Genomic DNA, 65,420 nt, shown 5'->3' on the forward strand with positions numbered 1-65,420 from the left:
ATAGAGGTAAATAGTTACGCTTGGAAGAGTACGCACTTGTATACACCTGCCTTGCCAAGCTAACTTTGATGAGCACTTTGTGGTGGAAAACGAAAGGCACAAGCAAAGAAGAAGATGCACTGAAAAAAAAGTAGGTGTTTTCAAGCTTTCCATTTTTATATTCTTCAATTCGAGTTCCTACTTCTAAGTCTCTCTTCTTCTTTATTTGCGTAGCAGTAGTGCATCGATCAGAAAACCAAGTACGCGCCAGTCTTTGCTTCCAAGTCTCCTTTCTTACCTTGTAGCTGATCGGTACTGTACCTAAAACCATGTATTTTATATTATTAACATTCATTCAAAAGACATTAACTTGACAGCGTAGAGGTATTTGGTATTGATACTCGTATTTCTCGCACTGGCTTTATGATACATAGTGACAATGTGTAAAATAGAAAACAAGCAAAACGTAAATTCGGATGCTCCCAAGCTATAAAACCCTTCACAGGTACATTCAGCAACTTCATATGTATATTCAAATTTGAAAACGTATAATGGGCCGATCTAAACAATTCATTCGGATATATAAGGGTATAACAATAATCTATGACAAATTTCGTGCAGATATCTTATGATTTAAAAAAGTTTTCCATACAAAACCTTTGGTTTGATCGGAAATTTGAGCCGGACGAATATGGCTCACACACATCATCTATATATACACTTCCCTTTTAAATGTCAGGATTTGGCAACCGTAATGTTGCAAACTGGCGACTCACATCTTTATTGTAAAGTTTGACATCTTTGATGTTATACATACTCAGAACGTTTTGACATACGACCGTTATTTGTGTTGACTACAGTAACTAGAAATATTCTCAACCAAAAAATGGAATGAAACCGAGAATATTTTCAAGTGATTATTTTTTACATATTTCGACGTGGATTAACTCAGCAGCAGTGCATCGATGAACTTAAATTAGTCTTTGGTGATGAATATTCATCAAGGGCTAGTGTTTATCGATGGTATGATGAATTAAAACGAGGTCGTAAATCACACAAATAAATGCAAACTCTCACATATGTTTGAGTACTCAAAACAATAATTTGATGAGTCATCCACCGTATAGTCCTGACTTTGTACCGAATTATTTCTTTTATTTCCGTACGTAAAAATATAAACTAATAGATCGACGTTTTTCGACACCTGAAGAGGCGGTTGATGCATTCAGAACGCAAATTTTAGAGATACCTCATTCAGAGTGGTAAAAATGCTTAGAAAAATTGGATATTAATGGAGAATATTTTGATAAGCCGTGAGGCGATTTTCGATGATTAAAATTTGTTTTTTTACTCTAATCCCAAAATGTAAAAGGCAAATTACGTTTGCACAGTGAGCCAAAAAAAAAAATTGTACAAACAGATGGTGTGACCATGAAGTAACGTATCTCCAAAACTATTTAAACTTCCAAGTTGCATCCAAAAGTGAGAAAAAGACCGTTTTATTATTTTCATATTGTAATTGAAATTGATCTCAAAAACACCAGTTTTCTCAAAAAAAAATTTAAAAATTCCATAAAACCCCATGATATAAGTGTACAACTTGCATAAATTGACATTTTAACACTCTTTAAAAAAAATTATACTTTGTATGTACACCTTTGTCTTCTATGGTGGAGCAGCCTTAACCTCATTTTTATACTCTTGCTACAGAGTTTATAGTTTTCTTCACCTAACGGTTGAACGTATCACCTAAAACAAATCGAGATAGATATAGGGTTATACTATATACATATATGTATGTAAATGATCAGAATGACAAGAGAAATTGAAATCAGGTTGACTGTCTGTCTGTCTGTCCGTGCAAGCCGTAACTTGAGTAAAAATTGAGATATCTCGATGAAACTTGCTTGGTATGTGGGTTACTTAGTACAACAAAATTTCGAGTTCGTAGATGGGCGTAATCGGACCACTGCCACGCCCACAAATCGCCATTAACGGAAAGCATATAAAGTGTCATAACTAAGCGCTGAATTAAAATATAAAGCTGTGATTTGGCACAGGGGATCGCAGTAGCCAGGGAAAAAATGTTTGAAAAAGTGGGCGTGGCCCATCCTCTAATAAGTTTAATGTATATATCTCCTAAACCACTAAAGCTAGAACAACCAAATTTGGTCACCGTAAATATTACAAAAAGTCCTAACGATAGTGTAAAATCAATAACGTTAAATCAATAACGAAATGTGCCAGAAACGTAAAAACTTCTCGCCGGGATGATATGATAAGGCTTTATAGGGACCGGTGGGAAAATTGGACGATGGGCGTGGCACCGCCCACTTTTTGGTAAAATCCCATATCTCGGGACCCGACAAACCGATTTCGACAAAGTTTGGTGCGTGACATTATTTTCATATTTCTGTGTCACGTTTTGAAAATGAGCGAAATTGGACAATAACCACGCCTACTTCCTATATAGCACAATTTTAAATTCCACTGGATCCTTTTACTTTCCAATACACAAATCAAGAAGCAATTAATATTACAAAATTAAACTTTGAACGAATAATGCCTTTAGTATTTGCCACCTTATGACCAAAAATTTTTGAATTCCAACAAAAACTGTTCAATCCCCTAGGTACCGAATATTTGAACCCCAGTACGTATAGTTGACTTTTGTTCGAAAATATCTGTCAATGCCTGAGATATATATTTGACATTCAGGGATAATACTTCTATGACAATGGTATAACCGTATGTCAAAAATGGGTTGAATCGGGCCAATCCTTCCCTTAGCCCCCATATACCTAATATAAAATTAATGGAACTTCCTGATAACATTATACGCCATATATCGGCCAATATGTGAGCTATCTCAATGAAAATGAGCTAGCGTATTCTACTCATAACAATTGAGCAGTTCACAACCTGTCGTAAAGCATCGCAAAATCGTAAAATTGTAGAAAAACAAGTGTAAAAATTTATAATTTTACGATTTTACGATGCTTTACGACAGGTTGTGAATTGAACAAATGTGTCTTTGTGCCTAAAATAGTATTTCTCTGGCTTTGATTCTTGTAAGTTGCAAGAGTATAAAATTTTCGGTTGCACCCGGTTGGGTTCGGTTCGGTTCGTTATCCTGAATAAAGCAGTAGCCACCATTTAAACTGATTTTAGCTGTTAGCATAGCCAAATTATTTTTTAATATTGCTTAGTTGTCCATTCTTTAAATAATTTCTTCGATTAAAACAAATTTACCGAACCCTTTCTGACAATGTACTACTTTTGCTTCCCTGGCCCCTTCATGCTGAATCAGAATATTCGTTATCCCGGTGGATATACATACTCTTTGCAATATAGTAAATATTTCACAATTTTTCTCTTCGACAATTATGGCTTGTTTCGTGGTATATACGCTTTAAAATCGGTTAAAAGGAAGAAGTTCTAAACAGTTGCCCTCCCCTCCCAACTCATTGGTATTACTTTTTTTTTAATATTGCCTATTTTCCGAGTACTTTTGTTCTCTTGTCAATATTTGACTACCAGAGCCTGCAAATCTTGAGACGTTTGTTTATTCGCAATTTTTTCTTCCAAAATTACAACCGCCCAAAAGAATTTCGCTTACAAAATAAAACATTTTGACCATAAGCAATTATTACCAGAGAAAAATAACGGTAAATTAACTGTCCAAGTTTTTTTTGCTGCTCAAAAATGCGATATTATATTTTTTTCAATTATTAACATCAAAATTATTGTTACTTTTGGTTGGTTAAATAGTTTAATAGAAAAGTCACTTCATAGTCCTAAAATGTATTTATCTCTCCAAGTTTTTATACCCTGAACAGTATATTTAGTTTGTCACGAAGCTTGTAACACCCAGAAGGAAACGTCGAAGATCCTATAAAGTATATATATATTATAAATGATCAGTATGTTGAGCTGAGTCGATTTAGCCATGTCCGTCTGTCTGTCTGTATATATACGAACTAGTCCTTCAGTTTTTAAGATATCGTTTTAAAATTTTTTAAACGTAATTTTCTCTTCAAGAAGCTGCTCATTTGTCGGAACTGCCGATATCGGACCACTATAATATATAGCTGCCATACAAACTGAACGATCGGAATCAGGTTCTTGTATGGAAAACTTGCACATTTGACAATGTATCTTCACGAAATTTGGTATAGATTATTTTCTAAGGCAACAATGTAATCTCCGAAGAAATTATTCAGATCGGTTAACTATAGCATATAGCTGCCATATAAACTGAATGATCGGAATCAAATGCTTGCATGGGAAACTTCCTCATTTGACGATATATCTTCACGCATTTTGCTATGAGTTATTGTTTATGGAAATAATGTAATATCGATAGAAATTGTTCAGATCGGCTCACTATAGCATATAGCTTCCATACAAACTGGACACATAGTTACTAAAAGAAATGCATCTGTGAAGGGTATATCAGCTTTGGTGCAGCCGAAGTTAACGTTTTTTTCTTGTTTTGATTCACTTTATATACGAGTATACTTTAAAGCGTAAACTTAATAAAACCCTGTTCACGGTATAAATATATTCAAGGTGAGTTTGTTTACAAATTATTTCTGAAATATTGTCAGTGTGTTACAATTTTGTCTTTATCATTTTATCTACACGACAACATACTATTATCGGAGCTACAGGCTTTTTAAGATTCAGGCTGGAACAGTCTAATAGGTGATGTAAGGCACATCCTCCTGTTATTCTTGAATAGACATTTCTTGTTTTACTTTTCAATCTAACATCAATAAGACACTTTTGTGGTATAACTTGCTTGAAATATTCTTCATATACTCCCAACGAAACATACATACATTTATGTATTTTCCTTTTCAATCTGCTTACTATTATGTCTATGACCAAATAACCATAACCACACCAAAAATTTAAAGAAAAATATCAAAGTTTGTTTTTTTACTAAATTTCAGAGATCGTTGGTCTTTTCGTGAAAATGGTGTTTTTGTATAAAAACCCTAGGGCAACGCACATGAAACAAATCATCGATAGAGATGGATGAATAAATCAAAAAAACACCATCTTTCGTATTCTCATACAAAATTTTAACACAAGTAGATGGTCAGAATACATATAGATAAGTGAGAGAGAGATCACTTTCTCCTTATGACAGCAAAGGAAGAGGGAAGGCAATCTTATCTCAACTATTGAATGCCACTGCCTTTACTCCCAAAGGATGGCATTACCAAAAGATTAAACACCACAAAGAACTTTAAGGTAAAGCCGTTTAGAGTAGCCCCTGCTTGATCCTCTAATGAGGAATATCTCTATTAAGTGGTACACTGACGACTCGAAAACGTCGGAAGGCATTAGTGCAGGCAGAACCGCGCAACAAACTTTCCATACCCATGAGATGTTTCAAGACAAGTCCAGTTACTCGTGGCATTTTACACTGGACACTGCAGGCTCAATTTAACGCTGGTACAACCTCTTTTGCGAACTGCCAGTCTTGCGACATTGAGCGAGAAACTACCAAGCACTTCATTCTTGGCTGTACAGCAGTCTGTGCATGCAGGATCAAGACCCTCGGATCGATATACCCAACCAGGGATCACATGGTCTTAATAGCACTGAGCAGAATCCTGGAACTTATCAGATATACCCAACCGGGGACCACATGGTCTCAATAGCACTGAGCAAGATCCTGGAACTTGTCAGAGTGAGTGAAAGTCTATGTGAGTCTGTGTGACAGAGGGGGGAAGACACAATAAAACTTAGATCGCAGTGCAAGCCTCAATTTATTTCTATCTATCTAGATCCAAAAAACGAACTGGACTATAGAGAAAGAGATACAGTCATGGACAAAGAAATAGCACACTTTCAAAATAAGTTATTCAAATAAATTTTCAGTTTTATCAAGTAAGGGAAACTTAACACTTTTCCACGTTAATATATGGCAGGACCTCTACAACTTATAACGGTAAGCGTATGCCGTTAACATGCCAACTTTTTTGTTGTTACTCGTTTTACTCGGAGAGTAACGAAATTTGATTGGACAATGAAATAGCACACTTTTAGTCATTTGTACAAATATTCATTATTAATTAGCAATCGTGCAAAAAATACGCTGTTTTAACTATTATAACTATAAAAAATTAACATATTTTCAAAATGGGCAGAAATATGCATTGTACTCTGGAAAAAAGGATAATAATATTTGGTTGCTACAAAAAGGCAAAATTCCAACTCAGATTGCCGAAATTATGAGTTGTTCGAGGAATATGGTATACAACACCATCACTTTTGTTAAAAGGTATCCAATTTCGCTCAAAAATAAAAAAAATCACAAAGCTTCTGGGCGTAAAACAACGGAACTTGTCGATGCATCCATCATCAGAAAAAGTAAGGGTGATCCTTTTAAATCATACCGAGAGATTATGGTGGAAATAAATAACGAATTTGGGCTTAACGTATCCAGTAGATTTGTGCGAAGACGTCTATATGATGATCTGTTGTTTGAACGAATGAGTCGAAAAAACCCACACCAGGCAGAAAAAAACATAAGAGCACGGCTGGACTTCACTAAAAACATTTAGAAAAGGACGTCAAATTTCGGAAAAAGGTTCTGTGGAGCGATCAAACTAAGGTGAACCGTATCTAATAGTATGGAAAACCATTGTCCCAGGTGTCATGCGTATATCTCCAGATACACTACAAAAAGTGTTAAGCACGGCAGAGGTAGCGTAATGGTCTGGAGAGCGTTTTCCTAGTACGGTGTTGGACCATTGGTAAGGATAGATGGTAGAATGGACTAATTTGCACACCTAAACATTCTCAAAAATATCTTCTTTTTTTAAAGAACTATTGAATAAAATTTTTAAATTTTTTGTAAATAACTCACTTATTTCTCACTTTATGTGATGCTAATGAAAAAATAAAATTTGTTTTCTGTTTATATCGAAAATACATGTATTTTTATTACATTCTCAAGGTGTGCTATTTCTCTGTCCATGACTGTATCAGTTTAAAGACGTTCTTAAATCAAGGGTCTACAGTATTGTTGACTATAATAAAATCCAGTATTACTGAAAACTTTAATATAGTCCACTTATTGAAAAGTTTAGCCCTCATACGAAGATTGTGTCCAGATGGAACGGAACCGAATTTATACCCTGCCAAACTCTTCTAAGTGTTTTTTGTCGCTACAAGAACGACGACATAGATCATCATTCAATAAAGAACTGAAAAAACATAAATTTAATTTTTTTGTTTTTTTTCTTTTTTCAAAGGATTTAAGAAAAAATTTATTTCAAAATAAAACATAATACATGTTTTAGTTCAATGTCCTTTATATTTAATCTTATATATGTACATACATTTTAATAATTAAATTAATTAACCAAGTAATTTATGAATATAAAGTAGACGGCTTAAAATTTCGAAAGTAGGAAATAATATTTTATCAGTTAAAAGAAATAGTCAAGAATATTTAGCTTTGTTCACCTTAACTTTAAGCAGGAGAGCGATTTACATGTACAGGTTAATTGTAATTGTATATGTTGTAGTATATATATATATATTTACTTTCCGACTGCTAAATCTGTGCGAATATGTGTATGAGTATATATATACTTGTAGTATGTTCTTTGCAAATGCCATTGATCAGTAAGTTGCGAGCGTTTGTTCAAAAAATTGGTTTTAACACTACGTACATAAATACAAAGTCCAAATACCAACAATTAGAACAAAATATTATATGCAGATATAACTAGAACTTCATATAATCCTGCTACTTCGAATCGCACATACCCACATACATATGCATTTGAAAATCGTATGTTGGCGTATTTACTCAAATTCATTCGCCATTTTATGATTTTGCCGTTTTATCACTTCACTTTTCTACGTGTTTTCATATATGTATGTATGTATACAGAAACAGGGATATCTCTTGTCGGCGGTTGTTTACATATTTAGAGAATATCTGTAATTAATATGTATTGGATTAATATATACTCATATATGTGTATTTAATATAAATGTTTCTCATTGCTCTCTTCATCTCCAACTACTTTCTTTTTTCATAGGTTACTATTTAACTCTTTCATATCCTTCATTTAACAATAATTATTTTTTACTTAAATATACATTTATATATACTACATAGAAGAATGTGACTACTGTAAAACACAAATTATTAATTCCTAATTTGATTCATCTCCAATTATTTTTTTGTTATCTGATCCGAACGTACGAGTGTTATTACCACTTTTATACAGCGATGAAGTTCTGCATGGCACGGAGTATATATACTTATAGGCGTTTTCACGGATTTTATATATATATACATATATGCACACACATCTTTCACGTACAGTTATAGCAATGCGAACGAAATATTTCAACACAGTCAGTTAACGCACATGCAAAAATGCATACACATACTACAAACTTATAAATCATAAATTATGTACATATATGTAGTTATTAAAAAAGTTTTTAATAAAATTTATTACATGCAGCGCGAATTCTTAATGTACTAAATTATTAGAATATTTTAACGAATTAATTTCGCAAAAAAAAGAAGAATTTTTTTAATTTGTTCTAGAAGTGTTGACTTTCAAAGCCATGCACACATGGCCAACGATTTTAAATGGAAATTTAATTATACTAAATAAATAAATACAGCTGACTTAATTACATTTTTTTTCAATTTGCTTACGAATTTATGTTGAGAAACATTTTAAGAGTATATAATAGTAATTGCTTATAATAAATTGTCATACTACATAATACATACAGTCCGAATTGAGTGTGTAGTAATGTGTTTAGATTTACATGGACGTACAATCGAGTATTTTATTATTATTTGTTCGCATTCCTATATCCGTATAATAAGTTTAGCAAACCCTTTGCATTTGTTATACCTCTATAACTCGATTTCAGATGTTACACGCGCTAATTAATTAATTAAGTCTTATTCAACATTGAAATATGTATATATGTATTAATCATTTGTTATTAAAAAGTTTCACTAATTTTAAATCTTATGCGCTAGGAGAAGCGTGAAATTTGATTTCCGCTAATCATAACTGTATAAATCTCTATACTGCAAGCACAGCAAAGAGCTGGCAAGCCTCAACTATCATTACACTATATTTTCAGTTTGTCTTCCCAACCCGCCATGATTTTTTTATCAACTTTTCGGGAGTGATAATAGTTAAGTTTGAATAACACATACGAGTTATAGACATGCTGATGATGAGTGTATATGTTTTTTTTTCAGTTTTCAAACACCGCACTCAAAAATTTGCCAAACATAACTTCACTTTGTGTTCACTGCACTGGCGACGGGCGTGGACGAATGTAGTGTGGTCGCACTCGACTGTGTACCGACCAATGTTGCACCAGTTACTTCCACTGTGTGTTGTTTTTGATGGTGTTGTTGTTGTTGTTGTTGCGGGTGATGTTGTATTTGCAAAGAGTCTGTTATAGCCACACCACCGCCAGTGCTACCGCCACTACCAGCACCACCTCCACCTCCACCTCCACCAGCAGCAGCACCGCCAATACCGCCAGTGCCCGCACTACCAACGGTCACACTATTCGCACCCGACGACACAGTTGGTGACGCACTCGACGAGCCGGAATAGTCTAATTTATATATAGCGCTGCGGGTAACGTCCTCCATGGACGCTTCTTGACAATCGGGCCCACTATGACTTTGCGAACCACAATTGTAACACGATAAATGTTTATTACTGACAATTTGCGCTGCCTGCGTGCTGTACGGCGTACCACCAGTCAATATCGTTGGACTGGCGACAATAGTTGGATTAGTTTGAAGCGCCTGCGCAGTGGGCTGTTGTTGCTGCACCTGCAGCACACCTGTAACACCCGATGTCACATTCGTATTAGGTGGGGGTGGCAACGCATTAGTCGGACGTAATGCGAGGGGAGGCGCGCCGGGCGGTGCCGCGCCTGGTATTTGATAATATGAATAAATGTGTTCGTTCGGCATAAGTCGTAATTGTGGCGGTGCTGGACCGCCGGTATGACTCATCAAACGCTGATGTTGGGCAGTAGGCGCTGCATGATATGGGTAGGTGGCGTTATATTGCTGTTGATGTGGCGTGGGCAGGATAAGCGGATTCGGTGTCATATTAGTTATAATGCTACCACCACCACCAGCGACACCCGGCGATGGGGAACTCATTAAAACGGGATTAGTGGCTAGATTATTATTACTGGTGCCGATATTTGAAGTCGTATTAACAACTGCAATATTATTGCCAATGCCGCCGCTATTATTGTTATTGGCCAGCGATGTTTGCATCAAACCAATGCCACCAGCATTACCACCGGATGCTAAAATAATTTCAGCACCATACATTGGTTGTGACTGTTGCGTTAGCGCCGGATGTGTATTCATCATTGGTGTTGTATACATACCACTTGCAGCCGTGCTAACGGAATTTACAACAACATTCGCTGAAATCATTTTATCTGAGCGTCCGTTAAGCCTTGTATTCCCCGTCTGTTTATTATAGCCCAACTGTTGATGTTTTTGCAGTTGATTTTCACTACCAAGTCGTAAGCCAGGTACATTTGTAGTACCTGAAAGCGTTGGTGTTTCTGGCGGTGAAGCGTCACCACACGAACCATTGGAACTACCTGTATCACTGCCACCACTTTTATTCGCGTTTAACGATCCCGGTACTAATGTGGTATCTAAACCAGTACCAGCGCCATCAGACATTGACATATTCTGCATTGAATAAGCTAGAGCAGCGAAATTTGTTACTGGTTGGAAGTGTGGATTCACCGCTAATTGTTGTTGCTGCTGATGAATAAGCGGTGTATAATTGCCTGACTTATGCCGGCGTGGATAACCATTGCGAATCAACGCCTGTAGAGGATTACCGGTGCCTTCGTTGCTTGCTACACCCTACAATGAATACAACATATAAATAAATTATTAATAACTAATTATGAAAGTAAAGTACTGTTCATTCAATCAAAAAATATTTCAACTTAATATATGTAAGTATATACAGTCATGGACAGGGAAATAGCACACTTTGAACATTTAATACAAAAGGACGTTTATTATTAAAAAAAAAATTAATATTTTCATTAGCATAGCATTGATTGAAGAAAAAGTTATGTACAATAATTTAAATAAATTTTTTCATTAGTTCTTGAGTTTCCAATTGCTTATTTTCAACTAGACATAAAAATAGTACAGTAGATGCCTTCAGCGGAATTAAATAAATTTTATTAAAAATGTTTTAAGTACTTTGTAAAGTGTTCACAATTATACAAAATTGCTTGATATCGCCTTGGCAAACTCTCCACTAACTTCTGGCACATACTTTGATCGCAGTTCAAAGTTCTTCAGCATTTTTGAATTTTCTCTTAGCAATCTTCATCTTAACTGCGCTTCATACATTTTCAATGGGATATGCTTCAAGAATTTGCGCTGGCCCAGGACATCAATGCTTTCGGCAGTAAACCAATTTTTTTCATATTTTAAATTGCGTTCTTTGGATCATTGTTGTATCATGTTAAGGTATGAAAATTGATGTATTCTACAACCCATCCAACGCGAGCGTCCAACGCTATGGCATACCGTCACTCTACCACCGCCGTGCTTAACAGTTTTTGTGGTATATCTGGAAATATATGTCTGACGCCTGGGGCAATGGCAAATGATTCGCCATCGGATTCAATACTATTCACCTTTGTTTTATCGCTCCAACGTACTCTTTTCCAAAATTTTACGTTTCTTTTCTAAATGTTATTTAGCAAAATTCAGCCGTACTCTTATATTTCTTTTGGACAGCATTGGTTTTTCCGACTCATTCGTTCAAACAACTGAGCATCATTGAGACGCTTTCGTACAAGTCTACTGGATACGCTAAACAAAAATTCCTTATTTATTTCAGCCATAATCTCTTGATAATGTTTAAAATGATCAGCCTTGATTTTTCTAATGATGGCTCTATCAGCTTGTTCCGTTGTTTACGTGCAGGAGCAGATTTTTTTATTTTTCAACAAATTAGGATCACAACAAAAATTAAACATGATAACGGCATTAGCTTACCTTTATAATTTGTGTTAGTCAAGACATACTCCAATATAGGAAATTTGATCAAATAAAAACTGATATGAATAATTTAATTTAACAGGGTGCTATTTTGTCCATGACTGTAAATAGCAGCTAATGGAAAAATAATCAAAGGGATTGTTACAACAGATTGAAATAAAATTTGGAAAGGATATAATGTCTCATAGAGATTAGTGCATGTAGCAGTGTATAGTAATTGATACTTACATCATCTATATTCTTTATGTTGGTTGTCATATTAATGTCGTGTATCAGTTGTTGATGCTGCTGTTGTCCCATTGGTGGTGGTGTAGTTTCAGCTGATGGACGCCTAACATTTTTCAATGAGGCACTCATTCTTTGTGGCATATTTCGTGATTGCAACTGCATACCAGGTAGCATCATATTGCTACTTGCATTCCGATTTGGACTTGTGGTTCGACTACTTGATGGAGACGATTGTTGGCTTAGCATCGGCGATGCCGACTGCGGTGGATGCTAACAAAAAAAAAAAAAAAAAAAAAATCACTAATTAATTTACGTTTCCATAAATCAACACAAAAATGAACAACTAAAAAGTAAATATGTTACCAACAATAAATAATTCAAAATTTACCTCAACCGTTTGGGGATACATCCGTTGCCATGTTGGCTGAAAAATTGGATTCGACTCAGTTGGAATGACATTTAATGGAATCATATGAGGATCAACAGGAACAGGGTGTTGCATTGTTCCATCTGCTTGAATGATCTGAAATATATAGTAAATATTTTTTTTTTTAGTGTGGCTATAATATGTATATTTTATATGTATAATTATGCAAATGTATTTATTGAGATTAAACTGTATAAACTCTAATTTTTTTTATGATCAACTCGACAAATATAAGTGTGTGTATATTCCCCCGATATTCGGCTCTACGTAACCGGAACGGACCTGGATTTTTATCCGGTCAAGGAATGTTAACCCAGCAGCATTACTCTAAATAATTTCAGTAATATTTTCTGCCGGAACAACAGCAACATCAACTGATTAATTTATTAAAGATCATATGAGATGTTAGTGGTGGAAATAAATAATATAGTATGTAAATTATACAAATTAAGTTTAAAAAGGATTATTTGATGAGTGAAAATTGTTTATGTTAAAAAAATGTAATAAATGCCACGACATTTTTTTAGCTACATATTATATATATATTCCATTTAAATGGGTTTAATTTTAATTAGCAATTTCTTTGGATATTGTATTGTTAGCTTGGAAAATAATCCATGCCAAAGTTTGTCAAAATATTTTGCCAAATCCATGCAAGAACCTGATTTTTATCGTTCAGATTGACTTTTCGATCGGCTATTTTGAAAATAAGTAAACGTTAAACATTTATATATTTCATTGGGTATTCAACGTTTACTTCTGGGGGCTACAAACTTCGTGGCAACCTTAATACCCTGCTCAGAGTATAATAAAGTTATGGTATTGTATACATTGTTTAGAGAAATATCTAAATAAATTTTTTTTGAAGAAACTAACCTAACAACATAGGATACATCTCAGAGAGTATATCCACAGCCCCAATTAATATGGTTTGTTTAAAACCAAAAAATTTGGCTACACTTAATAGCAAGTTACCAAATTTGTAATATGTACGTGTATGTTTATAACTAGCATAAAGCTTATATTTGAATGAAGTGTCATGTCAAACGTACGTAATATGCACATGGTAGTCCTAAATATAACGTAAGTACAAAAAGTTAAATATTTAATTAAATATAAATTATAAGCACTGGATAACTAATACTACCTTATGAAGACCTTGTGGAAATGTCATTGGCATGATGTTGACGGGTGTTAATATTTGTGGATGCGGTTGTCCAGGGATATGCATTGCATGAAGTAACTGCTGTGGAATTTCCTGGTGGGACGGAGGCAAATGTTGACGTGGTTCCTGCTGATGTTGAGTATGAACTAGCGTTGGGTCAATACTCGGCTGTTGAGGAAGCGGAGATTGAAAATCCGCCACCAACTTGTTTTCTTTAATTTTCTCAAAAATTTGAGTGCATTTGCATTGCTGATCAAATGAAAACACCGGATGATTTGCTGCCATAGTGTAAACCAATAAAAGTTCCTGTAAAGTATCTGAGTCATTCATATTAAGAAAGTCTCTGTCACCCCAACCATCCAACGTTCGAAATATCTCCGTCACACAGGTACGATTGCAAGCTCGTATTAATGCTAAATAAAGCGCCATTTTTCGCCTTATTTTCTTATCAGTTGGTTCGCCTTTCTGACATGCAACCATATCAGATGCCAAATCTTGCGGATTATTCACTCTTAATTCCATGCCACGCAACTCTTGCGAATCGCGCCGGCCCAACTCTTCTAGGCATGTCCCTAAGAACCGTAACTCAAACGGTAAACACATGTTAAGCAAAGTGCACATCGTGTCGATCCTTTTATAACTCTCGAGTTCTTTAAACCATTGGATAACGTCCTTTTTACAAATCATTTCCGCTGATACATTTACTGTCGCACATCAACCAAGTGAAAATCTGTTACAACGTTCTCTTTTCTCCTTTTTCTTACAAAATTCGTCTTTTTGATATATATTTGTGTAGTTGCAGTACACTGCAATCCTACACTAAATCTAGAGGCGCGTTGTTGCAATGCTGCCTCCGACAGCGTTTAGATCACCCAACTCAACCAAATATTATTTTTGCTATTGTTAATAAACTAGATTTTATACTTTAAGCACAATTTTTTAATTTCAATATTTGGCTTAAGATAGCCCGAGGCCAGAAGGTCGCACCACACATTGGCACTTGATTCTACGGTGGCAACTCGTTACTCGTTGAGTTATACTGGGCCTTGCAGCTCGTTATTTTGCACAATATTCTTTTTGATTTGCTTGTGCTGTTGATAGTCGTCGCTGCCGTCACTTTACTTTATCGTTTATCTTTCTTTTCCTTTAAACTTTTCTTATGTTGTGCAGATTTGTAATATTTTCTCACTACGACAACGAAAAGAAAATTCAACACTTTTGCCAATGCGAAACAGTATGTATAACCATGCTATTAATGCTTTCACTTTTGAAATATTTATAGAAGCGTTTCTTTATATTAAATTACTTTGAAACACAATAACCAAATGTATAGTCAATTTCATTCACGACAAGTAAAAACAGTGTTGCCGTACACCGACAACAAAGTACGCACAATATTGCCAGGACTGTTGAAAAAAGTGTTGTATAAATTAACGTAAGACATTTGATAACTTTTATCTTAAGATTTCTAAATTTAAAATTTTTTTAAATACACGCTCCAAAAAATATTTAATTGTATGCATAGCATAAAGAAAATATCTGGGGTACTAGTAAAATTAAAAACAATTATTTTGCCGAAAAAAACTAATGACAGTTCTATATTTAAAAAATGCGCTATCTGACAGTATTCTTGTTTACTGTCTGCCCTGCCTGACAGTTTTTTGTTTACAAAAAATGGCTGCCCTCAACTTTTTTTCTTTTCAGCTATCTCTCATTCTACCAAGGATATTATAATTCCTGTCTGACGTCACAAATTACACAAATTTATATTTGAATTTTTTTTTGTTTTTTTTTCAAAAACGTTTATGAATCATTCTTTTCAACCTGCATACACACATCCTAAAACTAACGCCATATCTTTTAAATATCTGTAAAATGCTTAGTATTTAGTTAGTAAGCAAAGCAACTAAAAAAATAAACTATTTGAGAAAATTTCCTTATTTATCGAGAAAAGTGTATACAATACATGTGAGTTGAGTACAAGAACGTAATCCCATAATGGTGGGGTCTACGTAATCGGAGCGAACCCGTATTCTGGCAAAGACTGTCAACTTAGTAGCATTTCTCGAAATCATGTGAGGCATATTTTCTAAAGCTACAACTATGTAGTCTATACTGTCCTTTTTCACTTCAAGAAGAGAAACACAATTTTTTATAAGAATTATTTTGGGATTATATTTAAATTGTTGCGCGACAACGCTATCGGTTCATAAACTTTTTAAATCAAACTTCTTAAAAACCATCTTCATCGTCCTCGGCCATTTCTTTAGCTAATTCTAAGTCCTGTTGTTCACGCTCTCGCCGCTCTTCTGCGCTCTCAAGATCTTTACCATATGATTTCGGCGGATAACGCATGGCTTTTACGCTTTGATTATGCAAATCAAGGCAAAATGTAATACGTTCATGGAAAGCAAGCTGCGGTTCGCGTGTACTATATATATCTGTACTTTCCTTGCTTCTCATGTAATTCTGTTCTGGATCTAAAGTTGCTTCTATAACTCCATCACGAATTGCTTTGGACACAATGAATTCAGCATCTTCGGCTGAATCTAGCATTAAACGTTTTGCAATATCGTTTGGTGATATGCGTGAATAAGAGAGTCCAATTGAACGGATTGCAGTTTTTATAACATTGTGTCTAAGACGAATGATCAATGTGTAAGTATGATCTTGTTGAAATTTCGGACCGAAGTTTTCTACCACTTCACCAAATCGCTGAAGATTACCTAAGCGTACAGCTTGTGTAAGCTGAAAATAGGGTGCCAAAGATTTACGTAGTGCGGCTTGTCGGAAAATTTGTCGTTCTGGTATGTTTCCCAATAGCAACTCGACAACTATAATCAACTTTTGCACGGTTTGTCTAAATCCAACGGCCGCGTTTTGAGGAGCTTTCCTCAAAGCTTGTACTAAGTGCTTATGGGCATCACTATATTCAAGCTTTGCTGCCTTTATACGGCCCAAATAATATAAAAATCGTGCCCATTCATTGTTACTAGCTGATACCGGAAATACAGACTTCTTTACTAATTTGTCAGCTTGATCGTAAAGTGAATAATGCAAATAATTCCGTAATAAGCAATTAATTAGTACAGCTTGACCTTCGAAATCATTTCTCAAAGTAGCTGTTCGCAAACGAGCATGAAGAAATCCTCTTATGGTTTCTAAACAGTTGTTAAGCTCAATAACTCGCGAATAGTAAAAATAAGATTTTGCTCCAATCAAATCTAAAGTACGACGATTCTGCCCAGCAATTTTCGACATTAGTGCTTCGGAACACACAACTGCACGTTTTATGTCTCCTTCATCAATTAGCTTAACCAGCAATAGTAAATAAAAGTATGCATCTACTTCAGCAATTGGAGGCTTTGACGCTGAACGACTTCTCGGTATTTCAGTTTCTATGACTCCAGCCGGAGTATTCGGAATCAAACTATTTGCAGTTTCGCGATCAGTTCCGGCTGGATATATTGACTGAGCTATATTTCGGAAAATAGCAGCGCTTAGTTTCCTGCGCGTATTGGGAAGTGAACGCAGCACTCTCAAAATGAATCTACAATGACAACATTTGATTAATCATGTACATATATTAAACAAAAAACCAAGGTAAAAATTGTACCTAGATTCCTTTGAAGCTACGGCCCTCTCAATCTGACGTATTTGCTCTCGAATTTCCAATACTGTTGAGACACCTTGATCTTTTTTCGTGTCTCCTGCATTTTCACTAGATGGATCCACCTCCATTTCAACGTCCTGTCCTGAAGTTTCCACAGTGTTTGTCATTTCTCCGATTTAATAAGAAATCTCACAAATCTAAATTTCACGGTTAACCAAAAATTGTCGAGTAATGCAAAGCAGGGAATATAAATTAAATGTCAAATAAAAAATCGCAGTGTTACCGTACCTTTTAAACTTGCATTCGTACTATTAATAGTGTAGTGAGATAGACTAACCATGGTTACTGCAGTATGTACTACTAATCTTTTTCTTCTTTATTGACATAGATTATAAATATTTGAAATTCTATATGTTTGTTTTAATAAACTTATTTTTCCATAAGAATTGTGATATTTTCTTAGCTGTATCAAATTTTTAAGTAGTTTGTCACAACTCATTATCAATCGCCGTGTCGTATAGGAATTCATTATTAGCAACTATGAATTGATTTACAGCCCTATTCTCATGCCCTCACAAAAGTCACCAACCTCACTTCAGTGATGTTTCTCACTATAGCGAGGGTTACCTTCTTCAAAAGCTCAAATGCTCACTATTATCACAAATATCGGTTACAATATTTGTCTGTATATGTCATTTTGCCTCTGATAAGATTATCGATTGCTATTGGTGTCTTCACAAGACCTCAAAAACGCAGCTTTACAACACCGCAAGGGTATAAAAATCAGCTGATATAAATTTAGGTTAACCTAAATATTTATTACATATTTCCAATTTCCTAATATTAGTTTTATGGCAAATAACTTATATATTTCAAAAAACACATAAATTTTTAAAAACAATGATAAAGAGCATAGCGTTTACAGAGTTATTCAAAATTCATAAGTTTTGCAGACCGGCTTTGATAAGGACTTTTAGTGATAATAATTCTGATCAACCACATCCAATTAAAAGAACTTTTAAACTTTTGGGAAATGATATGAAAAAAGTTAAAAAGTTTTTCACTCCCCTATTTGAGAAAAAACACGAAGATGTGGAAGCAAATGTTGAACCTTCAAACAGAATGGGTGACAATGAGTTTCAGACACATTGTGATATTCTCATAATTGGCGGAGGAGGTGTTGGATCAGCTGCTGCCTATTGGTTGAAGAAAAAAGCTCGTCAAGGTTTAAATGTTGTTGTCATTGAAAAGGATTTTTCGGTAAGAGTATATCTATACCAAAAATGCGTTATAAAATCTATTTTTTTATTTAATTAGTCAATTTGAATGGATTTTGCATTTACTTTAAATAGCATTTTAATACCAGAAATTGTTTAACGTTACCTACGGGATGCTTGCATCAGCAATTTCTTTTACCTGAAAATATCGAAATGTCACTTTACGGAGCAGAGTTTATGAGGAATGCAAAAGAAGAACTTGGTGTTGACGTTAGATTTGACCCTCACGGATACCTCACACTGGCTTCTGCGGAAAATGCGGAAACACTTAAAACGATGTCGAAAATTCAAAATGAATTTGGCGCCCGTACCGAAATACTAACTCCAGATCGTCTAAAAGTAAAATTTCCATGGCTAAACATTGAAGATGTAGCAATTGGTTTGTAAATAAGCTTCTATAAAATAAACCGAATTTTTTTAAATACACTTTTGTTAACAGGTTGCCAAGGTCTCGAAAAACATGGATGGTTTGATTCCGCTAATTTGTTATTAGGACTTAGGAGTAAAGCAATGGAATACGGCGCACATTTCATACAATCTGAATTGATAGACTTTAAGTTTCAAAACCAACCAGATGTTGTCATTGAAGGAGGATCTACAACCAGTACATATAATGCTTTGGAAAAAGCAATAGTCAAAATGCCTAATGGCGAAACACGATCTATAAAATTTTCGATTTGTGTACTTGCGGCCGGTACAAGTTCAGAGAAAATCGCCAAACTAGCGAAAATTGGCACGAGTTCCGGGATTTTAAAAATTCCCCTGCCAATAACCCAGCGAAGTAATTACGCCTACATGTTCAACAGTGATGATATCAATACCTTGGGTATCGGTACACCATGCGTGGTGGATTTGAATGGTGTATACTTTCGAAGAGATGGCCTAACTGGTAACTATATAACAGGTTTCAGTGCGCCCACAAATGCAGAAAACGGGCCAAGCGAAAACAGCTTCGAAACTAATGTTTTGCCTTATTTGATACGTAGGATGAAAATGTCAAAAAAACCAAAAGTTATTGACGCTTGGGAGTATTCTTATGAGTATAATGTCTTTGATGAAAATGGTATTATTGGCCCACATGCCTACTACAATAATCTGTATATTGCAAGTGGATTTTCTGGTTTTGGCTTACAGCAATCGCCAGCTGTGGGTAGAGCAATTTCTGAATTAGTTATCGATGCACAATTTCGGACTATAGACTTATCTAGACTTGGTTTCGATCGGATTATCGTAGATAGGCCAATGTTTGAGCACGCTTTTATATGAAGTACACATATTGTTATTTATAAATAAATAATGTTTATGCAAATAAAGTCAAACCACTTTTTGTGTAATATCGGGTGATTTTTTAAGAGCTTGATAACTTTTAAAAAAAAAAAAACGCATAAAATTTGCAAAATCTCATCGGTTCTTTATTTGAAACGTTAGATTGGTTCATGACATTTACTTTTTGAAGATAATTTCATTTAAATCTTAGGTGGTCCATTCGGAAAGTCCAATTTTGGGCAACTTTTTCGAGCATTTCGGCCGGAATAGCCCGAATTTCTTCGGAAATGTTGTCTTCCAAAGCTGGAATAGTTGCTGGCTTATTTCTGTAGACTTTAGACTTGACGTAGCCCCACAAAAAATAGTCTAAAGGCGTTAAATCGCATGATCTTGGTGGCCAACTTACGGGTCCATTTCTTGAGATGAATTGTTCTCCGAAGTTTTCCCTCAAAATGGCCATAGAATCGCGAGCTGTGTGGCATGTAGCGCCATCTTGTTGAAACCACATGTCAACCAAGTTCAGTTCTTCCATTTTTGGCAACAAAAAGTTTGTTAGCATCGAACGATAGCGATCGCCATTCACCGTAACGTTGCGTCCAACAGCATCTTTGAAAAATACGGTCCAATGATTCCACCAGCGTACAAACCACACCAAACAGTGCATTTTTCGGGATGCATGGGCAGTTCTTGAACGGCTTCTGGTTGCTCTTCACCCCAAATGCGGCAATTTTGCTTATTTACGTAGCCATTCAACCAGAAATGAGCCTCATCGCTGAACAAAATTTGTCGATAAAAAAGCGGATTTTCTAAAGCGCGAAACACATTTCGAACCGAACACTGATTTTGGTAATAAAATTCAATGATTTGCAAGCGTTGCTCGTTAGTAAGTCTATTCATGATGAAATGTCAAAGCATACTGAGCATCTTTCTCTTTGACACCATGTCTGAAATCCCACGTGATCTGTCAAATACTAATGCATGAAAATCCTAACCTCAAAAAAATCACCCGATAATTATAATGAATATATTTTTTATATTAATATACACAATTATTTTCATTTTTTCAACTCCCCGAGTGAGTGATTTATGTCTAGAACACACATGGGTCAGCAGAATGTATGTTTATTTAAATTGTCCCGGTGTGGGTCCAAACAATCCTCCACCCTGTTTGCTAGCTGCTCTTGAAGGCGCAAAACCTAAAAGCTTTTGAATATTCTGTCTAATAGACATTGTGCATAGTATATAAAGGAAGATGAAAGAGCAATCGGTGTAATCATCACCAGACAAATTTCTATGGCTCAAACCCTGAATCCAAGAAATTGGTGTAAAGGGTAGCTGTGCTACGACGCGTCCATCAAAGCTGTTGTGGAATAATTGTAATGGTAAGTTTTCAATAACTCATATATATTTTAATGCTGCAACTTACATGCTGTTGAACATACTGAGAAGCGCTGTAAATGCGAAGCCCGTCGCAAACATAGACTTCATTTTAACCAACGACAGATCTCTATTATTATTTTTCAGTTTCTCTTCATCGCGTTCAATTTTCTTTTTCTGTGACTTATCAAGAGATTCTCCATGGATTTCCTTACGCCTTTCTACTAAAGTTTTAAGAAATTATAAGTGTATATTTATGTGATGTTATACATATGTATAATATTTACAAATGCTTTTAAATTATTAACTATTCATAATATGGAATGGAGGTTTTAACAAGATTAATAATATTGTACCATTTTTAATACCTATATACATGACGAAAACCATACACTGCTTTTGGAAGGCTTGAATCAGTGCTTTGGTAGTGGTTTAACAATGAGGATAATTGTAATGTAAATTTAGAGATAATTTGGCAAACTATTCAAAATATGATGGCTAGCAAAAGACTTTGGTTAGAATTGGTGCTATACTTTCTAAAGCCACACTTTTATATCATTCGAATTTATTAAAAATAATGCATCATATCACTATTCTCTTAATACTTACATTTTTTGCTTTGCTTCTCAACTTCACCTTTCAACTTTTGATATTTTTCAGTCCTATATACCAATACCCAAGTAAGACCTTAAGTCAAAAACGATAATTTTTACTAAATTACAGGAATTATTCAATGAATTTTCAAACCTTCTCCCAAGAGCGCTGTGCAAATAGAAATAAATACTATTAAAATCGTATCACTCCACATAATTACAAGTGTAGTTCAATATATCTGTAGTTTAATAGGTTGGAATTGTTGATAAAAAATTATCACGACAATTAGATATGGAAAACATAAATCGATATTACTTAAACTATTTGAATTTATCGAGTAAGGGTGAGTTCACATAGAACATTGCAAGCACTCAATGTTAACAATATGGTATATCAATACTGTTCAATCGAACTTATCAATGAACATGTTTATCTTTCCACGACCTGCGGGTATACATACGTAATAAGAAATATTTTTTTCGTTTAAGAACTGAAAACTCAACAGGACTTTTTTTTAATATTTATTTGAGGATTATTATTCCCCAATACAACATGACATCGATTGATTTTTCCAAAAGCGAATTTTGAAATATGACATTTGAAAGATATTCTTTATCTGTAAGTTGTTATTTTATTAATCTAATTTATTTTTATTGACTAAAATTTTTGCTTTACTATCTTCATTGATTTCAATCCGGTACTTGGAATAAACAAAATAAAAACGATTTAATTTTTAAATATTCGGGATTACAAAAAAATATTAGTTTGTAATTTTTTTATTTACAATCCATCTCAATACCATTCAGCAATTAAATTATTTTTTATGCACATTTTTCAACCCTGAAAATAATACTCGTAAAATACCTTTTAAATAAAAACAAATATTATTGAGAGAACTTATTGCCTTTTATTTAAATATTATCATTGAATTGTTTGTGTTAAAAATTCGTGGATTAACTCCACTTTACTGTTGAAATAGAGTCCGAGCGCTGAGAACACTTGTTGATTTCAACCGGGTTGCTGTTCCTCTCCGCTTGAAAGAACTTTCCCAGAAAGGTTTATAACGGATATTCAATTGTTTTAATTTTTTTTATCGGATCGTTTCCTAGAGTTTGTTTTGCAGCAATTGAAAAAAATTGAATACCCAATCTAAACTTTTACGGGTATAAGAAATATGAATTTTTCACGACATAATGAAAACAAAATAAATTATAAATAATTTTGTTAAACCGTTTGAATATAACGAAATGCTTCAATAAAATAATTGAAAAAAATTTTAAATGTCACCATTTATATAAAAAAAAAGTTGATGGGCTTTTGAAAATTACTTTGGCGATGATTTTTTTGTGATCGTAAATTCTTCGAATTAATTTTGTATGTGAAATATCATAAATATCTTCGCCAAAGGCTAAGGGCATCCGGAAACGATTTCTATTATTTTTGCTAGAAATACTTGCCATTTTTTAATTTAAGAACGATGCTAAATGAAATTTATTTTCAGTTTTCGTTCACCATGCATTCGGTTTTGCATGTGTTGAAAAGTAATAAATTTCAAATGCAACGACGTCGACGTAATGATAATTTGGTTATACAATACCAATATTTTTTAGTAACGGCGTCGATCGCGACTACGAGAGCGACGATCACTGGATCTATTGCGTCTTTGATCCCTTTCTTTTTCACGATCCCTGCGTTCGTTGATTCGATTCCGTTCTTTCTCTCTTTCCTTTCCCTTTTCCAACTCTCTTTGCTTAATACGCTGCTTATGTTCTTCAAGTCGTTTCTGTCGGAATGCCTCTTTTTCAGCAATCTTAAGAAAAAAAAATTAATATAGATCAAGACTATTATGTTTATAACAAAATTAGTATCCTATATTTACTTGTTCGGGTGTTAAAGGTAGCCAGTAAATACATGGTGTACTTTTAGTTTTGCGAAATAGATCATCTAGAAGTCTTAGAGGTGGATCATTTTCCTTTTTCTTGATTTTTCGTGCTGTGAAAAAATATTTTACGTGAATTGTAGAAATGTTGGAATATATTAAATAATTTAGCTACCCAATTATGCATTTACCTGGTGACCGGCTACTACTTCTTGCCTCAGCTCTTCCTCTCGACCGTGGTCTTCTCTCCTTGCCATTTCGATCGGGTTCCCGATTTCCAAAAGTAATTTCCCTCTCTCTGCTTCGCCGTTTTAGAATTTCCCTGGCCTTATCACGATCTAAACTTTCTTTCTTTCCAACATCCCATTCTCGAACTGGTCTCAATGTCTGAAATATATTACAAGCCGCTAATAACCCGAAATTCTTCTTTGTCTAGCAATGAATTTAAGGTTTTAAAGAAAAAAATTCAATTAAAATGGAGGAAGCGTACGAATATTATATTATTAATAATATCATTTATAAAGTTATATCGTATTATAAAATTTATTTTTAATATATTAATGTCACATTAGAAATGCCAATTTAAATACTGTAACCCAAATATGCTACATAATGGTTTTTGATATTATTTTTTACGAAAATGCAGTTTTGAGAAGTTTCACCATATTTTTTCCGATATTTGTGATAAGAATTTATATTGCAAGGAAATTCTTTATTTTCAGAAGCTTATTATGTTGTTCCTCTCATAGGAGCATAAAATATTAACTAAATTAGGGGTACTGAGAAAGATAGCTAGTCCGGATACAAAATCACTTTAACCCGGCTATTAGAAGTATGTTTTTATAGGAAAATTTGTTTCAAAACTTTCGTACAACTTTAGATTTCATTGCAGAATAAGATTTAACATTTCACGATAAAAAACTCTGTACAAAACTCGGCTTTTTCAAGAGATTGATACCTAAATAAAAAAGTAATTTCTGGATTTTCGAAGTAATACTCAAAAAAAAAAAAATTATTCGATTTTCGATATTGCACATTTGGCCTGACCGAAAATTTTTTTACTTAGGAATGCAATCGATTGCAACGTAATTATTTTTAAGGAAAACTTTGGATTTTTTGAATTTTCGTCAAAAGAAAAAGAAACTTGTTTTCGATTTTAGATCTAAGCGATATTAGACAACATAATACTGTTAGCTCCTCATTTCACTTACCCGTTTCTCATCAACACCATTCCTGTCTCTATTCCAACCCATACCGATGAGCACGTTATCTCTATGATTCTCTTGGCCAAAACTAGTTTGTTCTTCTTTGGTAGATTGGATGGCCCTATCCATATCAGCCCTTTTAGCAAAATCAACTATTAAGCATTTGGGATTTGAAACTGGCCAACGTACTCCATGTAGTGCATGGCGGGTTTCAATAGCTTCACTGCAATAAAAAATAATATATGTTTTAATAATTTAAATAAATAGCTTGATAAAAAAACTTACTCTTCTGTTTCATATTGTACATAGCATTTTGATTTGATACGATCAATCCAAAAGCCATCTTCCACAAGTTTTCCAGTACGAGCTAGCAAACCTTTCAGTTGTAATACCGTGAAAGGTCTCACGAGATTTGTTATGAAAAGTACATTACTCGCTTTTTTATTTCTCGGACTCGGGGAACGATGTTCGACTTTTATATTAACTTTGTTAATAATTCTTGGGGCAGAAGATAATTCTATTTGATTACGTATAGGTTTTTCAGCACTATTAGTACTTGTTCTGTGAACTTCTCTTTCTGGAGACGGTGTCTCTTCGCCTTCTTCGCGTTCCGAGATTATTTCTTGAACTTCTGGTGAAGACCGTATTTTTTGTTTCGGTGCGGAATGCACATCTTCAGGGATCGATGTTTCAGTAGTTATTACCAGCAATGGGCTACGATTTTGAACAGTTCTTTTTGTAATCCACTTACGTTTATTCAAATTTTGATCCGTTTTTTCTTCGGTAACAGTTACTTCGTCTGCAGGCGATGGATCCGCCTTTTCATTTATAGCATTATTAGTAGTGTCTTTCATTTCTTCTTCATCAACTTTATTTTGTTCTTCATTAATGACTTTTTCATCATCTTTTTTCTCTGGCTCTACAACATTTTCTGTTATATTCTCATTTTTACTTAACATTCCTTGGGTTTGTAACTTTTCTTCTTCATTATCCTCTGCTTGTATTTCTAAAACATCCAATGGTTTCATCATATCAACATTCGTTTTTGGGCTTGACGACACTGCTGTCTCTGTTAAATCTTTATCAGGTTTTTGTGCCTCTTCAATATTTTGATTATCTTTATTTCCAGGTTTATTATCATTCGGACAATCTTCTTTTATGGAGATATTTTCTTCAGGTATAACATCAATTTTGGGATCATTGGTAATGTTTTGAGCTTTCCGTTTGGCGGGACTACTTCGATCCTTTACCGGTGTCCGATTACGTGAACGACTCTTAGCAGTTTCTACTACTGGTTCCTCGTTAGTACTCTCTTCCGGGCAATCTGCGTTAGCGATGCACTTCTCTGTAACATCATCCTGGGGAGGCATTTCAGGCTGTGCGCTTTTTTCGCTAGCGGTTTCAGATGTTTGGCGAGACCGTCGACTAGTTCGACGAGACGCCGGAGCTGGCGACGCGACATCAGTCGACTTTTTCCTTTCACTTCGTCGCCGCATTACGAAATTAATGCTTGTAATTTATCAATATATTCACGTTTATTTTGCTTTATGCTTGATACCTATTAATGATAATAAGTTATTTCCATAAAATATCCACGACTTTTGAAAATTCGATACAACAAGCACCACTCTGTAAAGAATGAAAGGGAACCATCTTGTTTTAAGAAGTACGTTCAGTGCATGAAATTCAGATGTTGCCATACTTAAATTATATGATCAATTTTTTAAGCTCCGTTTACACTCATCAATATTAACATATGAAAACATGGACTCTATATAAGCTGTTGGGATCACAGTTACTTGTTTAGAAATAAGTACATTTAAAAATTAAATAGTCAAATAAATCTTGTGTTTATAATGAATTTCAACACAACAGAAAAAATTAAAACGTTTCGGATTTACTAAAATATAAATCTAAAATTGTCAGATTTAGATTTAGTAAATGTTTAATTTCTTCTTCTTTTTTATTGGCGTAGACACCGCTTACGCGATTATAGCCGAGTTAACAACAGCGCGCCAGTCGTTTCTTCTTTTCGCTACGTGGCGCCAATTGGATATTCCAAGCGAAGCCAGGTCCTTCTCCACCTGGTCCTTTCAACGGAGTGAAGGTCTTCCTCTTCCTCTGCTTCCCCCGGCGGGTATTGCGTCGAATACTTTCAGAGATGGAGTGTTTTCGTCCATTCGGGCAACATGACCTAGCCAGCGTAGCCGCTGTTTTTAATTCGCTGAACTATGTCAATGTCGTCGTTTAACTAATTTAGTTTAATTAATTAATTAAGTTACAAATTCAAAACATTTAAATTAATAATTAATGTGTTATTATTATTTTTTTTTTTTTTTGCACAACTTACTAGTATCACCTAAATTAAAGCAACCTCGCACTTAAATTGTAAAATTAGTACACAAAAAATAAAATAGAATGCAAATGATTTTTTTAATAATTTGAACAAGCATTAAAAATCGCGGGTCAAGAAATTTTTAAGAAAAAATATAAACGCACTAATAAAACCGAAAATTTTACCCCTCAGCGCTGTCGTCAATTTTATTTGCTGGCAGACCTAAATAAATTGATTGAGCAACACGTGTTTTACACTTAAATAGTAAAATTAGTACAAATGAAATAAACTGTTTTATTTATTTCCTCGATTTCTGCAACCAACTTTATTTCTTAACGCGCTGTCAAAATCAAATTCTTCAAAGCTTAGCGTTGCCGCCGCCCATATTTAGGTGTGCGCTATACATAATGTATGGGTATAAGGAATTTTTGACAGTGATTTGCAGCTGCAGCTTTTGTTTAGGGACCGCAATTATTTGGTTTGTTTTCGACTATTTTGGATCTTATCGTATTTAATGCCTTATAAAATTGATTACAAAATAAATCGATAAACTATACCGGGCAAAAAAACCTCGAGGCTATGGACATTTTTGTTTAGAAAAACTACAAAGTGCTTTTTTTGTGAAAGGCGATATAAAATGTTAACTTTATTAAATAGAAGACTGGGATTTTGCATAAGATACAACTTAGTTAGGAACTACGTCTTACCGGCGAGTACTGACAATACTGTTGACCCAAAGGTTATGTACGAATTAAAGAAATATTTAAGGAATCAACGGCTGCTTTTTAAAGATGGACCAACATGTCTACTTATGGAATGCCATTTATGTAACAACATATCTGGAAGTGAAGCATTTGTAAATAAACGAACTGGTGCGTAATTAGTTTTGTTGCGAAATAATTTTTTATTTTATTTACCTTTCAAGGTCTCTTCCTGTGTCCAAACTGTGATCTCAAGAAAAATGTGGTAGACATTCTTCATTTATACGAGAAAAATTGCAGAGGTGATGCGAAGTGCAGAGATGTGGAATATAAAAGTAAATTTAGGGACTTACAATCAGTTTCACAAAGTGTTTGTGACAAGCTTGGAATGAGAGGACTGCAGTCTGCAGACTTGGAACACTTGGGAGCACAATATGAACTTAATTCAAATTGTTTACGTTTCCCTTTAAAAAATGTGGCAAATAAAGTAGTTGGTGAAAAAATTCTTCACTTGTCCGATAGGAGAGACGAAACAATAGGAAATTATAACCAATCTGGTTTGCTATTGTCTAATGCTCCACAAAAGTCTTCGCGAGTGGTTTTAGTATCTAATCTTATGGACTTCATCGTTTTATCGATCCAGCGTTTGAGTAACAGTAGGTAAATTTAAATTTAACTTGGTTTCCAAATGTGATATTACTTGAAACATTATGCTCTTTATGTGATTTTTTATTAATTGAATTTCTTTTCCGACATTTAGCATCAATTGCATGTTTGCCCTATGGCCTGAAATCTCTTCCTCAGGAATGCCTTCCATGCTTTGAAAAATTTAAAGAAATAGTTTTTTGGTTTAATTTCGAAACAACGGATTGGGATGCCGCAAAGAATTTTGCTAAGAAACTGGAAGAAAACCGTTGTTTTTTTATTCGACCTACTACCACGGAACCTGCTCCATTTGAAGCTCATAAAAAACGATTTAATTTACAGCATATTCTGAACAAAGCCACACCAATGTGCCACAAATCTATAACTACGTTTAGCGCCCTCAAAAATGATATCCTCAGTGAGCTGCAAAACATAGAAAAAGTCAATGGAGTAAAATGGAAACGATATCCCATATTGAATAAAATTCTTAAAGGACACAGAAAGGGTGAATTAACAATCTTAACAGGGCCTACTGGCAGTGGGAAAACTACCTTTATGAGTGAATACTCGTTGGACTTGGCTTTACAAGGAGTTTCTACTTTATGGGGATCTTTTGAAATTCGCAACTGTCGTCTAGCAGCTACATTACTACGTCAGTATGTTGGTTATTCGCTGGAGGATAAACTTAACGAGTTTGAATATTGGACTAGTGAATTTGAAAGATATCCCTTATATTTTATGACTTTTCATGGACAACAACCGCTTAAACTAGTTATGGAGGCCATCGAACATGCTCAGTATATTCATGACATTAGCCATGTTATTATAGATAATCTGCAATTTATGATGGGCATGTCAATCGCACAGAAAAGTGATAAATTTTGGGAACAAGATTCGATTATATCTGCCTTCCGTTCCTTTGCCACGAAAAATAATGTTCATGTGACATTAGTTATGCATCCGCGTAAGGAACGTGCAGACGAAGACCTTACCACAAGTTCGGTGTTTGGAACAGCTAAAGCTACACAAGAAGCAGACAACGTGCTGATTATCCAAGATAAGCGTCTAACATCTCTTCGAGGGAAAAAATATTTGCAAATTGTAAAAAATCGATATAGTGGGGACTTGGGAATTATGCCTCTGGAATTCGAAAAAGAATCCCTGAGCTATTCTACGTCAAATAAAAAGAAGAAAACAAGTAATTCTTAATTAAGTTTTAGTTACAAAAATTATGTTAAGCACTAAATGTACATATGTATGTTGTAAATATTGAAGTTTGTAATATATAAAGTTGTTCTAAGTGGAACTTTGTTTATAGTTTTTGGTATCGAGCAGCTTTTTTCCGCACATAGCACATATAGCTTTTTTGTAGGCACATGCTTGACAATAATGGGAGCCAATCTGATGTACTTTCTGCCTACATATTCTATGTGAAAAAAAACGTTAATTACATTAGAATCAGGCAACGGTATAACCACAAACTTATACTTACCTACAAGGTGCTAAACTTCTAGAAATGGGATTTTGTCTATCTCTAGCAGTGGACAAAAATTTGTTTTCGTTGATTTTTCTCTTTCCTGTTCCATTTTTCCACGGATCAGGTGTTGCAATTTTGGACAACTTCGCTTCGCAACGATCACAAACCATTCCGCACAAATATTTTTGTTTATTTTGACTAAAATTAGTGATGTGAAATATGATGCCATTTCGATTACACACATGCTACATTGTACTTGATTATAAATTTAATACCTTGCCATATCTAACGCTTACTATATGCATATAACACAGTACAAAAGCTAATCTGGGGGGTGATTCCAAGTCAGGGTGATGGTACTAGGTCAGTATAGTAAAACCCTCAAAGGGTTTGGCGTTCGTATGTGTCAGTTTTTTTTATGACCTCTTAAATTTTTCCTTATCTTGATGTTTTTTCGCTTAGTTGTAACATTTTGGCAAAAACGTAGTTTAACATAAAAAAAAACTACGTTTTTGCCAAAAAAAAAACTAAGCGAAAAAACATCCAAGATAAGGAAAAAACTTAAAAGGTTATAAAAAAAAACTGACACATACGAACGCCAAGCCCTTTGATGGTTTTACTATACTGACCTAGTACCATCACCCTGACTTGGAATTTCTCACCCCCCAGACAATAATCCCAAAAATGTTCCACAATATAATCATATACATAATAGTATTATAATAATTTATAAATTACACCGGAACAACAGAAGTGAATGAAAGAGATAGAAAAATAAATAAAATAAAATATCTTCAATCTATAAATAATATGGGGTAAAAATTTAATTCGTCATGCATTAATTGTAGTATACTTACAATTTGTGTTAAGAAAGTTATGATAATGCAATTATTATAAAGTGCCTGAAATCAATGCTACGCACTGGGTTGATTGGATTGGCTGTTCAGTTGGAACGGTACTATTTAAAAAATATATGAAATAAATCTATTGATTTTTATTAATTTTATTTATAAGCACGACTATTTTAACTATGAATTCTACACGTTGCTACATTGTACTTGACCTTCTTATGCTTTGTATTCATCGCTGAAGTATGTATTATCAATTACGTACTTTTATTTCATAATATTATATCTATTATTATTAATAGCCTTTTATCACACAATTTAAAAAAAATAGTTTTACAAGTTAATTTAATCCGTTTGAAGAGGAACGGATTGTAGGCAAATATTGTGTTACCGTTATACATTAAAAATTACAATATTATTTGTCAATATTTAAAGTTAATATTGTATTTTGCCGATTCTATTAAAGTTTTTCTATACGATCTAATGAAATGTAAAGTACCAAGTTATGTATTTTTTTCATCCAACAATTTGAACTCCGGTATTTGTTCATTTTGTCTCAACCAAAGCGGACTCACTAATATTTGTGATTTTATGAACTCGGACGCTTTGAAACACTGAGAGCTGCAAAACTTTTTACGATCCGTTATATCGTAAACCTTGTTTATAGTCGTCGATATTTGATATTTTTTTGAAGGCACTCTAAATAAAAATAATACTAATTAATGTAAAAATAGTATTAAGCTTAATTAAAACTTACTTTTCCAATAGATTCTCACATAAAGGATACCCACATATTAGAAGAATGTGTCGTTCATCTACGATGTCTTCGTAATGACATTGATTAATATCTTTCAACTTGACAAAAAATACAAGAATTATGATAATTAAATAAAAAACATGTCAAAGTATAAATAAATTGACACTAACAACACACCATTTCGAAAATCTTGAATGTTTACTTATGAGCTTTTATCGGTAAGAAAAATTGTTTTGATATTTTTTGTATACTCACCTGAGCTAGGAAATAATCTCTTGTAATGTTTCTTTCTAACAACGACTCAACTATTTTCTGGGCTGTTGCATTACATTCTTTTTTCTTCTGTATAGCTTTAAGAAGCTGCTCCTCACTATATACAAACGCTTTAGTTATTTAGATATTTAATTGTTATTGAATTTGTTTACCTGAGACGACGATTTGACTTTTGCATGCTACTTATTAGAGATGTAGATGTGGAATACAATTACTAAAAATTTATCGATGTTATAATTGTATCGGTTTATTTAGGGCAGCAAGAACAACACAATCTAACTAGAGAATATTCAAAAACATATGTTTTATGTTCTCTAGTGATCGATTTGAACCTGATAAATTATACCCTTATTATGGTTTTCAATTCCACTGGTTGAATTGAAGCTGAAACAATTCAATTTGATTGGTGTTGACATCCTAAAACAGAAAGGTTTGACAGATTATTGAACAGCTGAAAATTTTTAAATGAAAAATCAAATCAATTTTATTTAATTATTGCTTTCAAAACGATGAATAGTTATTAAAGTGGACATTAGTTGTAACTTATATTACGATGACCAAAATGTTGGGGCTAAAGCTGCCTTCGTGATCACTCAAATCCCTTTGAACTTCCTAATACCAAGTACGGAAAGTTTTATTAATATTTATTTTTTTTAAATAATGTTTATTGCAGATTCGTAAGTTATTTTCGTTGAAATGAGAAATAGTTATTGAAGTTATACTTCTTATATGTACGAGTTCGGAAAAGGTTGCGTGAAATTCATAAATGCGCAACCTCTACCAACAACACAATGTTGCCATGCTTATATGCTATCGTTGTTTTTGTAGAACATTTAAATTTTTGGTTGGTGACATATTCAATTAAAAATAAATTCTGTTGGGATTCGAACCTACGTGCTCGTCGTAACTTTTCAAGCGCTTACCACCAACACCACCATTGACGCTTGTATTGTGTTGTCCTAATTATGGTTTGGTTATGCATGAAAGAAATATACAATGGATTGCCGATTGTTACCTCTTTCCTTGCTGCTGCTGCGCATATGTATGTTTGTATGCTTATGTATTATTGAAGTTATACTTCTTTTTCTTTCGTTTGTCTTTCATGTCTGCGAATGATGCATGTTTCATGAAGATCATCAATTTTCTTTGAAGGAATGAAGTTCATTTGGCACATCTTCACTTTGCAATAGTCGAAATCAATATAATTTATTTGAAATATTAATTTATTTAAAAATTAAAAAAATTAAATTAAAACAATATTTCCTAATATTTCCCGATTTTGTAAAAAAAATTTAAATTTTTATAATTTTTCGGAAAAAATTATTCATTTGATACAAAATAATCACGCATATGTGACAATGGTTCATATAATACAATATATACATATATGTATATATAGTATTATATACAATATAAGCATGCTTATGTGACTCAAAGAATGCTTTATTACATTCTCGTATTTATTTAGTCATTTTACATGTATTTCTGCTAGAGAACGGGCTCAATTCTGCTAAATAGCAGCGAATATCCGCTCTGTTAGCCGCGCAATCGAACCTTCATACAGAATTCAATTAGCACCTTTTCTATACTTTTATGTTCTCTGGTCAGTCTTCATTTACTTTCTTTGCAAATCGACCCGCGATGACGAGGTGACTATTCACATGTGTGCGCATATGTATGTTTGTATGCTTGTGCATTATTGAAGTTATACTTCTTTTTCTTTCGTTTGTCTTTGATTTCTGCGAATTCTCAACTATTTTATGTGACTTTTGGTTGAAATACTCTGCGTTAGTCGTTCAAAGGATCATTTCTGTGGACAGTGCTTATTTATTTATTCGTAATAATTATGTAATATTGACGTGATAATGTATGTAATATTGATATGATAATGTATGTAATATTGACGTGACAGTGATAATTTCTGCGAATTCTCAACTATTTTGTGTGATTTTTGGTTGATTGGCTGCGTTAGCCGTTGAAAAGTTAAGACTTCACAGTGAATAGTGATTCAAATAACCAATAAACAATATAATAAGTGACAGTGATAATTTCTGCGAATTCTAAACTATTTTGTGTGATTTTTGGTTGATTGGCTGCGTTAGCCGTTGAAAAGTTAAGACTTCACAGGATCATTTCTGTAGACAGTGTTTATTTATTAATTCGTGTTCTATATAATATTGACGTTACAGTGATAATTTCTGTGAATTCTCTACTATTTTGTGTGACTTTTGGTTGAAATACTCTGCGTTAGCCGTTGAAAAGTTAAGACTTACAGGATCATTTCTGTAGACAATGTTTATTTACTAATTAATTCGTGTTCTATATAATATTGACGTACTATTTGTAGTATTAGTACACAGTGAATAGTGATTTAAATAAACAATAAAATAAGTGACACGTGATAATACGCGGATTCCAGGTTATGTGAAGGTAAGTTTCTTTTGAATATTTTAATTGTCCGTAATAGATGCACCTTGTGCTCTCGAAACTATTATCAATTGGATTGGCAAAAATTTAATGTTTTGATTTTAAATTGATTTTACCGCGGAAAAAGACAGTGCAGCCCGTGTTTCAAGAGGAGGGAAAACAGCACAATATTATCGTGAATACCGAGCACGAAAGAAAGCAGAGCGGCAAAAGGCGAAATTAGAAATGATAGCTGGCACTCAATCGAGGAAGAGGAAAACAGCTGCGGAATATCAGAGAGCGCGTAAAAAAGATTCAACGTCTGCTGTTCCATCAATCTCTGCGGGGGCATCTATAACTACTGATGAATCAACAATCGTCAATTCACCGATAACTGCTGGGTCTTCAACGCGTGTTGATGGATTAATGACGGCTGGACCTCCGATCAATGTTGATCAAACAATGATTGGTGGACTTTCTACGTGCATTGATCATGTCGCGCATTGGTCATGTCGCGCTTTGCGAGATGAAATGATACAATTACGTCAAAATCCAATTATCACCTTAGAAAAATAATTATTCGAGTTTCTTAGCACAAGAAAATGTTTATCAATAATATCATTCAATTGTCAAAGTCTTCGTGCTCATGTTGATGATTTTTCAGATAGAGTGTTTAAACAGTCAAACATCTTGATGTTATCAGAAGCATTTATGAACGACAACGAGCTTCCTGTATCCGTACCAAATTTTGGTTTCGTTGTAAGATTTCAACGAAATGAAAAAAGAAATTCAGGTGTTACTATTTATCACAATGAGCAAGACAAATGTCATATTCTCACTCCTCATTTAAATATAAAGGCTCCGTACTCGAGTGATGCTGATGTGACGATATCAACATCAACAAGAATTGGCGATTTGTGTGTGGTAGAATGCAAAATGAACCCTAGCGATAATCATAATAGCAAAAAATTGAATTTAATTGCCATTTATGTATATATCACCAAATTCATCGATGAGAGATATAAAATTGTTCATCGGTAAAGCTTTATTACCGTTGTCAACTGCAGGTTCACAAGCTTTTGCAGATATTATCGGAGAACCAGTAGAGTATAGCGAACAACCGGTACTCCTTGCGGGAGATTTCAATGTAAATTTCTCATTGCCAGAAGCTGAAGGAGGTACGACTATTGATGCGGTATTCGCGAGAAATATAGATAAAATAGATGTAAGACATTTCATATCGTATTTCAGTTATCATAATCCAATTGTAAATATTATAGATATCAATCCGTCAGAACCCAGAAATGATAATTGATTTAGACTTTGCTTTATAAAATGTGAATTTAAGTTTTCTAGTTTTCTTTGTACAAAATGATATGCATTTCTTGGAATATCACTAAGAAGTATAAGTTTCAAGAGGAGGGAAAACAGCACAATATTATCGTGAATACCGAGCACGAAAGAAAGCAGAGCGGGAAAAGGCGAAATTGGAAATGATAGCTGGCACTCAATAGAGGAAGAGGAAAACTGCTGCGGAATATCAGAGAGCGCGTAAAAAAGATTCAACGTCTGCTGTTCCATCAATCTCTGCGGGAGCATCTATAACTACTGATGAATCAACGATCGTCAATTCACCGGTAACTGCTGGGCCTTCAACGCGTGTTGATGGATTACAAAATAGAGATGATTACGCTGCATATTCTCTTCCGCAACGAAGAGACAGAACTACTTTCCGAGTCAAAATTTTTTCATTTAGACTTTGCTTTATTCTTCATTTTATGTGCATAATAAATTTATAAAATGTGAATTTAAGTTTTCTAGTTTTCTTTCATACAAAATTATATGCATTTCTTGGAATATCACTAAGAAGCGCGCGTAGGGACTGCACGCACCTTTTTTTTTACTAAATGAGATGAAGGAACGTTATCAAAAATTCTCCATTCTCTTGTTGTCGGTAGTTATCAAGAATGTATTTTAAATGATTTCAACTTTAGTTAAAACAACTTACGATATCTTTGGTTGCTGCAAAAAAAAATTTTTGATACTCCAGTCAACTCCTCTTGTACAGAGTTGAAAACCGTAATACCAAATAAATTGAAGTTTGACAACAACTGAACTTTTTTTTTACCAATATGCTGTTGGGTTTAACACCGTAATAGGGGTCTTAACCTAGACATTTGAAAAATAAACTGCGTTTCCACATTAGTGACATTGTTTGTGCTGCCCAAGTGAAACAACGTGCCATGATTGATTTCGTCCCTTCTTAGACGGAGATTTCGATATTATCGACCGTTCGCGTGATGGAGGGCCAATAACCTTAGAATTCGGTGAATTGGAGACCTTGCTTGATAAGGATTATTGTGAAACGCAAGAAGAACTTCAACATTCACCCGCCAAATCATTTCAAAGTGACTACATAAGTTGGGAATGATTCAGAAACAAGAAACGTGGGTTCCCTAAGACCTTAATACCAGGAGAGGCACGAAAAAGTGATTCTGCTGCATGACAACGCTCTGATCGATTCCCACGACAACCGGTTCTACGTTGCCGGAATTGACCCGGATTTTATCCGGCTAAAAGCTGTTTTTTCGGCGATCTAAGCTTTGTTGTTTCAGTGAGTTTTAGATTATACAACGCTCTGTCTCATGTTTCCAAACACATTAAAACCTACCTGGAAACACTTAAATGGAAAGTCCTACCCACTATATTCCCCAGATATTGCACTGTCCGATTATTATTCATGCCGTTCGATGGCTCAGAAGTAGTTTCAGTCACAAGGCGTCATCGAAAAATTGCTTGATTCTTAGAAAGCATTACAAAATGAATAGTTTTACCGTAATGTTATTCGAGCTTTGCCAGAAAGAAGGGGGAAAAGTTGTACTTCCAATAATTCATTTGTAACCATTTTCTTACAATAAATTGGATTTTCATTAAAAAAAAAACATCGAGAACTAAGGTGCGCATCTAATGTTAGAAAGTTTAAAATATTATTACTTCAACGGAGACTTTATTTTTGTTAGCATATCTAAAATTATTGAAATGTATAAAATACATACATACATATAAGGCGTATAGGTGCTAAGTCACTCTGACAAATGAGATAAGCCTTAAACTATGAAATGGTACAATGGTTTTGGTGAATAATACCATGTAAAATGAAATTAAATATTCTGTTGTATTATTATTATTTATTTAATTTTATTAACTACACCAAATGTTTTAAATTTCAATTTGCAATTAATTTAAATCATAACAATATTATTATCGCGTTCGAAGGCCAAATCGACTTCGCGCTTTGCGTCTTCATCTGTCCATTCACCGCATTTCGTTAAAACATCAGGTTCAGTACTCGGTGTTGGCTATATACATAAATATTTATAATTCAAAAGTTACTTAAAACGAAAAATTGTGGAATTTTGTAAGTATATCTCAATAAAGATTATTTGTTTATAAGTATCTACGTCTTAAACTATATTATTCTTTTTAAATTATATTCTGTTTGTTTTACCTGTTTGTCAGCTGCAGACAATTTTTTGAACATATTTGCATAAATTTTCCTTTCTTTATCGTTAGCCTCCTTGATTCGCTGCTTACAAATTTGAATTTGATTTATGGCAGCTTTGTTTGTAGGCTCCAACTCGATTACCTGCATATAATAATTATAGTAATTTTAATCGGAAATATTTTTTTACAATATACCTTTTCAAAATCTTCAAGAGCCTCCTTAAATTCATTAATAGCTAGATTACATTGTCCCCGACGGTAAAGTGCTTTTATATTTAGGGGATCTAACTTTAGAGCTTCAATACACTAATAAAATATAGATAGACATGTGCACATTATTATTTCCGTAAATTTTAATTATTCCAAAAGTTATACCGCTTGTTTTCCTTCGAAATAATCATTTGTTTTCTGGTAACATAAAGCAATATTGCTGTTTGAGGCTATCTTCAACTTTTTCGATTCATCATTGTCTGCGAATTGATTGAAAATATAAAAGGTTTTAAAAATATTGTTTGCAGTTTTTTTTTTTATATTTTTTCCATATATATCACATATACAGAATTTAAATAGACATATTAATATTAGGTTCTTACCAATTTTTGAAATAATATCTACGCAGCTCTTATACATTTTTATAGCCAACGAAAAGTTTTGTTTAGAGAAATATTTTGTTCCTTTAGATTTATACAATTCAGCCTGTTGCAATCTTTCCTCATCTGACAATTTCCATTCTTCTATTCCCTAAAAGTAAAAAGTAATACCAACAACATATATATGTATATGAATATAAGACATACATACATATAAAAACTTACCTTTTCACAATCAATAAGTTTGACTATATATTCGACAGTAGAGTTTGGTGGAATGTTAAAAACATCATTTCCTTTACTTCCAAAGGCATATTTTGGTTGAATTTTTATTCTATAAAAATATTTATACAGGTCATATTTATGTATTTTTATGAACACAAGTTGTTATGTATGTTAATCACATAAGTATAAATTACGACTTCACAAGACAAAATAAAAAAAGGATAGCACAACGAGAACCTACGAGTTTTTATCACAGTTTACTCTAAACCAACAAGACATACCGAATACTTATTTATCGTACAACATAATTGTTTTGCGCATTGCGGTTTAAAATTTTTTTGTTTTATGTTTAAATACCACAAACTTTACAATACACTTAAAGCGTGTGAATTTTTGAACAAATTAAATGTAATAAAATTTAAATTATGTCTAATAAATATGAGTTACCTTGAAGTTTCGCCAACAGTCATTCTTTCCAGTGCTATCTCAACTCCTTCAATAATTGAGCAATCACAACCTTCACCATAATCAAATTCTACATCACGCTCCTCAAAAGTATTTCCATTATATTTTCCAATCAAATGAACTGTCGAACAGTGAATAAATTATTAAAATTTAAGTCATAACGAAAAAAATTATAACAAAATTGTAAGAAACGCATTAAGGATAGTAGGCAATAATTCATATATTAAAATACAAATACGTTCTCTTTGACAAAATATGTTTTGCTTAGTTATAACTGAATACAAAAATATTGTAATATACATGCTTACATCCATGTACATATATAATTTACTTTACCTTTAACAAGAGAACCTTCGGCCGGGGAACGTTTCTTATCACTGCTCTCCACAATAAACCTCTCTATGCTACCGTCCTTATTTGGGCTAACATCTTCTCCTTTCCAACCAAGCATTTCCAACTAAGTATATAAAAAATCAAGTACGTTGAAAATATTTGTTAAAAAATCTAAAAAAACTAAACTTTACTATATATGCATACCTCGAATATCAATGTTGAGTTCGGAGGAATGCTCGGAGGACTTCCAGCCGCACCATAAGCGTAGTCAGGAGCACATGTTAGTAAACATTTTTCATTCAATTTCATTGTCGCCACACCCATATCAAATGCCTTGATAACATGGCCTAAAGGAAAATTGTTATTACTTTATATTATTTGAAAGAAGCTTCTAGAAGTTTACCTTTTCCCAAATCGAACTCAAAAGGTTCGCGTCCTACACTAGAGTCAAATACAGTTCCCTCGACCAATTTCCCCGTATAGTGCAAAGAAACTTTGCAACCATTTAATGGGTATTCTTCACCATGACCTTCATTTATAATTTCTTTCAATACACCACCGTCTCCAGATAAATCAATTTTCTTATTTCCAGACATTTTAAATTGTTTATTTCAGAATTAGCTTCCCAACGTTAATATCGGCTGAACAAATGTGATTAAGAATTCTTCTTCTTATTTCAATATGGTATTCACAATCCGTGGTGTTGTCTTAACCCTGCAAAGGTGAAATATATAAATGAACATTTTGAAATCTGTGTTATTTGCATAAATTAACTAGAAGCAAGCGAATTATATATTTCCTGCTTCCAAAGACTTTACACTACCTATTATTGTGGTGATATTTTTGATAAATAAACAATTGAAATCACGGTTGTTCAAAATAGATATCAATGGTAGTTAGTTCATTAATGGCCCATTCACATACAACTTTCCTCGCTTTGCTTGACAATTCATACTTCAACACAGTAATAATAATGCCAGAATAAACTCCTTGCTTGTAGTGTTTCTATCTAAATAAAAATGTTTCTTTGCAAAGAGTAAAATGAAGAGAGAATCTAGAATAGTGACTAGCTTTACCGGTACTTTTACAGTCACAGCCTAAAATTTTTATCAGCGCATACACAAGTTTTTCAAAGCTTTAACTGCCGATCTAAATTTTCGTGCACTCTCTATTTATAACTGATTTTATTCAGATACATCACCATTCATCTTTGAAATTATGCGCACTTGTTTAATGAAAAATCTGCAGTCGAGTCTCACATGTATATTTTTATTTATTATTTAATTTCATTGTTTCTTTAGCAACTTTGGTCCATACAAAAGTACATAGGCACAATGCCAATCTCCACCTCCCGACAGGCGTAGTATATCATCAGTAGTTACAGAAGTAACCACATCGTCATCAAATTTGAACCAGATATCACCGGAGTGTTTTACCCAAGCTACATAATGACCAGAAGAACTTGAACGTCCTTTATGTGTTAATACAGCATGAAGAGTATAATATCCCGAATTATTGCTGCCTGGATCATTTTCGAACCAATAGTTTTCGGTTTCTACATTTTTTTCCACTTCAGTTGGAGTACTTTTATCTTCGGCGATAGCTTTAATATTGCCTTCCAAATTTTTGTCTTCAGCTTCTTTAAACTTAGCTCTCATAGGGCATAACTTATTTTGAAGTTCAGGGGTACATAACTCAAATGCATCAAATTCGATTGGAAATTTTATGTCTTTCAAAACTTTCGCGTTAATACCCTCTTTTCCTTTGTATTGAAAACGAACAAATTGTATTGTTAAATACGCCGGTAGGCGACTGATAAGAGACTGAAAAAATGCAATATTTTATAATTTTGAAAGTTTTTGAAGAAAAAATATCATAAGTTACTAAGAATTTCTTTCTTGTTTTCTACATACCGTTCTAATATAATTAGCATCTCGTCCCAAAGTTTCGGATCGCTTCACCAATTGCTCCTTCATTCGCTAAACGTTGAGAATACAATTGTTTAAAATAAAATTCGGTAATATTATTAAAATTCAATTTACCGATTTCAAACCGCTATGCATATATTTTACTTCCGTTGATATAAAACAGCTAAGTTGAAGAAATTGCTCTTTAGCTATAGTTGGCTCCTCATCTTCGATTTCGGCACAGCTCATTTTAACTTCGAATGAACCACCAAAGTATTGTTCTATAAATGAACTGAAGAAAAATTTCAGTAATGGTAATTTTATTGCAACTATTTAAAAACCTGTCGTTTATTTTAAAAATTATGGTTGACATTAATGCTTACTTGTACTTTTTAACGTCGCTTCCTTCGATTGCTTTGTCGTTAGAAGCTGGAATTTTTTGCTGCATCATTTTCAGTAATTCTGACCAACATTCATTGGCATCCTGCTGTCGATAGGTGCCATTCTCACCAACTTGTGAAAATTGTGGCGATGCCCGATGTAACGTTTGTAATAAAATTATTGGCGTTACTGTACTACCACGTTCCATTTGTTTAAATAAAAACTTCATGGCTGAAGCCATTGCAGTTGACATTGAACCGGCATCTTCACTGTCCACTCGGTATTTATCAAGAGCCTCGCGTAGCTCAGGCACTGCATGTAGACATTGTACGGTTGCATTCATATAACAAGTATTTCCTAAATTCGTGAGACCAGCAGGCAATTCCATCTTAAGAAATATGTCTTTAATAATTGTAATATACTTGGTGGTAAATTAACTTACTGCTGTTGCCATTTCGGCATCATTCATATCTTCTATAAACTTCACAGGGGTTACTGGTTCTTCGGGAACCTGTTCTTTAGATCCCAAGAGTAACACAGTTGCACCCTTTTATATATAATTTTTTTAATATTAGTAAATACTTTATCTATTTCTAATTCTATGTTTGCCTACATCTTTTAATTGAAGGTTCCATTCATTATCCTTTAAAATACCGCCTTTACACATTACTTTTTGACGATCAGGATGCACTCCAGTTAAAGCAAATAATTGAGCTTTGAATAACAATGGTTCTTCATCTGTGTTTGCTTCTATGTCCGGAAAAAGTTCACGTCCCCATTTTACTTTTACTGTTAAAAATATTATAGAACAATTATTATTTCAGAATTGTAATTGTTATAACTTTTACTATTTACCTTTATAGGCAGGCATTTTCACTTAAATTCTTTAAAAAATTGTTCAACAATCTCTTCGCTCTGTTAATAGTGGAATTAAAAAACCTAAAAGTCATTTGGCATATATGTGATAATCCAAAAACGTTTAGAGAAAGAAAAACAGGGCATGTTTAGTTCATATTTCATGAAGGATTTAGGAACACAGGGTGGTATAAATTATTTTTATAAAAATTTCATAAAAGATATTGTAAAATAATTGATAAGTTATGTAAGTAAAGTACAATTTGAGTTTTTTCTATGACATTGAATAATGTAGCAAAAAAGTTATGTCACCTAGATATTCAACAACTCTGACTAATACCATGTTCAGACCGACACTTAATCACACGATTTCGGCTGTTGAATGGATTATCCCACTAATCTTAAAAATTTATCAAGATTTCGCCATACAAAAATGACAGTTCCAAATCACTTCATTGAAATGATTTGAAACTGATCCACGCTAAATCTCTCTGTGCGACTCTGATTTTGCGCAATCTACTTGTCAGCACTGGAAATCTGTTACATTATCACAGCTGATTTAGACACTACAAAGGGAAAAAAATGTAAACAAACAAATTTTTTTTAAGCAATGAATCTAATTTTATCTGAAAATCGACTTTACAAATGAAAAAATGCATCCATTATTTCTATTATATGGAAAATGTTAAAAAACGCCGCCTTTTTATTTCAAAATACTATATGGCAATCTTTTCTTTTGATAAATATTAAGCGATGTGAATTCTTGAATGACAATAACAGCTGTGTTTTGATCTTTCTAATGGCAGTGAGAACACTGTTGGGTTATGAAATGTTTAAATATAATCTAATCTTTTAAATTTTCTGTCTGAACATGATATAACTCGGTTTACATTTAGTTCGGCATATGTTTGTTTTTTTTTTTTATCATTAAATTTTATTTAGTTCATATATGTAAAGTCTTGGACAGAGAAATAGCACACTTTAAAAATAAATTGTTCAAATCAGTTTTTAGTATATATAAAGCAAGTGCTAATTACAATCGCATTCTAACGAAATTTGTTGGACAAAGAAGAGTTAATTGGCCGTCGTGAAAAAAGACATTGTTTTAACTTTAGCTGCTAAATAAAATTAAAAAGTTTAAAAGATGGGTAGTATTTGCATTGTACTCTGGAAATGGAATGATTTTTGATCTACACAATAAAGGCAAAAATCCAACCCAGATTGCCTAAATTGTGAATAATGGAAAATGGTTTTAACACCATAAATTTTGTTAAATATGATCTCAATTTGTTGAAAAATAAAATAATCCTCCTGCTTCTGCACATTAGGCTGATAGGTACATAATTCCACACAGTAAATGCCATAAGTTAGTGGATAATTAGCCCCAACGATGCCAAGCAATTTTGAATATTTGTGGACACTCTTAAAAGTGGACTCTTAAAACGTTGTGAGTGATTGTACTTTTGAAAAAATCTTTTTAAATTTTGAACATAACTTTTTTCTCAAGTTATGCTATTGTAAAGAAAAAATTAATTATTATATTAATAATAAATGCAGTTTTATTTCATGCTTCAAGTTTGCTATTTTTTTGTTACTTGTGTTTTCGTCCATGTAAAATATGTTAAACGGAAACACAGTTTTCGCTGAAAACTACTTGAAAACTTACATTCCACTCATTATAATCGCTGCCTGCTCTAGTTTAATCGATGTTTTTGGAAGACATATTTTGCCGGACCTAAATTGTCACTTGATATTTGTTTACATTCCATATTCAAATACAGCTGTCACTTGATATTCTCATATTAGGGGGATTCTCTTGCTCTTACACAACTTTGCACGGTGCAGAAATTGCAGAATTTTCTTCTTGGTGCAACGGCACAACAACAATAACCCAGAAAATTATTTGCAATGGCTGTAAAATATGTCAGACCAAAACCAATGTTTATTTTCGCGCCGTCATATATCACTAGATTCTGCAATGGGTGCTCTCTTGGCCTTGCATATTTCGGTATAGGATTTTTGCATTTTGTATCATTGTGCAATCTTGCAAGAGAAAGAGAATGCCGCTATTGATAGTTGTCGGTGAAAACTCATCGAAAACACACATTGTCGGTCCGAACGACTTAGATTCCACAACATACAAATGTGTTTTCAAAATTTTTTCAATGTCGGTCCGAACATAGTATTAGTAGAGCATCTCCAGAATTAGGGAATAAAATACGTAATGGAGGCTCTACTGAAGCAGGGAAAAATATCGATAGTTCCAAGGTAGGTTGCCTTAGTTTTGATATATATATCGGAATATGGAACCCATTTTATTGTAGGATGCTATTCTTAAGTTTTTCTTTTGGATTGCAGCAAATGAAAAAAATTATTAAATTAAAATCTCGGATTTTAATAATACTTCTACAAATGTAGAAACGATTTTCACTCTGTAGAAAAAATGTTTGTGTAACCATGTCATAAGCTCGACTCGATAATTCTTGTCAGTTTGACATTTCAAAGAATTGAAAGATATCGACTTATTTTTATTTATGTATGCAATCACTATAAGTGAAATTACATATTACTGTAAGACATTGTAGATTTGTAAAAATATAACATGGAATTGCAGCAGTCACCTGAGGTCGATGATTTAGAAGAAAGGGTCAAACTTAGGCGAGAAGCAAGAAGGAAAAAGATTCTTGAGAATGCCAAAAGTCGGTTAGAAAAATTAAGCATGAGACAAGGTGGAGATGGCGACAGTGATTTGGTGCGCCGACGTTCTAGTAAGCTTATTTTCATTTTGTATACAACAACTTTGTTATATTTTAATTTTCTATAAAATTTTAGATCATCAGATACAAGAAACTATTGAGTATTCGGATCCAGAAGTTGAACCCGATATTCCAGAAAATTTACAAATGCCGTTTCAACATTTTCAACAATTTGAAAACACATTCAAAGGATTTGAAAGCAGTTTAAACCAAGAAGATGTACTAGAAAAAGAAAAACCGTTCTTAAAATATAAATTGCATGTTGTGTTAGCTGTGACAGTTGCATATATTACATCTTTAATATTAAATGAAAGTGAAGGAAAAACGTTTTTTGTGATAATACCAGTTGCCTTGGTTATTTTATCTGATCTTACAATATTTCGACAACAAAAGCAGCGTAATCCAATGATCAATATGCTAGTGATCTTTGGACTACGATCCCAAGAAATTGTACATGCATTAGATGTTGTCTCAAAACTACAAAACATTATGGCAGATTTGTCAATTTTCATTTTTTACTTTTGCATAGTTACTTGTTTTGGTAATCAATTTGTCCATCTAGCTGATATAAATTAAAAAATAAATATCATTATTTTATTGTGTGAAACTCACTTGTACCGATTTATATCTCAATTTTTTATTTAATATTAGTTAATTAATATGTATAGGTATATATGAATTGTAACGCATTGAAAATTAATATAAATGAAAAATAATTCTTGGTATTATTAAGATCAAATTAGAATAAAATATAATAAGGTTTTGAATGCCGCAATGTATTGAATTGACCTTTTGTACTACAGCTGTATTCCGATGCTTATTTTCACATGCGAATAAAAAACAATTGAGCAATTCACAATCTGTCGTAAAGCATCGTAAAATCGTAAAATTATAAAAAAACAAGTGTAAAAATTTATAATTTTACGATGCTTTACGACAGGTTGTGAATTGAACAAATGTTATAATATTGGTAAGTTTTTTAAAACATTTTTTTTATCGGTACAACTAATTTTGGTTTTATGCGATTGACTTTATAGCACAATTTATGTAGTGTTGACATTGACAAGTAAACGTACTATACAACATAGTAAGACTGTATACTACTTATACTATATTATAATATTTCAAATGCATGTAAATGTAGAATTTCAGTATTGAATTTACATTTGATACTTCATCAGCTAAGTTTATTTACCAAGAGATAAAAGATTCAAAGCACATGAGAGCACAAATTTATAGTGTAAAAAGCTGAGAGGGCTGCTAATTTCTAACAGAAATTTTTGTTAGCAGAAATTATGCATGTAACTGCTGCCATGGGAAGAAACAGCTGTTGAAGACATGTGTATAGACAAACGATATACATACATACATATGACACATTTGCTTTGATTTTGTTCATTGTAATATTAGTTTCGAATTGTGAAAATAATAATTTTATTGATTAAAAAAACATTTTGGTATTTTATTATTAATTTTTGCTAGTTTTTCGTTTCTTTAGTTTTTCGTTGTTTTGTTCTTTATGTTAGTAACTTGTGACTTTTCGCATTCTTCTTCTTCCTGATAACTAGCAGCTCCTAGCATTTCAAAATCAAACCTATTTTTAATTTTTGTTAAAATATGCAAATATGAACATTAAACAATTGAAACATGGAATATTATAAAATAAGAATTATAATTAGTGAAGTAAATGTCGAAACGTTTTACAAAATTTCTTATTTTAAAATCTTCATTAGCACTTAAATATTATTTTAAATAACAGACTATTAAAATACAAAAATTTCACAATTTGTGAACTACCTACAATTATCGCAGCAACGCCACTAGGCGAAGTAAGCCATAAACAATACACACTCATTCGCACCTGAAATGAAATATACCAATAAGTCTTCCGAAATCAACCAATCAATTTTAGCTTCAGCCATAGCAGAGCTCTGATTGGCTGCTTGTGGAATTATGTTCCAAACAGTATTTACAGTTCAAACAGCACAATTCCCTTACCGTGCCGTTAGAAGCCAATTGTTTTTGCATTTGTTTAAGAGTGTTTGAACACGAAGGTCGAAAAATAAGCGCAAAGATGGACTTCTAAAACAAACAAAAATATAGTGAAAATTGATTTAGCAAAATTTTACTAAAAATATAAACAAACCTTGCGTTAAGTGAAAATAAATCATGGCGCGTTACGATCCACAAATATGTCGGGATTCACCAAATTGTTACAATAACGAGAATATATATTTTAACGATCTGCGGCTTAACGATGTTTCAATTATTGAACGTATGTGTTGCCATAATTGTTAATTAAGATGTAGTGGTCTTTTTTTATAATTGCATTTGAAATATACATACATAGATACATATCTACCATTAATAATAATTATTATTGGTGATTTCATTATTTACTTTAAACGTACAATAAATATCTAAAGTTGTATGTGTACAATGCAAATTTGGAAAAACGATATTAGTGAAGTGAAAGTGTTTAAACTTTTGAAGGACTGCGCAAAAAATATTAAACAATTATTAATAATTCAACAGATATAAAGCCTGCTTTAAATTTTGTTTGCTTATTTGTGGTTGCTTTAATAAAAATAAAAACAAGGAAAACCATACAAGTACTTAATTTTGATAGGTCAGCTTGTATGACAGTGCAAATATGCTATAATGGTCCGATCTGAACAATATATTCCGTGATTGTAGCATTGCAAAACAAAAAAAACTCAAAAACAAAATGACTGGTTCGCATACATACTGACGGACAGACGGACGGAATCGACTCAGCTAGTCAAGTAGATGATTTATAGCGTCTCCGCTATATGATATATCCTGTTCAAGGAATAAAACAATTGATCAATGTGTTTTGTTGACCAGTTAAAACGTGATTTTTCGTTTGAAATACGAAATAAATTATTATTCAAATGACGACATTAAAATACGGTTGATTTATAGTATACAATATCGCGCATTAAATTTATAAAATATTTAAGCTTTTCAGTTAGCTAAACTAAAATAAACTAAAATAAAATAAAATAAATCGTGCACAGTTCTGCTTTGACTAAACTAATTTAGTTCAACTTTTCGGAACCCTAAACGATTCTTCAACTTTCTAAATGTCTCTACAACGCATATATTATTCAGATTGGGTGATATATCCCATACAAACTGTCTGTTGAAAATCAATATAAATCTTTTCAAACCCTTTTATGTTAAAAGAAATGCACATGTGAAAAGTATTACAGCATCGGTACAGTAGACGTTAGCGTTTTTTTTGTTTCCCTTACAATCGTAACCTAAACCCTGTGCCGTCAGATGCCAACTGAATTAGGGCTTATTTAGGTACTCTCTTATGAACTCAGCAAATTGATGAACTCATATATTGGCTGATATAAGCGGTATAATGTCAAGCGGAAGTTCGAAAATTTTTATATTAGGTATAAGGGGCCGATTCACCGCATTTGTAGCACACAGATATACTACTATCAGGAAAGGATTATCTCTGAATTTAAATTTTATATACATTATGTATATATATTTCACACATTGACCGATATTTTCGGTAAAAAGTTAACTATAAGCATACATATTCAATACCAAGGGGCTTGAACAGTTATGGTTCGAGTTCGAGAATAAATAGAATTTAAAATTTGTATAATATGAGAAGTAGGCGTAGTAGCAGTTCGATTTCGCCCATTCGACACTGGCTCCATTAAAAATTTAATGTCTCTGGCGTATTTAGTTATTGATTTATCAGGCTTTTGATAGTTTTTCACAGTACCGTTATATGAGGAATGAGCGGGGTTATCATTCATTTTCACACTGTTGGTAGGAGTTCATATAATATTTGCGCTAGGTGTATTATGTTGTTGTAGCTTTAGTGGTGTAGGAGATATGTACATTTATATGTGTGTATGTACCTAAATGTGTTTCTATATGTTGGACTTTTATACTTATTCGTTTCTGTAATGCTTTTAGAACAATGGAGTGCTTCATATTGTTCTGATTCGAGTAACAATCCAGGCTGCTATATAACAAACGCTTGTTCGGGAGCAAATTTAACTTCCAACTCATTTTATCGGTCGCCACAATGTTGTTCTGAATCATCACCCAAATTTGATGGTAAGAAATAATTTAAGTTACATAGCTTATAGTTAATTTGAAATATAATATATTTAATATATCGAAGATACGTGTTGAATTAAGTTGTTTTAAGCATGACCAGTTTTATAAAAAACTACGCAGTACGCAGGTCTTCCTCTTCCTCTGCTTCCCCCGGCGGGTTCTGCGTCGATTACTTTAAGAGCTGAAGTGTTTTCGTCCATCCGGTCAACATGACCTAGCCAGCGCAGCCGCTGTCTCTTGATTCGTTGAACTACATACATATGTCAATGTCGCCATATAACTGTTGCCAATGCGTAAAGGACCATAAACCTTCCGCAGAACCTTTCTATCGAACACTCCTCAGGCCGACTCATCAGATGATGTCTTAGACCATGCCTCCACACCATATAGCAGGACAATAATTCTGAATTGCCACCTCAGGCCGAGGTAGCACCTGTTGGCAAAAATTATTTTGCATTGGATTTCGAGGCTGACATTGTTTTTGGTGTTAATACCGGTTCCAAGATAGACGAAATTATATACGACTTCAAAGTTATAACTGTGAACAGTGAAGCCAAGTCGCGAATGCGACAATATCATCGGCCTACACCACTAGCTGTATTATTTTCTCCAGCAATAGATTGATTCTCCTTGTCTGAAACCATGCTTAGTATCGAAAGGCTCGGAGAGGTCCTTCCCAATCCTGACGGACCTTTTGGTGTTGTTCAAGGTCAGCTTACACAACCGTATTAGCTTTGCGTGGATACCAAGTTCAGTCATAGCGACATATAGGCAGTTCCTTTTCGTGCTCACGTGCTCCTTCCACGGGTGTTTTCATAGATTTGGTAGATAGTAGATTTTCCAGGTCTAAAGAAACACTGATAAAATCCAATCAGTTCGTTGACGATGGGGTTCAGCCTTCCACACACTACGCTCGATAAGTCCTTATAAGCGATATTAAGAAGGCTGGCAATTGGCGCAACTTTTGGGGTCCCCCTTTTTGTGGAGTGGTCAGAGCACTTAAGTCTCAATCGTCGGGCACGATTTCTTCCGACCATATCTTCTTATCTTACTGTGCGTAAATGGACGAAATCGCACTTCAGCCACGCCTACTTACTTATTACACAATTTTAAAGTTCATTTGATTCTCTCACTTTCCACTGTTCAAATCAAGAAGCAATTAATATAACGGGATAAAATTTTGCAGAAATAATGCTTTTAACTAAAAAAAAAACTGTTCAATCCCCTATGTACCGAACATTTGGACTCTAGTACCTGTTTGACTTTTTACCGCAAATATCCGTCATTGTTTGAGATATATAATTTAAATTCCTGATAATAGTATGTCTGAATGTCAAAAATTGGTTGAATTGGGTCCCTTAGCCCCCATGAAAACTTGACTTAGCCCCCAAACAACCCTTATGTCGAATAAGTCGGTCAGTATATGAGTCCCCACTATGAGCAAAAAAGAGTAAGACTTTGTTCATAATTTTAAAACTTTTAATTTATTCTTCGAAATGTGGTCCCTTCAAAATAACTCCCTTTGGCACCAATGCACTTGTGCCAACGACTTTTCCAATCCTGGAAACAATTGTTAAAGTCAATTTCGGGAATAGCCTTCAATGCGCGTAGCGATTCACGTTTAATGTCTTCAATTGACTCAAAACGGTTTCTCCGGAGCGGTCCTTTGAGTTTGCTGAATAGCCAGAAATCACACGGAGCTAAATCAGGCAAATACGGTGGTTGCGGCGCGATATTGGTTAAATGTTTGGCGAAATAATCACGAAGAATCAATGAAGTGAGTTTCGGATCACCTTTGCCATGATATTCGGCCGATTAATCGTCCGTTTCTGGGTAATAAACCTAGATCCAAAACTCATCGTCATTGCCCCGGGCGCAACGTCTTGGGGGCGGTTTTTGAAATTCAGAAAAATACTTCAAGAAATTTTTTTACAAAATTTATTATAAAAGATAAAGAGTTGTACACTCACAATGTAATAATCTGAATAACAATGAAAAATATTAATTTTTACTCGAATACTCTTCAGTCTTTGAATTTGTCTTATGCTCGTATCTTTTGGCTTATATCTTTCTTCAAATAGGAGGTAAAGTAGGCAAAAATTCCTGCAAATTGTGTCAAAAGTGTACAATATTGTACAATATATTGGGCGAAAATGATTTTTTTTATGGCTTTTAATAAGTTGTCTTCTAAATTTACTATCAATTTCCTCAAAAACCGTATTGTGAGAATTTTGTAACTTCAGAATTTACGTGGCTTCTAGTTCCTAAATTTTATATACCTAATATCGAAGATATTTTGTAAAAATTCACTTTTGTTCGAACCACCTCATGAAACTTGTAGGTAGGTAGATAAAGGGGGGCGGCAGAACATCCTTGGCCCTGGGCGCCCGAAGTTGTAGCTACGCCACTGACTTAACTGTAAATATTATGTTTATGTGACATTTGATACAGATGTCACTGACAGTCATACGAACCTAGAAAAAACAATACTTCGAAGAATGGGGTTTCGCGCGAAATTTAAATTAAAAAGTCTTACTATATTTATAAATGTCTACATAAAATTGCTTGGATTCCGATCCTCTGGTTGTCGTTTTGCACCTTAAGGTATTTCCCTGGCTTTGATTCTAACATGTTGCAAGAGTATAAAATGTTCGGTTGCACCCGAACTTAGTCCTTCCTTACATGTTTTCCTTTTGATTTGAATTATGTTTTTATTGTTCGAAGAATATTCCTTTCGTCTTTTGCAAAACTGACTCATTTGCTATTTTAGATTTTTCCAATTATAAATGATCCGATTTAGATCAAATATGCATATTTGCTCGTTAACTTGTTGATATTTTAAGGGTAATTCCATAATGTCACTCTCATAAAAATCCTCAACCTAATTGGCAAAAAATTGGAATAGTCGATTTTCACAAGCTTCTTTTGAGGCGAATTTTTCACCAGTAAAATCATTCGCCACAGACAGGAACAGGTAGAAATCACTTGGTGCCAGGCCCGGAAGAGGCAAAAGAAACTTACAACCAATCTCGTGGAGCTTCTGGAGAGTCATTGTAGATGTGCTGTTCTGATGGAACATAATTCCTCTCTATCTTAGGCTAGTAGTCTATTTCCGATTTCTTTCTTTGGACAGTCCAGCCACAGCATAGGTTAAAAGGCGTAGGATATAGGAGTGGGGATTCCTTGCCGATCTCACCAAACAAATAACGAAACCTTTCGGATCGTTAATCTTGCCTTGGCTACCGTTTGCACCGACTCACCGTGATTCAACCACGACCGTTTTCGTTTGACGTTGTCGTAAGCGACCCACTTTTTATTGCCAATAGCCACCTGCTTCAAAAATTTATAAATTTTGTCGCGCTTCAGCAGCGATTCACATTGCGGTCTCCATTAGCATAATTTTACAAAGTAAGCTAATGGTATTTCCCTATTAAAAATGATAGTATATGTTATCTCAAAAATGATAGTATTGTTACTTTTACAAATGAAGTTGAAATTTTCTGTTAGAGACTGCCTTATTGATAACGCGATTGTTCGCAAAGATGGTTCTGACAGCAGCTCTCAATCTCAAGACAACTAAAATAATTTGAGCAAAAAAAAAAAGTATAAATATATTTCGATTAGTGAATTTCCGGCACAGTTCCACAATTGCCCTTGAACCATACTAGTAAATAAACTTTTAGAAAATTATATTGTATTCGTGTAGCAATTTTTAATGTCTCTTGTCTCTCTATTTGTACCGGAAACTATTGACTTTACTCATTACATATACCAATTGTATACAAACTAACAATTGTTTTTCTTAACATTTGCTTTATTCCAAAATTTATTTCAAGAAACGGGAAAAGACTTTCATGAGATTTTACTCACACCCACTTCAACGAAAGAAGTAGCTGCTGTGCCTGCAGTGCGTATAATTAAGAAAAGAAATACGGCCAACAAGAAAGAACGAAGAAGAACACAAAGTATCAATAATGCTTTTACATGTTTACGAGAAAAAATTCCCAATGTACCATCAGATACGAAATTATCCAAGGTAATTATAAAACATACGCATGTAAGTGTACTTACCATATCTTCCAGGACCAAAAAAAACTGTAGAATTACACTTATTGATGCAAATATGCGTATATGTGTATGTATGTACATATATTCGCAATTCCAATGCAGTGCATTAATACAGCTCTAGATTCGTCTTAATGTATCCACTTGAAAGAGGTAAACCACTTTTGTTAATATCTACGACTATGTATGTACATACATACTATATATACAAACAGCAATTGTTTACCTTAAAGTAGATCTAATTTGTATATTTCAAAACATGAAAGTGCCTAGGGAGGTTTCAATGGCGGATCCAAAATTTCTTTCGGGGGGAATCGGGTTTTTTCCTTCCTATTGTTACATATGTATGTTTTATATTGATGTTAACATGTTCGGTAATTCTTCTGAATTTTTGATTTTTGAGGAGGTTCTGACAATATAAAATATATACATACATACATATGTATATAAAATGTACAATATTTTCTAAATGTACATACATGTAGTACTATGTATGTATGTATGTATTAAAGTGAAACGGAAAAGTGTTATTGAACTCAACCAGTTCGTACCCATCATTATACGAGTATTCGCCATTTTGGATATATTTTTGCATAGCAGCGGGGCTGTTTAGCTTAACAACAACAACAATACGAGTATTTATAATATTACGTACAAATTAATTTTGTAAATTTGGTAATTAAGACTTGTTTCTATTGCGAAAGAAAACGTTAACCTCGGCCGCACCGAAAACTATAATATCATTGCATAAGGTATTAAAATATATTTACATATTTATCTAGATTTTGATAAGCAAGCTTGTATGGCAGCTCCATGTTTTAGTGATCCAATCTAAACAATAATTTCGGTGATTGTAACATTGTAAATTTCGGGAAGATAATTTGTCAAATAAAAAATATTTTCATACAGAAAATAGATTTTGATCGGGCAGTTTGTATGGCAGCTATGTAGATGTTTTAGTGATCCGATCTATAAAATATTTTCGGTGATTTTAGCGTTGTCTTGAATAATAATCTTTGTTTATCATACAAGAACTTGATTTTCATCGATCGGTTTCTGTGACAGCTATACACTGTAGTTGACAGATAACGGCATTTTTGGCAAACTTCATATACCCAGTTCAGGGTATAAAAAATAGTCATTGCCTGCTTTATATAGCAGGATTGTGTACTTCTTAAAATCTATTAATTTAAATTAATCGTTTTAATATATTTATTTTTATTTTCAGATTAAAACGCTAAAATTAGCTATACTTTACATTAAGTACCTGGTTGAAGTGTTGGATGGAGATCAGGATCCGAAAACAGGGTTTAGCGCTGATTTAAGGCCACTACACAGAAAAAGTTCCAGTGACAAGAGATCTTACTTAAAACATGATTTAAAGGTAAGATTTATTGGTAGTGTGAAAGCATAACAAGTCAAGTTATAGAAATATTTATACACAATACACCGATTATAGGGTTCTTGCAATTTTTAAATACCATTCTTGGCGGATGATTTTTGTTATCCAGCGAACATTCTTTTGAAGTCTGAGAACACGAAAAGGTGGGTCAGATTGATTGAGAATATACAAATAATCTTGTGGACTTTTCACTGTTTTCATTTGAAACTTTGGAAAGCCAGGTATTGAACAAAAAAAAATTATGAATGATTAACTTACCTGAAGAAAAGTCTGTTGTTTATCAATCAACTATTTGAAATCACCAAAAATTTTGTTCTGTTATCACACGAAAATCTTTTTTATACCTAATTTTGCAAAATATCAAAACGTGCGTCATTTAAATACTTATATAATAAATCTCCCGAACCAATTATTCGACTTCTGTGAAATTGTCTTCTGAAGATTAGGGCTAACTGCAAAATTTATGAATCCGATTCCAGCGGGGTCCCCTCATAGAAACGATTGAATAATTTTCATGAAAATAATATAAGCTCTCACTAGAGTGGTAGAATAAATCAGAGCATATGCATCATTCCTAGGTTGGAGGAACTCTGCATCTTCCTTATATTTGTTTTAACAGCTAAGAAGACTTATTGATCTTTACCATCGTCACTAATGATTTTTAGCGTCGGATTATTAATTATAGGAAACTGAGAGCACCCTCTAAAGCTGTTTGTACCCTCTGAAGGGACCAATCGCCCTTAAATAGCCAGCTTCGTCCAATAGAAGAAGAATTGTGTTCCACCAGACCAACGGCAGATCACACACATCGACAGTGAATGGCCAGATGCTACCTGAACTTGGTTGAGCGATTCTTATGCATCTACCTTATTCCCGACCTGGCACCAAGTGATAATACCTGTTTCTCTCTATGGCCAGTTAGTTTGTTGGTGAAAAATTCGACTCAAGACAAGTTTGTGAAATTGTGTTGTCCTAGTTTTTTGCAAATAAAATAGCAAAAAATATAGATCTTATATGCAACATTCAACACAAGGCATTTATGGTTTAGGGTACTCGTAAAAAATACGAATTTCAGTCAGTAGAACCGACTTTATCTCGAAAAATTCTTACACGAAATTCAATAGTTTTAGTTGGGCGTGGCTTCCACACCTTGTAACGAGCAAATATAATATTTTGCATACTCCTATGTATTCGTACACAAATGAACATGTGAAACGTATGTTGTACAAGTGTAATGGTGCCAAAAAGTAAATATGTACATATGTATATACATAAAAACTAAACACTTATTACAATTACGCCCCTTAAAACGGTTCTACTCATTTTTATTATTAAATAATTTAGTTAGCTTATAACAATACTTCACTAAATGTCGACAAAGGGTAGTTACTGATTTCTGAGGGGTGTTATGAAGTGAATGTTAATACTATACATGGTTTCTCCATAAATTCGGCGAATGTATGGTACATTAATTGCTGCTTCATTACAGTAAAAGCATAAATAGATAAGCCACACACACTTGACACTTGCCCGGCTGGTTGTCAGCCAGCGACAGATGCTGTTCCGCATTGCTGCTTCATGGGAGTAAGGCGAAGTGAAAGGGGCACGTAACAAGTGCATCTGTGTTTCGTTCGAATTTTTATACATACCCACACATAAAGTTATTTCAGAATGGGTGTTGCGATTAACTCAATTGTGCACTCCCACAAAATTAAAAACAAAAAATAAAATCAAAATAAAAAATTTATTGATATCACTTTAATGTGTGTGTATACGTAAATGTACATATGTACATATATGTATATCCGTTATTGATGATTTTCTCGTTTGAATTGATATCTAATGCATTATTTGTATGAAGATTCCAAATTACTTTCAAGAGCTTAATGGTTTCGTTTCACAATTAAAGCCCTGTATTCAAGTACTTAGATTTGAAATACGGAAGAGAACAGCGAAATTCGTAATTAAATTAGATATTGGAATCTATGGTACATATACATATATATCATAAAAATTAATTTATTTAAATGATATTATATGAATAATATAGAAAATATCGATAATTAAATTGAATATCCTACGAAAGAATAAGAAAAAATATCGTTATAATACCCTTCTCAGGTGCAGTTCTGATGTATGCATATCTAAGGGCCGTTTTCTCTATGTGTGGTTAGCAGACATCTGTCATTAAGTTCTGATTAAAAAACCTTTCTTTACCGAAAGAAGTAGTCTAGGTTAGCCTTGAGAGCCGAGGTGCATGCTGCTTGGATCCCCTCTATTGTCTTAAAATGCTTGCCTTTCATCGGCCTTTTCAGGCAAGGAAACAAAATATAGTTCGGGGGGCCATATCTGGGCTGTGGGGCGCCTGCGGAAGCGTTGGGATGCCGGCCTTGGTTAGGTAGCTGTTCACAAGAAAGGCGGTATGAGCCGGGGCGTTGTCTTGGTGCAACTTCCAATCGGCTGCCATATCTTGTCGGAGCCGATTGACCCTTCGTTTGAGTCTCTTGAGGACTTCTACATAAAACTTGGCGTTGGCGGTTTGTCCAGGAGGAATAAATTCATGATGAACGATGCCTTTGATGTCAAAAGAGACAATAAGCATCATTTTCACTTTGGATTTGCTCATTCTTCCCTTTTTTGGGCGAGGCCTTCCAAAAAGGCCTGGTGCCATCGAAACACACCATTTATTGCTAAAGCAACATCTGGGTAAGCCTGCTTGATCATACCAAACGCTATATCGCAAATTTACCGAGTTTCACACAGAATTTAATCGCGTATCTCTGCTCTAACGAACGCTGCATTTTCGGCTTGTGCCACTCACAGAAACATGTCGCGCGAAAATGTTTGTCCTGACTCTCCAGTTGCTCGTTCGTTAGGTAGGAACGCCCTCTACCGAATCCAGTCAGTGCGGAAGAAAATCGGTCCTATTACTTTCCGGACATACTCTGTAAACGTATATGGCGACTCAGCTCTTCGCGCTTACCATTTATTTATGTATATACTTTATGGAATCTCCAACATTCTCTACTGGATGTTACAAGCTTCGTGGCAAACTTAATGTGTCTTATTATGGGTATAAATATGCTTCATTTTGTGATATTGAAATATGTATTAGAAACATATTTGGTGAATATAAACGTAACACTCTTAATATATAATAATAATCTTATATAATAGGTCTTATAGAATATAACCTTTTAAGAAGCTACAAGTATTAGTCTTAAACAAGTAAGGAAGGGCTAAGTTCGGGTGTCACCGAAAATTTTATACTCTCGCACGATAAAGTGATAATCGAGATTTCATTATCAGTCATTTACATATTTTTCAATTACCGTATTTGTGTAAAGTTTTATTCCGCTATCATCATTGGTTCCTAATGTATGTACTCGTATTATACAGAGAAGGCATCAGATGGAATTCAAAATAGCGTTATATTGGAAGAAGGCGTGGTTATAAACCGATTTCACCCATATTTCGTACCTGTCATCAGGGTGTTAAGAAAATATTATATACCGAATTTCATTGAAATCGGTAGAGTAGTTCCGGAGTGCAGCTTTTTCTGCCATTTCTTCCGTAAAATTTAGTGTTTCTGACGTTTTTTGTTAGTCGGTTAACGCACTTTTAGTGATTTTCAACATAACCTTTGTATGGGAGGTGGGCGTGGTTATTATCCGATTTCTTCCATTTTTGAACTGTATATGGAAATGCCTGAAGAAAACGACTCTGTAGAGTTTGGTTGACATAGCTATAGTAGTTTCCGAGATACGTACAAAAAACTTAGTAGGGGGCGGGGCCACGCCCACTTTTCCAAAAAAATTACGTCCAAATATGCCCCTCCCTAATGCGATCTTTTTTGACAAATTTCACTTTAATATCTTTATTTATGGCTTAGTTATGACACTTTATAGGTTTTCGGTTTCCGCCATTTTGTGGGCGTTTCAGTGGGCCGATTTTGCCCATCTTCGAACTTAACCTTCTTATGGAGCCAAGGAATACGTGTACCAAGTTTCATCATGTCATGAATTGAGAAATTTTTACTCAAGTTACAGCTTGCACGGACGGACGGACGGACAGACGGACAGACAGACATCCGGATTTCGACTCTACTCGTCACCCTGATCACTTTGGTATATATAACCCTATATTTGACTCTTTTAGTTTTAGGACTTACAAACAACCGTTATGTGAACAAAACTATAATACTCTCCTTAGCAACATTGTTGCGAGAGTATAAAAAATATTAAATAATGAACTTAATACCAGGTAAATTGAAAAGATATCAAAAGAACGATTTGGATGTATAGTTCAACATCAGCTACTATCTAGGCTATACCTAGTCTGCAACTACCAACAACCTTTGCACCCCATTATGGCTCCCGGTAAATTGAACATTATAAGGACTATTGATGAGGAAATTAAATTTTTTTTAAATAACGTTATAAGGAAAATGGTTGTAAACAACATTAATGTAATGTTAGGTTAAAATGAAACGACGCTATAATTCATTATGCTTAGTACACTAGCCTTTGTTCTTATATATACATATATACTTGCTTATACATAAATATTTTCATAGTTAAAAGAATAATTTGAAATTTACATACTTATATCCATCTACAGAATATGCAACGCTCAAATAAAGGACGCACTGGTTGGCCTCAAGATGTATGGGCTTCCGAATTAATTCCTGATCAAGAGTGAATAAACGTTTTGTGATTTCAACCGAACAATTTTATTGCTTGAAATGCTGTTTGGTGTATTTTGTTTAATTAGAATAAGTGTGACTTAAGTCATAATGTATTTATTTTATATAAATTCGGTTATTTTATTATGAATCGTAACCCAAAAACCAGTTAAAAATAAAAAATATGCATAAATTAAAATATTATGTTTTTTTTTTCATAAATAGTTCGATAAAACATTAGTTTATTTGAAAAAAAAATTGCACAGGTTTATTATTTGTAAGAATGTATATCTAATATAATATGCTTATGTGTATATACTGCATTGTCTGAAGAGTCGTTGACCCAATTTAGTACTCGTTGTTCATACGATCCAATTCCGCACAGTAATATTGATTTTTGATTATTTTACACTATTCGAGACAGTTGAAGAAAATAATATTATATAATCCAAATATAATGTTTTAAAGCTTGCTTGCCGACTTTTGTATTTCCGTGCGCTTTGGGTGACCTTCAACGGGCAACAATTATTCAGTGGAATGCCAATTAAACACTTGGGGTATTCACAACGTGTCATAAAGCATCGTAAAATCATAAAATCATAAATTTTTATACTAGTTTAAAAAATTTGTTGTTGGATTGCATACTAAAATAAGTTTACGCAAATACAACTCTGAACGCTATGTTTTCGGATCGTTATAACTTATAACTTTATCAGACTATGTGAAACCCCTAACTGGTGTTTAATGATGTAGTATATATTTTTTTTTTAAAAAACTAATTCTTAAAGCGTTTGATAGGATTTTTCTTTATACTTTTATACTTTTTGATCGATTTTGAAAAAACCAAGCGGCGACAATCTTTTCATTTGTAAAAAATAATTTTATTTCAAGAAGACAGATTTATTTTTCGGTCACTTAAAAAGCAATTCAGAAGTTTTCGCAACGATGTCATATTGAGTTACTGCTTCTTTCTTCCTAACGGTGGGTGTAATTTGTACGGGTGACCTTACTATGAAATTTGGCAAACCAGTAGTTAACCGTTAAATATGCTGGTGCAGATTTTCCGTAGAACCAATAAAGTTACTGCTCTACATCGAAGGTATTTTTCTCAATCATGACACAATGTTTTTTCGAAACATGTTATTCTTACATTGTAAACAAAAATAGCATAGATATCGCCTCTTTGAAATCAAAAACTTGAGAACGATTGAGTGAAATATAATGGTTTTAGTTTGCATGTCAACATTCGAGTTAAGGCTAATACTCTAAGAGCAGGATAGGGATATTTTGTTTAACGCGATCTCTTGGGCGAGCCAAAGACTTTTTAGCCCATATCTACTATATATGTACATACATACGAGTAAATAGGAATTAATACGTGTATTGGCACAGGTAATTATGTTTACATAGTCAGAAATAAACCAATTTATATACATATGTACATACATGTACTATACATACATACATGTGTATGTGCTTCGAATTTTTTAGAGTATTTCCAAATGTGTATATTCACTGGTTAATTAGGCTGAATTTTCAAAAATAAATTTGTTTATTAGAGTATTTCCAATTTTAAGGGTTAGAGCAACTCAATCAAAACAAATCTTTAATTTCAAGTGCTCAAGTGCTTCCGAACACGTGTACATAGGAAGCTAAATTCATTTAGGGAAAACCATCCTAAAATACATATAAACAATAAAATGCTCTTTAAACAATCGTTTGGGAATTGAGTAAATTTAATTGTACTATACGTACATATATGTACATGCATATAACTTCATATGTACATTGATGTTCATTGTGCCTATATATACGTATTTATCTACATACGCAAATGATAATACAGAGACTTTTATACATTTATACATACATATATGTATGTAGTACATATATTCTTACTACATGAGATGAAAAGTCTTTGGTCTGAACGGGAGATGGCCCCAAACAAGCCATCTCTATCAATGGCTTATATGTTCGGGTGATATAAAAAAAAAAAACGCATAGTACATATATTGGTTCATGACATTTACTTTTTGAAGATTATTTCATTTAAATGTTGACCGCGGCTGCGTCTTAGGTGGTCCATTACATGGGAAAATGAGATGAATAGCCCGAATTTCTTCGGAAATGTTGTCTTCAAAGCTGGAATAGTTGCTGGCTTATTTCTGTAGACTTTAGACTTGACGTAGCCCCACAAAAAATAGTCTAAAGGCGTTAAATCGCAGATGGCCAACTTACGGGTCCAAGATGAATTGCCATCTCAAAATATCAATGGCTGTGTTATATGCAAATTTTCGTATATATCTAGATACATACATATAAGTATGTACATATACTAGAATCATGACATTTCACCTAATCGTTTTGAAGTTATTACCCTCAAGGTGAAGGGGGCGGGTACATACTATGTTTTAAAAAAAATATATGGTTTCTTGATGAGAAATAAATATTGTTGATGCAGAGCAATAACTTGTTAAACGTTACACTAAATATGTCCCAGATTTTTCAACAGTCAAGTACTGGGTTACTGAAACTCATTGTAACTCTACTCGTACAAATGAAAACAAGTAAGAAAGACTAAGTTCGCATGCAATCGAACATTTTATACTCTTGCAACTTGCATGAATCAAAGCCAGGGATATACATATCTTAAGATGCAAAACGTCAACCAGAGGATGTTTTATGACTCATACACTGACCGACATATTCGGCATAAAGATTTTTTAAAAACGAAATCTATCGACCCGATTTTATTTATTAACTATTATCATACCCAGAACTACGGACATAGTGTAATTCTAAAAAAGTTCACTATTAATAAATCAGACTACATTCTCCCAAAGCTGGATTTCAATAGACACTTCCAGGTGAGGATACCATCTAGACGAGAATGGAGAAGAGGTTCAATGGTAGAGGAAGATACCACCTCAATCTATACCGACGGGTCCAAAATGGACTGTGGAGTAGGCACGGGGGTATTCTCCGCTGATCTAGGCATATCTCTCTCTATACGTCTACCGAACTCGGCTAGCATCTTCCAAGCAGAAGTACTAGGCATAGAAAAAGCCTGCGAAGTTCTATTAGAAAACCACGGGAATATACATAAAGCAACTATATTTACGGACAGCCAGGCGGCCCTCCTGGCATTGTCTTCACCCATGAAAAATTCCAGTACAGTTCACAACTGCAAGAGAGCACTAAGCTCAATAAAAGACAAGCTCCAGCTAAACTTGATCTGGGTTCCCGGCCACGGGAACATTTTCGGTAACGAAAGAGCAGACGAGTTGGCAAAGGCAGGAGCTTTCCTCAATGTATCCATGGCGGAGCTAATACCAAGCCTGCTAGGATCGATAAAAGGAGAGATCAATAGACAATTTCAGCAAATTGCAAACAACAAGTGGAAAAACATTACAAAATGCGTCATAACTAAACAATTATGGCCAACATATGACAGGAAAAGAACCAATGACTTATTAAATAGGTCAAGAAAAAGTATTTACAGAATAACAGCTACCACAACAGGGCACTGGACATTTGGGGAACATGCGTCCAAAATGGGATTGCCCTACAACGACATCTGCCGTGGCTGCGGAGTAGCAGGGAACAAGGAAACAATCTTCCACTTTCTCTGCGAATGCCCAGCTCTAGCACAGATCCGACACAAAACACTCGGAATCCACCAAGCACCAAACCTTGAATGGATTTCCAACAAAAGCATATCGGACATAAGTAGTTTCTTCGAAACCTCAAAATGGTTTGAGTGAGAAGGTGAAACGTAATAGCAGATACAGGAGGTTCTGCGAATAGTGTATCAAAATGGCACATCAAGTGCTAATTGAGCCCGATAGGGCTGCACTCCACTCCTACCTACCATTATCATACCACATACTAAATGTTCCATGGGTTTCATTAAGGTACCTCACATGCAATAACCAAACATATGGAACAAAGTCAGCCGGAAGTTCGAAAATCTTGGTAATGGTTATATGGGGGCTAGGTCAAGTTTTCTCCCAATTGTATCTATTTTAGGCACAAAGATACACTGTTATGAGTAAACATACGCGTCTCTCATTTTCATTGAGATAACTCACAAATTGGTCGATATTTGCAGTACAAAGTCACTCCAAAATTTGAAAATCTTATTTACAACTAAGATCTTCGAAATACTTTCATGGGAAAGAATTTGTAGAAACATAATTTTAAGGAAAGAAAATCTCTTACCAGTCTTTTAATGACAGTTAAAGTATGGCTTAAAGTTGATAAATATTTTTTATTACACACCATTTTGTTTATTCTCTCTAAAAAAACATCCATACATGCAACCATTACTGCCGTTTCCAGATTTTGCAATTTTTTAATAAAATTCCAGTCATCCTTGACCAGTGGCGAACGCAGGAAAAAAATTTGGGGGGGGGGGTTTAGGTAAAAAGACAATGTTTCATTATTTTATTCACAAATTGAAGTCTAATCTTCTTTTATTTTGGGCCATAACATTTAAAATCTCTTCCTCCGTCACGTCTATATCTCTATGGATATTCAAGAGAGCCATTCCGTTCAGGCGTGCTTCTCCAGTTTTATTTCTTAAATGTGTTTTAAGCCTGCGAAGTGAGGAAAACGAGCGTTCACTTGAAGCGACAGATATAGGGATTGTTGCTCCAATCTTTAAAAAACGATGCACTAAAAAAGTTTGGATCTCTTTGTTTGATTTAACCAGTTCCTGAAAATATATTCAAAATTTTAGTTAGAAAATATAATCTGAAGAAAAGATTTTTAACCATTTCCACATTCTAAATTCAGCAAATGAAAAACAAATAATAAGTAAAGTTGTGTATCTAATTCAGACCAGTTTTTTCTGGTTGTTTTTATTAAAAAGATAGACATTTTAGTTAAGACACTCAAGTATTTTTTTGCAAATAGCATACTTTTTTTATTTTAAATTTATTTCACAACAGTTTGCTCATGGAACGAAACTGAAAGTCATAATAAATCAGTTTTTACTTTTCCTGTATTATGATTAACAATAAACTCTAGAAAAAATAATAGAAACCTTATTGGTGACTTTTCAGTTCAGAACTAGTTTTCAAAAGAAGTCCATTTTCGACTCACAATTCCCCTTAAATCTAAAAAAATCCAGTTCAGCAGCCACAGAGTTATAAGGCATCGTCTCATTACTCATAACTCATTACTTTGAAGCAAATTAAAAAAATGTCTCTGTCCAGTTTATATTTTTCTGGGTTTCTTAATTGGCCTACATTCCCACAACTTTTTAATACTATCCAGATACAATAGGTTTGTTTTTAGTTTAACATTTTCATAGTTTCAAAAAATTAAATTCTATCAGCAGAAAAGTATCAAAATAGGCCGTTTGTGAACAAAAAAGTATCAAATCACAAAATTTAGAAAGAAAAGTATCAAAAAAGATACAATTGTATCAAAACGACAACGCTGTTAGTGACTAATGTATTCATTTATTTTACATATTCATACATCGTCGGCAGAAAGATTGCTTTGAAAACAATAAATTACAATTTTTCAAATGACTATGTAGAATTAAATTCTATTATTTAAAAATTCAATTACTTTGGGGGGGG

At 33.7% G+C, this 65,420-nt stretch overlaps 12 protein-coding genes across 14 annotated transcripts; 4 read left to right on the top strand and 8 right to left on the bottom strand.

Moving 5' to 3' along the window:
- Window positions 1–7,293: 7,293 nt before the first annotated feature.
- On the bottom strand, window positions 7,294–15,231 carry LOC126752546 (uncharacterized). Its single transcript, XM_050463436.1, has 4 exons — window positions 13,876–15,231; window positions 12,690–12,824; window positions 12,302–12,571; window positions 7,294–10,912 (listed from the first exon to the last, which is right to left on the bottom strand). Exons 1-4 carry the CDS (start codon window positions 14,578–14,580, stop codon window positions 9,290–9,292), a joined length of 2,733 nt encoding a protein of 910 aa, XP_050319393.1. The 5' UTR covers window positions 14,581–15,231; the 3' UTR covers window positions 7,294–9,289.
- Window positions 15,232–16,035: 804 nt separating this feature from the next.
- Window positions 16,036–17,763, bottom strand: LOC126752602 (probable 26S proteasome non-ATPase regulatory subunit 3). Its single transcript, XM_050463536.1, has 2 exons — window positions 17,510–17,763; window positions 16,036–17,443 (listed from the first exon to the last, which is right to left on the bottom strand). The coding sequence occupies exons 1-2, from the start codon at window positions 17,671–17,673 to the stop codon at window positions 16,126–16,128; spliced, it is 1,482 nt and encodes a 493-aa protein (XP_050319493.1). The 5' UTR covers window positions 17,674–17,763; the 3' UTR covers window positions 16,036–16,125.
- Window positions 17,764–18,286: 523 nt separating this feature from the next.
- On the top strand, window positions 18,287–20,119 carry LOC126752601 (FAD-dependent oxidoreductase domain-containing protein 1). Its single transcript, XM_050463535.1, has 3 exons — window positions 18,287–18,766; window positions 18,859–19,162; window positions 19,223–20,119. The coding sequence occupies exons 1-3, from the start codon at window positions 18,407–18,409 to the stop codon at window positions 20,047–20,049; spliced, it is 1,491 nt and encodes a 496-aa protein (XP_050319492.1). The 5' UTR covers window positions 18,287–18,406; the 3' UTR covers window positions 20,050–20,119.
- A 939-nt stretch (window positions 20,120–21,058) lies between these two features.
- On the bottom strand, window positions 21,059–22,322 carry LOC126752694 (calcium load-activated calcium channel). Its single transcript, XM_050463663.1, has 4 exons — window positions 22,174–22,322; window positions 22,036–22,113; window positions 21,476–21,650; window positions 21,059–21,409 (listed from the first exon to the last, which is right to left on the bottom strand). The coding sequence occupies exons 1-4, from the start codon at window positions 22,232–22,234 to the stop codon at window positions 21,172–21,174; spliced, it is 552 nt and encodes a 183-aa protein (XP_050319620.1). The 5' UTR covers window positions 22,235–22,322; the 3' UTR covers window positions 21,059–21,171.
- Window positions 22,323–22,904: 582 nt separating this feature from the next.
- On the bottom strand, window positions 22,905–26,764 carry LOC126752568 (apoptotic chromatin condensation inducer in the nucleus). 2 transcript variants are annotated; one of them, XM_050463478.1, is made up of 5 exons: window positions 25,390–26,764; window positions 25,111–25,327; window positions 24,091–24,286; window positions 23,900–24,012; window positions 22,905–23,830 (listed from the first exon to the last, which is right to left on the bottom strand). In XM_050463478.1, exons 1-5 carry the CDS (start codon window positions 26,598–26,600, stop codon window positions 23,627–23,629), a joined length of 1,941 nt encoding a protein of 646 aa, XP_050319435.1. In that variant the 5' UTR covers window positions 26,601–26,764; the 3' UTR covers window positions 22,905–23,626. The 2 variants fall into 2 exon arrangements, with proteins under 2 accessions (XP_050319435.1, XP_050319434.1); XM_050463477.1 differs by having other exon boundaries at window positions 24,091–24,331.
- Window positions 26,765–27,924: 1,160 nt separating this feature from the next.
- On the top strand, window positions 27,925–30,091 carry LOC126752583 (mitochondrial DNA helicase). 2 transcript variants are annotated; one of them, XM_050463504.1, is made up of 3 exons: window positions 27,925–28,311; window positions 28,365–28,796; window positions 28,901–30,091. In XM_050463504.1, exons 1-3 carry the CDS (start codon window positions 28,077–28,079, stop codon window positions 29,992–29,994), a joined length of 1,761 nt encoding a protein of 586 aa, XP_050319461.1. In that variant the 5' UTR covers window positions 27,925–28,076; the 3' UTR covers window positions 29,995–30,091. The 2 variants fall into 2 exon arrangements, with proteins under 2 accessions (XP_050319461.1, XP_050319462.1); XM_050463505.1 differs by having other exon boundaries at window positions 28,196–28,295.
- On the bottom strand, window positions 29,985–30,471 carry LOC126752714 (cysteine-rich PDZ-binding protein). Its single transcript, XM_050463691.1, has 2 exons — window positions 30,278–30,471; window positions 29,985–30,211 (listed from the first exon to the last, which is right to left on the bottom strand). Exons 1-2 carry the CDS (start codon window positions 30,430–30,432, stop codon window positions 30,082–30,084), a joined length of 285 nt encoding a protein of 94 aa, XP_050319648.1. The 5' UTR covers window positions 30,433–30,471; the 3' UTR covers window positions 29,985–30,081.
- A 778-nt stretch (window positions 30,472–31,249) lies between these two features.
- LOC126752703 (putative RNA polymerase II subunit B1 CTD phosphatase RPAP2 homolog) lies at window positions 31,250–32,448 on the bottom strand. The gene is made up of 4 exons (XM_050463678.1): window positions 32,293–32,448; window positions 32,123–32,237; window positions 31,868–31,965; window positions 31,250–31,809 (listed from the first exon to the last, which is right to left on the bottom strand). The coding sequence occupies exons 1-4, from the start codon at window positions 32,316–32,318 to the stop codon at window positions 31,614–31,616; spliced, it is 435 nt and encodes a 144-aa protein (XP_050319635.1). The 5' UTR covers window positions 32,319–32,448; the 3' UTR covers window positions 31,250–31,613.
- A 5,266-nt stretch (window positions 32,449–37,714) lies between these two features.
- On the bottom strand, window positions 37,715–40,330 carry LOC126752614 (FK506-binding protein 59). The gene is made up of 10 exons (XM_050463550.1): window positions 40,067–40,330; window positions 39,868–40,010; window positions 39,667–39,787; window positions 39,313–39,451; window positions 38,866–38,974; window positions 38,644–38,791; window positions 38,426–38,520; window positions 38,246–38,356; window positions 38,055–38,192; window positions 37,715–37,905 (listed from the first exon to the last, which is right to left on the bottom strand). Exons 1-10 carry the CDS (start codon window positions 40,257–40,259, stop codon window positions 37,789–37,791), a joined length of 1,314 nt encoding a protein of 437 aa, XP_050319507.1. The 5' UTR covers window positions 40,260–40,330; the 3' UTR covers window positions 37,715–37,788.
- A 581-nt stretch (window positions 40,331–40,911) lies between these two features.
- Window positions 40,912–42,925, bottom strand: LOC126752603 (ubiquitin carboxyl-terminal hydrolase 14). Its single transcript, XM_050463537.1, has 7 exons — window positions 42,807–42,925; window positions 42,565–42,740; window positions 42,394–42,498; window positions 41,954–42,339; window positions 41,706–41,862; window positions 41,577–41,642; window positions 40,912–41,486 (listed from the first exon to the last, which is right to left on the bottom strand). Exons 1-7 carry the CDS (start codon window positions 42,820–42,822, stop codon window positions 40,950–40,952), a joined length of 1,443 nt encoding a protein of 480 aa, XP_050319494.1. The 5' UTR covers window positions 42,823–42,925; the 3' UTR covers window positions 40,912–40,949.
- Window positions 42,926–45,333: 2,408 nt separating this feature from the next.
- Window positions 45,334–46,187, top strand: LOC126752678 (uncharacterized). Its single transcript, XM_050463648.1, has 2 exons — window positions 45,334–45,574; window positions 45,639–46,187. The coding sequence occupies exons 1-2, from the start codon at window positions 45,409–45,411 to the stop codon at window positions 46,136–46,138; spliced, it is 666 nt and encodes a 221-aa protein (XP_050319605.1). The 5' UTR covers window positions 45,334–45,408; the 3' UTR covers window positions 46,139–46,187.
- A 1,177-nt stretch (window positions 46,188–47,364) lies between these two features.
- Window positions 47,365–60,028, top strand: LOC126752676 (heart- and neural crest derivatives-expressed protein 2). The gene is made up of 5 exons (XM_050463646.1): window positions 47,365–47,837; window positions 49,532–49,675; window positions 53,515–53,714; window positions 54,972–55,127; window positions 59,766–60,028. The coding sequence occupies exons 1-5, from the start codon at window positions 47,732–47,734 to the stop codon at window positions 59,844–59,846; spliced, it is 687 nt and encodes a 228-aa protein (XP_050319603.1). The 5' UTR covers window positions 47,365–47,731; the 3' UTR covers window positions 59,847–60,028.
- Window positions 60,029–65,420: the final 5,392 nt, after the last annotated feature.

The sequence above is a fragment of the Bactrocera neohumeralis genome, chromosome 3, assembly GCF_024586455.1.
Source record: "Bactrocera neohumeralis isolate Rockhampton chromosome 3, APGP_CSIRO_Bneo_wtdbg2-racon-allhic-juicebox.fasta_v2, whole genome shotgun sequence".
NCBI classification, from domain to species: Eukaryota; Metazoa; Arthropoda; class Insecta; order Diptera; family Tephritidae; genus Bactrocera; species Bactrocera neohumeralis.

Bases quoted from the DNA above. Each gene is read 5' to 3' on its own strand.
- LOC126752601 (XM_050463535.1), top strand. From the start codon at position 18,407: ATGATAAAGAGCATAGCGTTTACAGAGTTATTCAAAATTCATAAGTTT. The intron at 18,767-18,858 runs GTAAGAGTATAT...TACTTTAAATAG, and splicing joins TCATTGAAAAGGATTTTTCG to CATTTTAATACCAGAAATTG. The intron at 19,163-19,222 runs GTTTGTAAATAA...TTTTGTTAACAG, and splicing joins CATTGAAGATGTAGCAATTG to GTTGCCAAGGTCTCGAAAAA.
- LOC126752703 (XM_050463678.1), bottom strand. From the start codon at position 32,318: ATGCAAAAGTCAAATCGTCGTCTCAG. The intron at 32,238-32,292 runs GTAAACAAATTC...GTTTGTATATAG, and splicing joins AAGTCAAATCGTCGTCTCAG to TGAGGAGCAGCTTCTTAAAG. The intron at 31,810-31,867 runs GTAAGTTTTAAT...ATTTTTATTTAG, and splicing joins TGTGAGAATCTATTGGAAAA to AGTGCCTTCAAAAAAATATC.
- LOC126752694 (XM_050463663.1), bottom strand. From the start codon at position 22,234: ATGTGGAGTGATACGATTTTAATAGTATTTATTTCTATTTGCACAGCG. The intron at 21,651-22,035 runs GTAAGTATTAAG...TTAAAACTTTAG, and splicing joins TGAGAAGCAAAGCAAAAAAT to TAGAAAGGCGTAAGGAAATC. The intron at 21,410-21,475 runs GTAAGTTGCAGC...ATTCCACAACAG, and splicing joins CTCAGTATGTTCAACAGCAT to CTTTGATGGACGCGTCGTAG.
- LOC126752614 (XM_050463550.1), bottom strand. From the start codon at position 40,259: ATGTCTGGAAATAAGAAAATTGATTTATCTGGAGACGGTGGTGTATTG. The intron at 39,788-39,867 runs GTATGCATATAT...TTATATACTTAG, and splicing joins ACTCAACATTGATATTCGAG to TTGGAAATGCTTGGTTGGAA. The intron at 38,521-38,643 runs GTAAGAACCTAA...ATCAATTCGCAG, and splicing joins AGATATTATTTCAAAAATTG to ACAATGATGAATCGAAAAAG.
- LOC126752678 (XM_050463648.1), top strand. From the start codon at position 45,409: ATGGAATTGCAGCAGTCACCTGAGGTCGATGATTTAGAAGAAAGGGTC. The intron at 45,575-45,638 runs GTAAGCTTATTT...ATAAAATTTTAG, and splicing joins TTTGGTGCGCCGACGTTCTA to ATCATCAGATACAAGAAACT.
- LOC126752676 (XM_050463646.1), top strand. From the start codon at position 47,732: ATGGCGCGTTACGATCCACAAATATGTCGGGATTCACCAAATTGTTAC. The intron at 47,838-49,531 runs GTATGTGTTGCC...TAATGCTTTTAG, and splicing joins CGATGTTTCAATTATTGAAC to AACAATGGAGTGCTTCATAT. The intron at 53,715-54,971 runs GTAATTATAAAA...TTTTATTTTCAG, and splicing joins CAGATACGAAATTATCCAAG to ATTAAAACGCTAAAATTAGC.
- LOC126752568 (XM_050463477.1), bottom strand. From the start codon at position 26,600: ATGCGGCGACGAAGTGAAAGGAAAAAGTCGACTGATGTCGCGTCGCCA. The intron at 25,328-25,389 runs GTAAGTTTTTTT...TTTTTATTGCAG, and splicing joins GTACAATATGAAACAGAAGA to TGAAGCTATTGAAACCCGCC. The intron at 24,013-24,090 runs GTAAATGCATAA...ATTTTTTCACAG, and splicing joins AAGTAGTAGCCGGTCACCAG to CACGAAAAATCAAGAAAAAG.
- LOC126752603 (XM_050463537.1), bottom strand. The intron at 42,340-42,393 runs GTAAGTTAATTT...ATATTTCTTAAG, and splicing joins ATGCCGAAATGGCAACAGCA to ATGGAATTGCCTGCTGGTCT. The intron at 41,487-41,576 runs GTATGTAGAAAA...GCATTTTTTCAG, and splicing joins ATGCTAATTATATTAGAACG to TCTCTTATCAGTCGCCTACC.
- LOC126752583 (XM_050463504.1), top strand. From the start codon at position 28,077: ATGTTAACTTTATTAAATAGAAGACTGGGATTTTGCATAAGATACAAC. The intron at 28,312-28,364 runs GTGCGTAATTAG...TTACCTTTCAAG, and splicing joins ATTTGTAAATAAACGAACTG to GTCTCTTCCTGTGTCCAAAC. The intron at 28,797-28,900 runs GTAGGTAAATTT...TCCGACATTTAG, and splicing joins GATCCAGCGTTTGAGTAACA to CATCAATTGCATGTTTGCCC.
- LOC126752602 (XM_050463536.1), bottom strand. From the start codon at position 17,673: ATGACAAACACTGTGGAAACTTCAGGACAGGACGTTGAAATGGAGGTG. The intron at 17,444-17,509 runs GTACAATTTTTA...TTGTCATTGTAG, and splicing joins GTAGCTTCAAAGGAATCTAG to ATTCATTTTGAGAGTGCTGC.
- LOC126752546 (XM_050463436.1), bottom strand. From the start codon at position 14,580: ATGATTTGTAAAAAGGACGTTATCCAATGGTTTAAAGAACTCGAGAGT. The intron at 12,825-13,875 runs GTAGTATTAGTT...TATATATTTCAG, and splicing joins TTCCACAAGGTCTTCATAAG to ATCATTCAAGCAGATGGAAC. The intron at 10,913-12,301 runs GTAAGTATCAAT...TATTCATTGTAG, and splicing joins ACATAAAGAATATAGATGAT to GGTGTAGCAAGCAACGAAGG.
- LOC126752714 (XM_050463691.1), bottom strand. From the start codon at position 30,432: ATGGTTTGTGATCGTTGCGAAGCGAAGTTGTCCAAAATTGCAACACCT. The intron at 30,212-30,277 runs GTAAGTATAAGT...TTTTTCACATAG, and splicing joins AGAAGTTTAGCACCTTGTAG to AATATGTAGGCAGAAAGTAC.